Genomic DNA, 72,089 nt, shown 5'->3' with positions numbered 1-72,089 from the left:
AGTTTCCTTCATATCACTGGCCAGGGTCCCGTTTCATCAAAAGATATAATCAATTATAAATTTGCTTACCACATAGGCTGCCATAGACTTATGATAAAAATCAACTATATTAACCCTTCATAAAATAGGGCCAAGGAATCACAGATGAAGTTGATTTCCTGCGGAGTACCGCAGGGTTCCCTCTTTGGCCTATCACTGTTCATCCCTATATAACGATCTCGAAATAATTTTTCCTTTTTTTTTCAATTTCCTGATGATTAAAATTGGGGTCTTTTTCCCCCACATCGTGATCCAGCCAGCCTTGCCGATATAATGATCAGTGAGCTAAAGAATATTCAAGCCTGTAGATCAGTGCCAATAAGTTGTAAAAATAAACCCTCACAATTTTGGAGAATGATTATTAATCCTCTTAAATCATTCCCAAAACATATCATGGTCAATGACAAGAATTTGTTGTTTGGCGATTTGTGGATTCCACCAAGTATAGGGCTCCATGTAGACAGTGACATATCTCGGAAACTGATAGAGGAATACAGGAATTCTATACAATAGAAAAAAAAAAATAAACACACACACACACAAACACTTGAATTGTGTTTTCCACCAAATATTTTATTGAATGTGTACTCAGCTCTCCACTCTCCACTCTTGAATTTTGGAATTCTTGCATGAGGAAATTATGCGGAAAGTTTCTCAGGTAACCTCCTTTTTATATCTAAAACGAGCTATCTTGAATTACTAATCGAGCTTCTTAAACTCTCTCTCTCTCTCTCTCTCTCTCAAATGAATATTTTTTTAGGAAAAAAATCTTAACAGTAAATCAATTGTATATTCAGTATGTTGGAATACTCATGTAGTTTCTATCTACGAATAACTTACCAACTATTCTTCAAAATATGTCCAAAAGAAACTATTTGATTCAGACATATCTCATTCGGCGGAGTTAGCTTCCACGTACCTGAGCAGTTTTTGCTGAAAATATAATAACATTTACAGGAATCTAAATCGTGGTTTGCTTCTTGTGAAAGCTCAGAGTACATCTGTTTATGTTTACAAATGTAAATCAGAATTACATTGGCTTATTTCCCTGAATTACGGTAGTGGTTGATGATAGAATTATATCAAATGATAATATGAATAATTTCCATACAAATTATGTATACTTTTTATTGTGTATTATACAGTTTAGTTAACTCACTACATTGTCCTACTTGTACACCATGGTTGTGCCTCAATACTACAGGGAAATTTTACTTTGTTTTATTTTAATATACAAACACTCGTTTCTTGTTCAGTTGTTCATTTTAAATAATTTCCTACCTCCCTAATACAAGTAGTAAGAACTCGCATTTCCTTGGAAACGTGCAATAGACAAGCTTTAGCTTTACGGACTTTTTTGTAGGTTTCCTTCATGTTTTTTTTTTCTCTCTGCTCTTTTGCATCTGCAATATATTCGCAAATGACCCTTAATGTACACTGTTTAATATTAATTTTGTGAGATGTGTTTTGTTTATGATATGTATTTTGTGTTACTACATGATTTTTTTTAACATACAAATTAACTGAACTGAAATCTGAAACTGATGATCTGCGAGCTGAGACTCTCTATGTCATGAAGTGTCAAACATGGATATAATACAGGTCTACATGGCTTATGCAGTTTTTAACTTAATCGTGGTATTTAGATAATTATGTCAATTTCCTTTATCCATAGTATCTAACGTGCCATGCTGGAAAAGCAAGGTAATTGTCATGTATAAAAGTTACAGTTCGTTATTCGGAAGGTTCGTGAATACGAAAACGAAGAAAGGTTCGTAATTCTTGTATAAGGTTCGTTAGTATGCACCTTCTTTTCATTATCAGATTAACGAACCATATTTCATTTTTTTTTTCATTAGCAAACCTTCAGAATAACGAACATCACCCATGTATATAGAACCTACAGCTGCAGGCATACATGATTATAAAGAAAATGTATTACAAGACTTATATAAATTATGTATGAAACTAAGTTTAACTTACTGCCGAGTTCTATAAAGTATACCTTAAACGTCTCAAGTTCGGAGATAAGTTCTACGGGGCACCAAGTGTCGCGCGGTCGATTTAGTTAAGAAATCGACCGTGCGACACTTCGCGCCCCATAAGAACGTATCCTCGAGGTTGATGACCACCGTGTAAATGTAACTATTATATCCATATTAAGTTAGTGGAATTTCAATTATGTTTTGGTCCTCTTCTAATAGCTGACACTCTACCAGTCGGATATCCCGTAATCTCGACATACGTTCCGTACATAGTGTCGACGAGGAACTTCCCTTCCAACATTTACTGCGCCGCCAACGGCGACCCCCCGCCGGAGATCGTGTGGTTCAAAGACCAAAGACCTGTTGAGTCCTTACCCGGACGTATTTCCATTACGGATTGTAAGTACAGGTCTATGGTATAAGGGGGTGTATTAGAGAGTTGTCTCTCACACCTCCCCGAGTATAACGACTTGAGAAGACGGGAGAGATAGATCGTGCGGGGTGCAAGGGAAGGAGAAGAGATGCGAGTGACTATTGCGGGGGGGGGGGGGGGGGGGGGAGTTCTGTCTTTAATGGAACGATGGTGATATTTTACGCCTCAGGTTAGCATGGAAAAACCTGTAACTTTGTCAGTGTAAAGAGCATGAAAAGTTGAAATATCCCCACAGTTTAGCAAGAGACATTTCACTCGAAACTGATTCCCCATTTAAATCTTTGAATATATAAACGTAAGTGCATATACACACGCGAAACGTTAACTTCTTGATCCCGCACTGAAATAACGAATTAACCTTTAAAGAGTAAGGTACATTACTTTGCATCGTGTCTTTAAAAATAGCACATACACACACACCAAAAAAATGAGAGAATAACTACTCCCTTTATTTTGTTTAATGCATTAAACATGTAGTAAACAGCAAGACAAAAGAATACAATCATGATAACGTTTAACTTGTAGCGATGTCAAAGACAAATCTAATACGAAGAAACAACATTTTATCCCCCTCCCCCTCCCCTGCACACGCACGCGTATCAAAGATCATCTCCAGATCCTAAGGACGTTCAAGATGGATCAGGGCCTGTACCAGTGCGCCGCCAGAAATGCGTTCGGAACGAGCTACTCCTTTGGAACTCTTCTCTATGTCACGGGTGAGTCCGCATAATCTTTTATTAACTTTTATAAGCTAGTGAAGAGATCTGGTGAAGACAATATCTCCCGATGAAGGGGGGGGGGGGGGGGTCGGTGATTTCACTCAGTCGGTAGCGCGTCTGCCTCCCCAATCCAAAGGACCCGCTGGTTCGATTTCCGAGTCTAGCTGTGGTTTGTAATCCCGTCTTGTTAGAGACAAAACACTGTTCCTTGGTTAGGACATTCATGAAGGTTCCGGCCATATTGTGTGAGGGAATCACGACCCAAGCACGTAAAAGACCCCTCTTCATTCATTCATCTCAAAGAGCAAGGTGCTAATCAGGTGAAGTGATCTTCCCACTTCACACAAGAAAAAACGTGCGAATGATGCCGACTTGTCGTGGTTCGATCGCCTGAGGTGACTTGCAAAAGTCGGGAAATTAACGGTATCAACCAGGCACATTGTGTCTCATACCCCCATTCCACAGAGATTTCTTCTCATCGGTTACTAATCGGAAGCAAAGTTTGTTGCTTCCGGACATCAACCGAAGTGTACCAGATGGCAGTCTGATGAATCCGACTTGGTTGATCGACTATCAGGTGAGTGTCAGACGCGTACGTGGAACGTGATCTTAATCGCACGATCTTGCCTCATCGGATCACCGCCCGATATGTCTGACACTGACCCAATAGTCGACCAACACAAGTCTGATTCATCAAACTGTGATCCGATGCTCTTTGATGGATTGCGGGAAGATTGCTCGCTTCCGATGAGTGACCGATGAGAGAATAAATGGGGGCGATACGAGGAAGAAGGTGTACGATGGAGAAATCCATTGAACGCTCATCGGACGCTCCCGTCGCAAGTTGAATCGGTATGATATGGTGGATAAATTGTCGAGTCAGTCCGATGTGTGTCACACCAAATGTTGTGCGGCTGTCTGGCGTGTCCAGCCAGCATTCTGTGGCAGTCATTGATGTGTCAGATAATAAGTGTTTTTAATAACGAAAACAGTATTAAGCAGAATTAAATGATCGTTAGTGTAGATCTAGACCCAAACTGACGAAAGTGCAACAAAGTGCTTGGTGAAAACATTTCACGTACTAAAGTAAGGATAGGAATTGTAATGAGAAAAAAATCGCCTTCTTATACGTACGTCAATCACTTGATCAGAAAAAAGTCAACGTGACAACCCGTCCGTCAACGTGACAGCCACCAGCAAGGAGGTTACGCCAGGAGAAGAGGCGAACTTGACCTGTACTGCAGAGGGTGACCCGACGCCTATCGTGCGATGGATCTTGGAAGACCCTCCAGAATCCGGTGGCTCGGTCTCAGATGTCCCTGGCTTCGGACGCAGCGATATTATTCTCACCAACATCACTGTGTCAGCTACGTACACATGCGAGGCAGCAAGTATATTGGGCACAGAGCGGGCATCTATGAGAATAACTGTGCTAGGTTAGTGATCATTCGTCTGTTTTGGTCCACGTTACATATCCTGTACACACAGAGAAATTACGGTTCTAATTTGCACCCTAGAGGGTGCATATCGTTGTAACACCAGCGGCTACATTTAGGGTTCTATTTTGGGGGGTGCTTATTTAGCACCCTATATTTAACACCATATATGGTGCATATTTGCACCCCTCCATTGGGTTCCCTTTCTGCACCCAATGGGGTTCATATCGTTGTAACACCAGCGGCTCCATTTAGGGTTCTATTTTTGGGGGTGCATATTTGCACCCCTCCATTGGGTTCCCTTTCTGCACCCCATAGGGTGAACAAAAATTCAGGTGCAAATTTGCACCCTTTCTGGTTCATATCGTTGTAACACCAGCGGCTCCATTTAGGGTTCTATTTTTGGGGGTTCTTATTTAGCACCCTATATTCAACACCCAAAAAGGTGCAAATATAGACCTCTATACAGGGTTCCTCTTCTGCACCTCATACCTGCACCCATTATGGTTCATATTGTTATTGTTGTAATTTTGCACCCTATGGGGTGATAAAGTCACCGCAATATAAGATGCAATACAATTTGCACACGTCTCTATATAGGGTTACCTTTCTGCACCCCATATGGTGAAAATTATAACCTTTTCGTTAAAACCAAAATAATTATATACTGGATGCCTTCACTAACTTCACAAACAATTACCTAAGGTCTACTGGATGCCTTCACTGACTTCACAAACAATTACCTAAGGTAACACTCCAGACATGACGCAAAATAGCATGCATAGATTTACACACAGTTTCTCAGTCAATTAAATCCACATTCTTTCGAAAACTGAAGTCAGAGACTTCAATTCAACAACAAATAGAGCATAAACATGATGAATACAGTGCATACTTACATATAAATTATTAACATTTTAATATATGTTTCATGGAAGAGGGACAAGTTAACAGCGATTTTCTTTTTCATGGTTTACTTTAAAGTGAACATCAAATATACATTGTATTTCTACAAATTCTAATACGAGATGCATATTTTGTCATAAAAAGGGCAATGTAAATCAAAAATGTATGAAATTTGGTCAGTACATTGAATAAGAAAAAAAATATTCGTTCTTTCCATCAAATGATTACTTTTTCTTCTTTTAAAGGAAGTTACCACATTGACAAAAAGCACTAATTCTTTTTATTTAAAAAATCCCTGAAGCTTGTGCAGAGTAATAGTGAACTATGTGACAAACATCTTTCACATTGTCCTTCTACTTCTAGAATGGATCATAGATATGTACCTTGAATTTACCGGTACATCTTAAGGTAATCAAAAGCACCTTTATGACGCTCTTAGACATTAACAGCGATATGTCAACTCTGATTTCTCGTACACAAGTTATTGCCAAAACAATGAAGGGTATGGCAAAGTTCTGTCATATATATTTGAAACTCACTACTTGTACTGACATATTCCATCCAATTCCAAGCTTGAGAGCTTGCGAATGTGCCTCATTATACAATTAGTATACTTCACATTTTGTTTTTCATATACAATTACACCAACGATAAGAAAGGTGAAAAAAAAGAATCAAAAATGAAGAATGCACATCTAAATTTGGTTACTTTTTTATGCACACAGCTAAAGATATGTCCCAGTTATAAATCTTGGGCAGAATAGCACATCTGAAAACACTTTTCATTGCATCAAATTAACATTAACAATTCCACAGAAAATGTTACCTCAGAAAGGGAAAATAAGGTTAACCAATCAGTGGTATGACAAACTGGACATAAAGAGGAAGGAATATGTCTTGTGAGACAAGTTTAAAAACAATTTTTTTTTGATATATTGTTTTTTTTTTCAAGCGATGGAAACAAGAAGCACATTGTACTCAGTAGACCATAACTATAATTACACAATGTATGCAGTTTAGCCCCAACATTCAAAATATTGTAAAGAGCAGTTGATTTTTCACATTCATAAAGCAGGTATTGGTATTGGCACCATCACAAGCATAATGATCAGAAGCAAAATATATTATTATTACTATTATCATCATTATTATTACTATTACTATTATTATTATCATCATTATTATCATTATTACTATTACCATCAATATTTTACAGAGATTTATGATCATGCATGAGAAATACCTCAAAAGTTGATGTTACAGTCTCACAACTCTTCCAATCATTTCAACACTTAATTTTCACCAAACCTTACACAAATATATCAGCACTTTATACAAAGCTTAAAATTATAATCAGAGTTAGAGGGCAAGTCCACCTTCATATAGACCTACATGTGGATTGAGTGAATGCGCAGCAATAAGCCAGTCCGGAGATAGCTCATGTGCACATAGGTACAACTGACCTTTCATTTTTCTCAGTTGGTTAGGCACTTCATTCAATTCAAAGTGACATAATGCAGCAGCTTGCCCACCATAGCCATTTATGGAACTCATATTCAAACAAAGAATGAACCTAACCAGTGTAGATGAAGTGACCAGTATGGTTCGTCAATCAACACTTAGGGAATCATCTATCTTATTAAGTGCTGTTTTGAATATGTTAACAAACTTTTTGTGTGTGTTAACATTGCCAAATACCAGGCTTGCTGTCAAGTGGATGTACTGGCAGGCACCATTTATAAGGATTCATGAATAATCCTAGCATTACAGATGCTTATCTCAGTGAAATTAAAAAAACAACCTGTCTCTCGGTACAAATAACCTTTTTCAGCACATGCTCACACTGGTGCCCCGAACTGGCTTATACTATTAGAACACATCAGTAAAAAAAGTGAAAAGTGGACATTCAGTTCAAAAGTTAATAATCTTTAAATCATTTGTGCAGTCGCAGCAGAGTGAGAAGAGTTTATGATGTCACATGCGTAGAACAATTCAAGGAAAACCTAAAGAGAATTTCACATTTTTTTCTTTTAGGAAAAACATGCACATTTCCTCAACAAGTCATTGACGTATGTAAGGGCAATGATAATAGTTTCTGCCTTCAGTGTCACAAAGCTACTCCACTTATGACATTGCATTGCCAGAGATTGCCCAAAATTGACATACATTGTGTGGCTGTCTACTACATAAAACAGCAGGCGACTTATTTTTTTTTTTGTTCACTACTTAAACAATCAATTCAAAGTGTGCATGTGTTGTTGAAGCACTGAGGCTATCGATGGTGAAGAAATATCTAAAATGTGAACAATACAAGCTAACCCCATCTAGTATGAAATGATTATAATGGAAAGCATAATTTCAGTATTTCATATCCATTAGCAGATTCATATTTTCATCCATAATCCCCCCTCCCCCCCCCCAAAAAAAAGGGATAAAAGTGAATAGAAGTCAAGTTCTCTTTAGGTTGTGTTTAAATTTGTAATTTGCAAGTTCGTTTTCTTGTATTTTTCTATTATATATTTCTTTAGAGTATTCTTGTAAATATTCAAGGCCAGTGCATTCTAAGAAAGGGAATAACCTGACAACAGTTTAGAAGACAGAATAAATAGTTATCGTTATCTATGAAATGAGAAATTTTCACATATATTTTGCAAAAAAAAAAAATGCTAACCTTCATTTCATGGAGTGGCTTCATGCTCACCCTCGGCTAAAAACAGGGAGGTGATTACTTTCTGGATTAAAATGGAAAGATGTTTCTAGAGCCGTGGTGTTAAGCAATTCTAATGGGGGGGGGGGGAGGGATTCAATGTGACCCGTCTCAAATTGTATATGGTTTAAACATACATGACATATGATATAGGAGTCTCATTATTATGCCTCCGCCCTGAATGGTGCCGGAGGCATATGTTTTCAGGTTGCCTGTCTGTCTCCCGGTCTGTGCGGATTATCTACGGAAAAATTGATGGGCTTTCATCAAACCTGGTTCAGGGATACTACATGATGCTGATGATCTTATTGGCTTTAGGACTATATCTGCTAAAAGTCAAAGAAAATTTAAAAATAACTTTTTTGCTACTTCTCTTGTCAGGGAAATCGGTGTACTCGTGTGTACTGGTTGGTTGGCGCATTCAGTTGGGTACAGCAAGGTTTCATCCTCTGCTTTCACAGGAAAGCCGACTCCCAACTTCTTGTTCTCGTAGTCAAGGTATATCTGCTCCTCTGCTTCAGCAACCTGCAGCTTGGTCTTCATAGCTAATCTCATCTTACGCTGCATAAGTCGAAACTCCTCGAGCTCTAGTTTTTGATGCGTTTCTATAGCAGCTGCTTCAGCTGCCAAATAGTATGCCCTTCTGGCCATCACTCTCAGAAGAACTGGCATGGCTTCCACACTGACTCAACGAGGAACCAGGATTGACATCCTGAACATCTTCCATCTCCAGCTCTGGCATCCTATATGGCTAACCAGTCTCTCGAGGTTGACCTGGATCACTCATCCTGAAGACCATTATTGAACTTGATGCATAGTGAACTCGATGATAAATAATCAATCAAACACAGGTCCCTTTGGCCCAGTATGAGACCAAGCTAACACCATGCATCAGCATGGATCAGCAAGGTTCAACCTGTAATTGAATAAAACAAAGTTCAACATACAATCAATATTGGAATATCTACCTGCTAAAGTATGGGATCAAGACAAGTAGTTGTACTTTTGAAGTGATTTACCGTTTACATACCTTGTTTGTGTGACTTATTTTTGTATCTATTATTATTATTTTTTATTTATGTCATGTCTAGCACATGCAACTTCTCCAGTAGATATTATCTAAATTCACATATCGTGTATCATTGCTTATGCTCTGTGACTATGGCATTGCTAATTTATAACACACATTCTATTTTCATTGATAGACAACAAGGAGTCAAGGCCAACCTAAATTTTCTGACTTCAATCTTCATACATGTCTTAAATTCTCCTAAATGAACCAGGAACACTATTTTTCTTCATTAGGCACATCATACATGCCTACATCGTTCTTTCTGTCAACTTCACAGAAACCAATATCCAACTGAGCCTCAACTCGGCTCAAACGTAATAATTCCCATTAACGAAAATGATGCGACTATATCCGGTCACCTATTTACATGTACGTACGTACCTTGGTAACTGCGTCCAGCAGCCCCATACGCATAGCGTAATTACGCTATGCGTATGGGGCTGTTGGTCGTAGTTAGTACCTTGGTTGAGGCTTTCCGTATTACCGTGCACTTTCATTGACTTATTCGCTATGCTTTACTGTATGTATGATGGCACTTCTGACATGTAAGTACACATGTACCTCGATACAACTCTTTCGCATCAGTTTTCACCACTCAGCATTCTATGAGCATAATTCACACATATCATCATCGATTACTGTGAAATATTTTCAACGGAATTACAGTACAATTATCTACTCACAACGTTTGGCTCATCAAAAAGATTAATTCATCATCCCAACCTCACGGTCGTCTGTCCATTTCAAACGAGGAACGTCAGTAGTATGCACGTACGTACGTATACCGCGCGACCAACGGCGTGGCGTGCGCATGCGATTTTAGCTTTGCCATTGACCAAGTGCTCAACGGTCCACGCGTGCACGCATAATACGTGTACTCTATGATAACGTCATTGAAATGATATTCTTGATCCCGGTGCCAGAAGAAAAAACAATTGTTTAATTCAAGTAGTAATTTTTTTTTATTACAGTATTACTGATGACACTGTTGCTCTTTAACAACGTGTAGTTATATTTTCAAATAAAAATATACGATAATATCCAAAAATAGTGTGGCATTTCAAGCAAATACCATTCAACACCCACATGTCAGCTTTCGGGAAAGACTATGGAATGGTTCCAAATTCGAACCCTTAAGACTCGGCTCCCTTTAGGGTTCGGATTTGCACCCCTACATCCATCCCGAACCCTTTAAGGTGCCACTTAGTTAGATTTGCTCGTAGGGTGAAAATAAGAACCCTAATAGAACCCTAATTTCTCTGTGTGTACATCGATTTAAAGGAAATGTGCGATGCTAATGCATGTTGACATGTATTGATTCATAATATCCTGACAATAACACATATGTGGCCAAATAATATCTGAATATGTGTGATATAATTATTACTTTATAATAACATTTTTAATATTTTTCCTCAGATTACCTGGATATAGATACGCCATCAAAAACAAACTTATAACCAAGATTTTATCAATGAAATTATTTGTCAGTCATTGGTAAAAGTACTAATATGATTAACAAAAGACACTGGAATGCATCTTCCCCTAGACCGAGTATAACTTGCACGGTTCCCTAAAATGCCTTTAGTTAATCATAATGAGTACTTCAGCATTGATTGACAGATGATGTCACCGACAGAATCGGGTTTTCTAATTATTTGTATGTGTATTCAAGTGATTTTCAGAAAAAAAAATTAAAGGAGAAAAATTATGAAATATTTATGGAACGTATAGAACCTGTCACTCTTGTTATTAGGAAAGACATTTTTTTATCAACCAATATAAATACACCTGTTTTATTAATATAAGTAGATATACACATGATGCACACACACACACACACACACACACATACTGTGTATAAATTGTGTATATATATATATATATATGTATAGTATATCCTATATCATCATATACATCTAAAAGTCCATTCCTCCCATGGGTAAATTGGTACCTTTCAATGTCGTTCAAAGACATAAATGTCAACAATACCTGAAGTCAATTATAGTCCGTTTATCGAGCAGAAATGACTTTTCGGGGCACCAAATTAAGCTTCATACAATACACGAAACCTCATCCGAAAACTTCCCAAAAAACCTACCAAGAACATGATATTTTGGATTAAATTGGCGTTCCTATATTCGATTTTTTTTACACCACTACAATGGATTTTTGGGGCCCTGTCACATAGTTGTATCAGTGATCGTATAAAAAGTGAAAATGGCATGTAAGTAATGTAAGTATTTTAAGTTAGCCCTTGTTAGTTTATAGGTGATTTCTTTTAAAGCCATCTCGATCATCAGGAGAATGATGTGAGTGATTTACGAAATGTGCACTTGTAAATGAAAATTGCAACCAATCAAAACTAGTAAATGCGTTGTCGGGCTTTACGGCCCCCTTTGAGCATCCTCATCCCCCCTCCCCGCTTCCTGTAATAATGATGTACAGGATTGGTATAAAACGTCATTATGTCTAGTACCCGATACTATTATACTGTATATCATAAAGCTTATCAGACTTTTGCTGGATTTTTTATTATTGTTTTGTCATTTAACACCTATCTCTACGAGAAATTAAAAATGGCATGGTTTTCGAAACTGCAGATGGTAAGGCGGCATCCACTATGCCTCCAAAGTTGACCAGCCTCATTGTGGTTATTGCTGTTATTGGATGCACTTCTTTACTAGGAGCTCTCGTGTGGAGGGTCAGGGTGTAAGTACGACTTCCCTAACTTTAATCATAATTACTTGTGTATTCGTCACCAACGGCATGTTGGAAGCACTACTCTGAGCTGTCATTTTCGCGAATTTAACACGCGAATATGTCGCGTTGCGCTGAGGAAATAGTGCATTTATGATACCGTCCGTGTCAATTCACGAAAACAACATCTCGCGAAAAATAATGTCTCTGACCTCCTCATTCGAGAAAATAACTGTATGCGAAAATAACAGCTCCATTGTCGATGGAAATAAGTCCTTCGTGCGTGCTCTTTAGTTTTTTTTTCAGCAAAAAAGACGTAACTACCGGGTACACTACATGTTATCCTGTGGTCAAAGAGGTTCTATAATATGCCTGTGGCACATAATTGATCGCTATGTGTGTGGGCGTGGCACGAACCGAACCCGGATGTATAATCGACTCACGCGGTCGTTTGCACGACCGAAGATAGAGCGGACCCATTGTATTGCAATACAATAAGGTTACATCTACCTATAGGTGAAACATAGATTATAGATCCATTTTATAAAACAAGTAATGTCCAAGTCTATGTTGGTAATGTTCGCTAAGGATATTCAGCATTTTAGGCTGTAAATCTTGCAATCTGGTGGGTACTTACTATGTGATTTTGTTTATTCTTATTTCAGAAAATGTATGACATTTTGCGGGTGGTTGTTGGAAATCCATGTTACTGTGTTTGTGGCTTTTTCTTTGGGGGGGGGGGGGGTAGGTGGGTGGGGAGGGTCTGTAAGGCGTGAGCAAAAGCTTGTCAAGAATATAGCGTGAGGGTGAGAAAGACCTCTGAGGCTTGCGTTTCATGCCTTATGCTTGAGAGGCCTGCTACTAGGATTTGCCTGTGGGTTTCTAATAAATAGTCCAACCGATAGGTCCAATAGAGATTTTCTCATGTTCCATCCGTTTACTTTCCACATTGAAACCGTATGCCTAACGGTTTTTATAGTTATATAATTCATCACTTGCTTCTTTCAACTTGTTTCTCTAGGAGACGAAGGAAGCGACGGCAACGAAATGCTGACGGTGATTCGAATGCCACTTACGAGGATACACTTCTGGGCGGAGAGGTGGACAGGGTAACTTTCCTGCGTGACCAGGATAATATGGAAAGCGACGAAGTCATCTATGACCTAATCCCGGGCACGTAGGCCTGAAACTGAATGACGATTTATAGTACCCGCTTTATTTAAGAAGGCTGAGAAAGAAGAGCTGTGATGAAAAATAGAATGTTGTTAATGAAATAGTGACAGAAATTAGTAGTAGCCATGCAGCTGAGCCGCCGTGGAACTGGGGTTGGAGGGCTGGGGATCGCAGCCCCATGCACGTGAACACACACGCACACACTCACACTTTGGATTCTTCTAAACAGTCAAAAACAATAAACGAGAAAAAAAGATAAAAATCACGACAAAACCAAATACTTTCCGAGGGTTACGTTTTGAGATTCTCTCTGTCTCGCCCAAGCACCATCAATACCCTCGAGCCACCTCCCCCCCCCCCCCCACACACACATACACACTAAAGAGCGTTCCTACAGTAACTGCCTATACGTACATCGTGTGGATGTCGGTCTCGTAGGCCTTTCTTGCCTGGCATCGGACTCGATCGTGGTCCTTGTTTGCCTAGTGTCGGACTCATGGGCCTTATTTGCTCTATTATTGTATCGAGCTCTTGGACTGTATGACTCGTGGGTGGCGGACTCGTGACGCGCACGCTGATAAACAGGGCAAAAGAATAAACAGAGTTATGCTTCAGTGGAAACGCCTTGGAGTGCATGGTTCGGTAGTCCCACCTTTTATTAGGACCACTTTGTTTTACCTTTTTTGATATTTCAGCCATCAGTTCAAATCCGATTTTGATTAAATAAATTTTGAATTCAACTCAGAATTGTATGCTCAGCTTTCGTATCTCATAAGAGGTTTCTCAATATGTCACAAAAAGTTGAAGTCTGCATCCCCCATCTCAACCAAAATAATACCGTCCCTCTTTTCCATCCATGCTCTGCGTATGCTGCTGACCCCCGCTTCCTCTCTATCCTTTCTTTCTTCCCTCCTTCCCTCTCTCTCTCCATGTCCATTCACAACGTCTCTAGATGTTTTTCCTATGTATGTCTTTATTTCCCCGAGTGTCTGTGTCCTGCATATGTGTGCGTGTGTTTAATATGTGTGTCTGTGTGTGTGTGCGTGTTTCTTTGTACTTCCGTTACTTTACTTTTTTTTTCTTCGTAAGTTCAATTCATTGAGTGGGCCACATCTCCACAAGCTTGTAAATTACTTTTCCCAAATACAGTGACTTCGGACTACCGATGTTCATGTTCATGTTCATCGCATACCGTACGCGTGAAATATGCGTAGAAACTAGCATTCATACTCTATTGCACTGTCACCTGCACGCACGACGCACTGTCACTTGCACACACCTGCAATCTATTATTCACATTAATATCAGCAGTCAATGGTGCTGCGTGGTTTTTTCTTTTTTTTTTCTTTAAAGCGCCAAATAAGTCACTGTTTCTCTTTTCCATTGTTGATGTTTTTTTTTAGCAAATTGTGTTTGGTATGTAACATTAAGATTAAGAGTTTTATGAGTAGATCTATTGGTGTTGTGATATATTCGTATAATAGATAGGGCCTCATCCACGTCAAGCTCTGCTTATGATGACGGTCCCCTGTATTGATTTCTCCTTTGTTCATATATAAATGCAGTATGCCCTAATAATGTTGCTTTGATTCATATGTTATTACAGACTAATATTGTTATGAAATTGACATTTCTTATATTGATTTGTATGTTATACTCTTTTTTTTGCGTACTCTGTATCACTTTGTTTTCATTTGTTATTGTATTTGGAGAAAGAAAATGCAGAAATAAACCAAACCAGCCAACCAATGTATATCTAATATGTATTACATTGATTTTGTTTGTAATTGTTCCGTCGAAAATGTGGTATTGGAAATAAAATCAGATATGAATTAAATTGAATGGCATTAATTTAACTTAAGTATAAAAGGGAAAGGCGGCATTATCAGTACGAAGAAAGTAAAGAGAAAAGAGAATATATAACATAAAATACGTTGAAAAAAAAACAAGAAAGGGAATTACATCATTAGCCTCATCAGTTTCGTTCGTTCAACCATATAATATCTCTAATTAATTACTGTATGTTTGTGTGTGCGTATATATATATATATATATATATTTATATGAATATATATATATATACATATATATATATATATATATATATATATATATATTTCATTTCGTTTATTTCATCCCCAACAAAACGTAGTTGCAATAAAACATATGACACAAACTCAGTACAACAATGTAATCAAGGAAAATATTGTGAACTGAATACAATAAATGTGACTTTTATGGCAACTTCCGAATCAAAGTTGGTGGGAATGGAGGGGACTGCTAAAAAGTACACTCTTAAAACATCCGGGTCAGAACTGACCCGAAAAGGGTCCGTTGGGGTCATACCCCGTTACGGGTCAGAAATGACAAGGAATGTGATCAGATATGACCCCATTCAGAGTCATGAATTGGGTCAGGGTGACCCCTTTCAGGGTCTTCATGACCAAATTCCAAGTCATTTTTTACCCAGAACGGGGTGTGACCCCAACGGACCCTGTTCCGGGTCAGTTCTGACCCGGATATTTTTAGAGTGTAGGGCTTGTAGTTTGCAGACTCCTCGTGAAACCTAGGCAAATTGCTTGAGAAAATACAGCAACATCAGACAGACAAAAAAGAGTTACACATGCATACATACACACACACAGACCAACACGATACAGCTCTCTTGTAAAAGAAAAAGAAAGGAAAAAATACATGTCACAGGAATAACGGGAAGAGACTGAAGTGGGCAGGAAAAACTCAAGCACGCGATTTTAGGCAGAAGATGCACGGGCTCATTGAGGTACATGTTAATAACAGAGAGGATATCAGGGGTGGATCCAGGGGGCGGGGGGGGGGGGAGGAGGGACGCACCGGGCGCACGCCCCCTCTTTATTTTTTGATGAAGCAAAAGAAATAACAAGAAAAAATGAGGGAGGGGGCTGGACGCGCCTCCCATTTACGGAATTACCGGATCCGCCCCTGGAGATAGTATTATTAAAAGACAAACTACAACCATTATAACACAAAGCAGGACCTGGAATAAGGGCTTAAAAGATTATAACTCATTCTGGTGTATAAGACTTTCGAAAAAAAAATTGTTTATATAAAATGTGACGGTATCTAACTTAAACCTTCTCTTCCAAAATGTATCATAGGGCCACAAAAAGAGAATAATGGCGAAAAATAGTCTTTATAGTCAAAGGCAAATGAAATTCGTTGAATTGCCGGGTAGGATGAATAGACATTTTGTTTTTGACGAACATACATGGAATCGAATAGGAAGAGATAGTTGGTAAATTTGACACACAAGTGTAATAACTGTCCTAAGTGTTGAAGAGCCATTCCAAACGATTTATACAAGTTTACATTATGAATACTACAAAAATTAATAGTACTATGCATAAGTTTACGGCAATTATTGTAGTCCTTGAGCAACTTGAGCATATAATAAAAAATACTGTATACTCAGCTCTGAAAAACCCAAAACATTATTACACTGAATGAGGATGACATAGGAGGCTCGCAAATTACTCCAGTAATGTAGCAATGCAAAAAGTTCACCTGTGTAGAATTTAGACATAATACTCTCTTTTTTGCTGCTTCACTGAGCACCCAGTCATGCATTCTCATGTGAATCTTGTACATGTAAAATGATAATATTATGTCATCACCTTGTTTATTGTGATTTGTTTTGAATTTTGAAAACATTCTTTTTCGTCAGCCCAATCACTATAAATTGTGAAACTCTGTACCCTATGTATAACCAATTTATTGATGCAAAAATGCAAAAAGATGCAAAAATCTTAAAAAAAAAATAATCTGGAGGTCTGATTTAATCTTTGATCTTAGAAAAATATTGTTATTTCTATGAAATAAAACATCAGTGTGATCTCCATGATTTGTTACAAATAATACGAAGAACTTTTTTCTCTGTAATAACATTCTTTATACAAGTTTCCCCAGGCAAGTCTACGCTGTAGTTTAAGTAAGGTAATAACAAAGTAGAATATAACATCAAATGCCATATCAAATGTAAAGTACTGACAAAATAAAATTATATAAATGGCTAGAAAATAATAAAGAAACAGAATATCGAATTTCCAAAAAGAAAGGTAAACTTGCCACTCATTTTCAAAAATGGAGGTTTAAAATTTAAATTGAAACAGGGTAAATATATGATATATATATATATATATATATATATAGAGAGAGAGAGAGAGAGAGAGAGAGGGGGAGAGGATGAGATGGGAAGAGTATATACGCCAACTTAGGGCCTATACATATTTCGTACCCACACTTGATGATAAAAACCAATAATATACTAAAGTACCTTTGAATCCCATGCATCATCATTGTTGAGAGGCTACGCGGCCTAATCATTATGTTTCACTTTAAAAAAGAAGAAGAAGAAGTAATGGTTTTGTTTTCTCCATCCACAAGTCCATTTATCGTTATAATATGAGCACATGATAATTGATACTTACTCTCATTCAACCTACTGATGTAACGTTTGGACATACAAAATGCGGGCGTATAATGATATACTGTAGGCCCACACGCCTTTCCGCCACTGCTGATTGGCGCCACACGTATCCGCCTTTCATTTTTATCGGCTTGACAGTCCTAATGGAGCAAATCTGCTTTATTTTAAGATTTTGGAACACGATAGTGAATGAGGCCTGAGGTGAGTGAGCGATGACTTGCAGATTCCCCTCCAAACTTAACACGAAGCCAAAATCCCCCTCCTGACAACACGAAGCCAAACCCGGTCCATTCATTCAAGGATGAACAAAGGGAGTGGGCAGTATGTCAACATGTCAACATTTCAATATAATAGCTAGCAGCACCACAAACAAGTTATGCAAGGACCAACCTGGTGGTTGGGGGGGTGGTACAAAGTGCCGCACATACCCAGGTACGGTACCGAAGAGTGATACTGCAATGACTTGTGCTGTACGTGCGCGTCTCAGTTTCTGTTCATGCATGGGGTACGTCGTCCGCTAGCCTGGAATTCACTTGTTCATTGATCACGTTGATAGAAGAATCTGCCACCATGAAAGTTGCGCTGGTAAGTAATTGAAATCCCGTGGAGCCAACGAGTCGTGTATTTTCGATAAGTTTTCAACAGAACTGTGCTCTCTAGATCCTAGTGTGAATTTTTAGTCTAGACCACTGTCCATCGAGATTTCATATCATAGCTGATAACGTTCTAATTATCTGCATACAAAATGTACACATTAAACGGTCAATAGTCAATACGCTCCTGTATCGTACGTTTTACGTGTACAGCTACAGTATAATGCTGGTATCCCTCGATCGCTCATAAAGAGAAATATTGTAACGTATGATGAGCGACCCGATTAGAATTCTATACCATTCTACCAAAGCTATAAAAGCCCGACCCATCAGGTAGCGTGTATCTATTTTTTGTTTCGTCTCCTTCCTATCAATCTGAGCTCTTATTTTTTTTTCTTCATAATACCACTTACCAGTATCAAATAGGCCTATAACAGTTAGGCCTGGAGTCCCATTTATATCCCCCCCCCCCCCCCCCCCGGCCCGGAAATATGGGTGGGAGTTCAAAATTGAATTAAATCTTATATATATAGGTCCTAATAGCATGATGAAGATGGACCAATACCATTTTACTTATTATAACCATAAACAAATACACTGCTAGACCCACATCATCACATTGTATATTTGTGATTTGTGTAGCGTGATACAATTTATCAATTTTGGTGTTAGGCATTTTGGTATGCAATCATTAATATTTTCATAGAGCCCATGGGCCACTGGCAGGGTAGTAGTCATAGACTCCGGTGTCCTATGGTAGATGGTCTTGTGATCCAAAGGTACAGATTCAAAGGTGCTATAGGGTTATGGGTTGCAATATTGGTTTTAGGGTTAGAATAGTTAGAGCAATAAGATATCAACTTGTATATTTCAAGCTCTCCTCGTACATTTATGCCACACTGCAGAATGCACCACGGTGCAACTTCAGTGGTTTTGCCTTAATTGCACTTCATGAGTGCAGTGGGCACCTGGCACCTGTCCTGTTTAACCAAATTCTATTACATATGTATGCACCAACACTGCTTCTGTGTGCATCACACATATCATTTTTCCCATGATTCAGCATTGCTTTTGACTGCAAACAAATCTTCTCGTATTATGCTCTGAATATATCATTCTAATGTTTTGTATCAATTGACATAATTTGTTGAACATGTTTATCCATCCATGGCTGAATAGACCACACTTTTTTAACCCATGGGAGAAAATTATATATTTGGTCTCCTATCAAATGTTTAATTATGCAATAACTACAGGTAATTACAGACTTGTACTGACTGACCCATATAATGTGGGGTAATATTGTCCCACTCTTTTTTTTTTTTTTGTTCAGCTAGGTTTTCAATTCATGTGTGTTGGGAATCAGTGTACTGTAATCCTCTCAAATCTCTTTTCAGGTTACAGGTGGAAATAAAGGCATTGGCTATGCCATTGTGAGGGCACTGTCCAAGGCTCTGAAGGATGAAGGTGTGGTCTATCTGGCCAGCAGAGATGAGGGGCGTGGCCAAGAAGCAGTCACGCAGCTAAAAGGGGAGGGGCTACAGAATGTTGATTTCCTCCAGCTTGATCTGCTAAACAACGACCACATCGACAAGGCCCAGAAGTATTTGAAAGAGAAGCATGGAGGACTAGACATACTAGTCAATAATGCAGCCATTGCATTCAAGGTAAAGATTGCTGTTACTTATGCCATACGATTAAAGCAAACTATGTTTTTAGGTAACGTAATATCAATCTGTTTTAAATGATCATTTCTTAAGATTATGAAAGAAAGAACAAAAATGTATGTGTTGTCTTTATGTGTTGTTTACAATTTCAATTTTAGGCTGCCTGTGCAATGATGTTTATAAATTCATTTTTAAGAGATTCAGAATGCAATTTTCAGGGACATGCAGAACAATGGATAGTGAAAGTCTGAAGTGTGTTAAACCAAATGTTGACTGGTTTGAGAAGACTCAAAGTTGCTTGAGATGTGAACATTTGTATCTCTTTTCTAGTATTTGTTGATGATATGACTCACAATTTTATGAGTTAAACTCTTCGACCTTTTGAATGATGATCAATGCCTCTGTGACACCCTCTGTTTATCATTTAACTTGAAATATTATTTGGAATTTCCATTTCTGCAATTAATTCTGGGCTTGCTTCAAAAAGAGATAAATATGCCGACTGGTACACATTTTTTCCCTCTAAATAGAAGCATGTACACTTTGTTGAGCTAAATCACCTATCTTTCCTCTTCTTTGTGTTCAACTGTGAGCGAGGTATTGGATGATCATATACTAGTATACTGATGGTTACACAAGTAGAATGTGATGAACATTTAAATGTCTTACTTTGAAATAATGTTTGAGTTCTTGTATGCTCAGAAAGCGACGTGTAAATCTAAGGAATTTTTGCAATTCTTCGTTTCTCTCTCCCCTTCAATCCATGTAGGCAGCAGCACCAGAGCCAGATACTGTCCAGGCACCAGTTACCATAGAAACCAACGTGTTTGCTACCCTCCGTGTTTGCCAGGCTCTCTTTCCACTGCTAAGATCACATGGCAGGTAATAACAGAACAATCACCAATGAAAGTTCATGGGAAACTGGTATCTGGTATTAGATTATCAAAAGCCCAAATATTAATGTGGATTGTGTGAAAGCAGCAACATTTAGCAAAACATATCAGTGAAAGTTTGAAGAAACTTAGACATCGATCCAGAAGTTATGCATTGTTTAAGTTTTGGTGCCATCAGTGCTGGATAAGGAGACTAAATGCATTTCATGGTGTCATTTTGGACAACAGTATAAAGAAAATGCAAAGAGAATTCCACAAAATTTCATTTTTCCTGATTAAGTTCACATTCCATCTCAACTTGTTACTGACATGTGATATGTAGGTAATATTATTCCCCGTGCTTTGTGATAAAGGAGAGTCAAGCGCTCACCCATTGTGCTAGAAAAATGAAAATATGTTGAATTTTCTTTTCATTATTTTTACAGTCTTGTCCATAATACTGTAATGAAATGTAGTAGTCGGCTTGTCCATCAATGACTCAAAATTCATAACTTTTGAATTAATTATCCTGAAATTAAGTTACCATGCTGTTTATTTTTCATTGTTAAACCAAAGATGATTTTTGCCTTCAACATTTTTTAATTTGTCCTTCAGTGCATGAATATGTTTTTGATATGCAGAACTCTGCTATTCTGTCTCACCATGATATTCTAAAGAAGTCATATATTTTTTTTTTGTTATAGATGATATAGCTCACAAAAAAGAAAAAAAAAGGCATACAACTATCCAAGCTCTAATAAATGACATTTTTTTTCTTTTTGTTTAAAGGGATGGTACAGTATAGGTGGAGATGAGAATTGGGTTTTTAACTTTTTGTGACATACCAAGAAAACACTTATGGTATAGTATAAAGCATACCATTTTAAGTGGAATTCAAAGTTTAATTGATGAAAATCGGGTATGGAATGACTGAAACATCCAAAAACAAAGTAAAATAAAGCGATCGTAACAAAGTGTGGGTCCCACACTTTATGAAAATTGCTCTTTTTTATATCTCAGCCATTTCAAAACCAATTTACATCAAGTAAACATTGAATTCCACTTAAAATGGTATGCTCTATACTATCTATACCATAAGTGTTTTCTTGGTATGTCACAAAAAGTTAGAAGCCCAATTCTCATCTCCACCAATTACATGCTCTTTCATATTACATATATCTCACCAAAAAATGTTACAAACCTGAAATTAGGTCTCAACCAAAACTGTACATATCTTAGAACCCTTTCAACCAAGATTTCATTTTATATCGTTTCTATTTTGTCATTGAAATGATTACTGCTACATGAATACCCAGACTGTGCTGCGTGTCTCTAGCATTCTGTCTTCATCAAATGTGAACTTTGTCACAAATGACATTTTTGTTGAAGTTATCAATGGTTTTGTTGACACTACTACTCACTGGCATCAGTCGTTGTGCCAAGTCATTTCAAGAGTTTGGCTGGGAGAGATTATGTTAAATGAACATTGCCCTTTCTTGTTCAGCAAAGCACTTTGCAAAAAGAAAAAGAAAAAAAGAGAAGAAACATATTCTTTCAGTCAACAGTCATTGTATGAACATAGGTCGTTTTGTTGATTAGTTGGTCTGCCTGTCTGTCTATGTGCCAGAGTTGTTCAACCAATAATGAAGCCACTTATTTTTCACCTTCTGCCAAGGGGCTTAACCCAGACCTCAGTCACATATTCAGTCAGAGACTTTAGATTGATATGTTCATCACTTAACATCAGCATTTTTTAAATTATAATTTACAGACAAATAAGTAAATCTGGGGTGATTTGGGATCATTGGAATTATGGCATATAAGTCGTGCATGCAGTACAATCCCACAAATATCAATATGCAAAACACAATGGCTACATGTGGACTTATGTGTAAATTTGAATGTAACATTTTATGAAAGGCATGTTTAATAGCTTGAGCGAGGCATCTTAAAGGGTTAAATACAATGGTATTGCAAAGTCTACAAGTCCTTTGGTGGACTGTGTTAATATGAATGTACTTGGGTCCACACCTGGTTCATGAGGTGCAAATGCACCGTGCAGACTTAAATCTGAGTAAATCTCTCAGCGCCCAATCATTGTTAGCAGGGGCGGATGATCCAGGAAATCTCTAAAGGGGGGAAATAACTATTTTTGGTGCCACTTCCGGGCTTCATTTCATTTTTTTTTTTAATTTGTATTTATTTTGTTTTTAACGATAAATATAGGGGGGGGGGGGGCGTGCGCCCCTTGTGCCCTCCTCTGGATCCGCCACTGATTAGGATCACGTAACTTTGCCTGATTTGTTACTGTGTTGCCATGACTTTTTCATGGGAATCTCCTGTTGTGGTCTGGTATCACAGAAAAAAAAAAATGGAGCAAGAATGAAGTTGACACACGTTTTGTTGAAATGAATACTATTACAGTTAATTATCAAATGTGCAAGGCTAAATGTCATTTAGCTTCATACATTGCAGGGTTTCATATTCTTATAACTCTTCAATAAAGCAATCTCTTTCCATAGTGGCATACTTCTTTGTAAGCTCTGCGGTTCATCATTATTCTTCATTCTTTACCCTCCCGCCTTCTAGGGTTGTTAATGTGGCAAGCCGTGGAGGCACCTCCACATACTCCAAACTCAGCCCAGAACTCCAGAAAAGATTCAAGACTGTCGACACAGAGCAAGGAGTCATCGACCTCATGAATGAGTTCATCAGGTATGGAGAATCTTCTTCTTCACAGCACAAGAATCTGATGTGCTAGCATAGAAACCAGATACAAGTTTCTTATACAAGTCTGTGAACACAGAAGATATGGGCTTACTAGATGCAGTAGTATCGGTAAAACTTGTTTTGATACACCAGTTGTCTACATATTGATATCAACACTCTTGAATAAATTTTAGGTACCAGGTATTTGATTTGCATGTCTAATGATGAGATACAGTGCACTCCCGTTATAACGAAATGCTCGAGACCGGCAGTTTTCTTTCGTTCTAACGAAATTTCGTTATAACCGAACAAATACAATATATAACGAAAACAAGGAACCACGTATATATATCATACATGTATTATGTTTGCTTAATACTCATCAAACACTGGATAGCTATGTGAAATGTGATGGGATAACTGTATTACAATAATAAACGCTAGTTCTCCTCAGAAACTGTGCGTGACACAAGGAGCGAACACACAGTGTTGTGAAGCATTCACCCATGCAGAGACGCTATAAATGCATGTTCCGCTACGTATTTTCGAAAGCAATTCGCATTTTGTTATAATGGAGCACATTTCTTTTGTTTTTCTTTGTCTGTGGCGCCCGGAAAAGACTTCGTTATAACGGAAATTTCACTATAACCGTGTTCGTTATAAGCAAATTTTGTACCATACAATGTAGACTTTAATGGTGATAATTTTGGGACCAGAAGATTTACTTCGTTATAACGAAATTTCGTTATAACCGTGTTTGTTGTAACGGGAGTGCACTGTAATGTTATGAGTCATCCGTATTGCCAATCTACTTTTAGAGAAGAATATTATGAAAACGACTAGAAAATTTATCAGACATTTTTTTTTTTTGATCAATGAAATTCTCCTTACATTTTTTACTGGTTATAGAAATGCACAAACCTGGACTGTGAACAATAATAGTTATATCAAGGGCCTAAGCTTTGACTTTGTTTTACAGCACTGTACAGCTTAATATCAAAGTATAATGATTACAGTGACTTTTTAGCTTTTTTTTTTTTTCTGTCCAGTTATTCAATTAAGCTTTAATTGAAAACCTTAACTTTTGAAAATTCCTGGTGCCACAGGTAGCAACCTGTTTACTCACAAAACTCCTTTCTTTCCCAAGAAGATGTTCATGCCATTAACTTTTGAGTTTAACAGGTTTTAAGGGGTCAGACAGGAAAACATGATAATCAGGGTCTTTACTCAGAAAATTTTTTTCTTCCTTTTGTATTTAAGTGCTGTTAATGCTGGAGAGCAGAAGAAGCGAGGCTGGTCCACATCCAACTACGGAACCAGTAAACTGGGACTCATCGCCCTCACCCGGATACATGGCCAAGACATCGCCAAGGATACCATAAGAGATGACATCCTGATCAACAGCGTGAGTCCAGGGGGGTGTTTCATAAAGCTGTTCGTAAAGTTACGAATGACTTATGAGCGACTGGTGATCAGTACTTGTGCTGAATTATGGAAATTCTGATAAGTATAGCACATCAGAACAGATCACCAGTTGCTCGTAAGTTGTTAGTAACTTTACGAACAGCTTTATGAAACAGGGCCCAGGATTGTAATATGAATAACAACTGGCCCTACAGAAGGTGCTTGACATAAAAATGATATTGCAAGAAAGCTCTAGCACCCTGTTGGTCATTGTGTAAATGCAGTGCAGCACTCAAAGTGTCTTTAGATTGGTGCTGCTTCTGTGTTTGAGCAATGCATGCGGTGAGTGCACAGTGTGCAGCATCAAAAGATTCCAAACGTTCATGGCATTTACATTATGCACTGGATAAAGTGCATTATTTGTTTTATAAGATAGCGACACGTGAAACTTTTTTTAAAACAAATAAAATCACAAATCAGATCTAACATTAGAGTATGAAATTCTGTTAGTTTTAGTTGGTATGTTTAGACACTGCACACTGAGCACTTGCCATAGCCACCTCATGCACCGTGATCTAGAGAAAGCTCACATGCAGCACTGCATTTTCTTTCCACACAATTGGGTAACTGGAGCTTGCATACAGTATCACCTTTTGTACTCCAGTAGGCCTACAGACTGTTCAAAAAAGAAAAAAGAAGAAAATGTTGTGTGTCGTGTGATGCATTTTGACAAATCACAAGCTATAGAATATTTCATAAAACTGTTTGTGTCTGAATGGGTTGAGATGCAGTCACAAGAATTGGAAAGTTGATATTTTCTTGAGCAAATACATACATGAACATTAAACTTTGGTTTGAGAGAATAAAGAAAAATCCTTTTAATTAGAGAACAATGAGCTTGAAATCTTCAAGTTAGTGGGATATGGCCTTGTCTGACAATTGTATGTTTGAAGGGTCATTTTGGAATGACTCAGGCCTTATTGATACTATACTAGAATAGTTACCGGTAATCAAATTGTTCTTGCAGTGATTCCATTCGTACAGACACCAATGCATTTCTAGTGTGTGCATTGCCTATATAAATGTCATGTCTGTATAAAATAGATCTAATGTTGTAAACTTTGTAATGTTTGGAGGTTTTACTCTGAAAACAGTTTCCCACCCCTCACCCAAGGGGAAAATAGACGAAAATGAACGAAACAGATTATGATAAGTGAGAGTGCTTGGTTACTCATTAACAGCAGGCCCTATGGGTTTGAATAGTCCAAATACTAAATTATGTACCGTGAATGTGATTGATTTATGTCTCACCTGTACGGGGAAACTTATCACATTATCAACTACCACAAAAATTAAAACAAACAGACAAACAAACACACAAACAAAAAACAAGACAATTACAATTATATACCTTGTTATATCGAGTTTCTAATTATGTCAGGGTGCAGAAACTAAGAGCTAAAAAGATATGGGACCTGCAAAATCAACTTGCTATACAAGGGTTTTGTTTTATCCGGCCTCTTTTGTTATGAGGTTCTATTAGAGAAATTTTGTCATAATACCTTCTCCTGTACATTAATAGCTCTGTAGATGTATGAGGAACTTAACCCGCTGAGGACAGACTGAGTTTGTGACAACATGCATTTTCCATAGACGTCTGCCTGAGTATACTCAGGACTCGTCTTCGATGGGTTAAAGTGTTGCCTTTCTCATTTCTGCAGTGCTGCCCTGGGTATGTAGACACTGACATGTCCAGCCACAAGGGGACCCTGACCATTGACCAGGGGGCCGAGACTCCCACCTACCTCGCTCTCCTGCCGCCGGGATCCAAGTTTCAGGGACAGTTCTTTGCTGAGAAGAAGGTCTACGAATACTAAACCTAGCTGCCTCATGACCATCACTCGCATATCAATTAGGTTGAAGGAACGGTTGTAATTAAATTGTATGCAACATCTCTTACCCTGTCTTTGTAAATATTTTATGTGCTTTATAGTCTGTAGTGCACCAAACTGGCTGTGCTTCCCTTCTTTTGAAGTTAATTCTGTCTGCTCTGGAAGGCAGGAGGGTCTTGCTAAATACTCTTCGGCAGCAGTGCAAGTAGTGATTTGGAGCTGAGAATTCAGATACAAGAAATAATGACATATTTCAAGAAGTGCCCTTTGGTGGGTGTCGAGAGCACAGGATGAGAAAGAAATGAATAAGATATGAATTGAGAGCGGGATAGGACTTCATAAGTGAATGTTCTTTGAATACTTTGACAAAAAAATAGTTTTGTTTTTGTTAGTTTCAGTTTGTAGGCCATGAAAAGAATAGTTTTGTTGTTGTTAGTTTCAGTTTGTGGAGGGGGGGGGGGGGGGGGGGAGGGGAGGTGAGGGGAATTACATGTATAAGAAATGGTTTGCAAAGCTGACATACATGCCAAATCTCCCGGATTCTGCAGGAAGTACCTGTAGTAACTCATTTGTCATAATAATCTGACAAAAGAATATAAAACCTCCCAAATTTTGAAATTGATATTGTCCATCTAAAGGAACATGTTACACACAAGTATCTTCCAAGCTCTTTATAATCTAGTGGCGTTGACAATGGTTGATTTTTGCACCCCAGTATTGAAATTAGATAATATGAGAAATGTCTAAGAACTTGCAGACAGACAAGTAAAATGAAAGTAGGTATGAAAAGATTGTATGACGTCATCCTGTCCGTTTTGATCACTTGGTAGCCGTCTTGTTTGATGATTTTTATCTACTTTAATTTAACCTGGATTAGTTCAAGCCCTTTAATCCATTGGGATAATCATATATCTGCAAAGGGCATAATCAGAATCTATGATGTACATGTAGTAGGTACTGTAACATTAACCCTGTTCACACATACATGTATCACTGTCTTCTAACACACAAAATTTTAATGATCATGACTGTAAGATTATGGAATGACAATGGCTTCTATCAGATCTCTAATTTTTTGGGGAAAAGACAGTGAGTACTGTTTTATCTATGGATATGTAGTATTTTCAAAACCCCTTGAAATGGGTTATTCCGTATTTTCCGTCTCTCACTAGTCATAATCTGTATAGTGTTTTCTGTCTAGTAATTTTGTTGTATTAATCCAGCTTTTGATTTTGGCTTTTACAGATAGGATTAGCAAGCAGTCCTTTGATGTAAACTAGAAAACTATTATGTACCCTGATGAAATCTATCCTTCTAAATCTGTATGTATTATTTTTTTCTCTCTGTGTAGCAATGGTAATGTTATGGTGATAATGAAAATGATGATGATGATAATAATGATAATGATGATGATAATAATAATAATAATAATAACTAATAATGATAATAATAATGATAATAATGATAATAATAATAATGATAATGATGATAACAATAATAGTAATACTACTACTGCTACTTCTAATATTATTATTATTATTATTATCATTATTATTATTATTACTATTATTACTATTGATGATGAAATCTTATGATGAACAATAATGCATCATGTAATTAGTGATATTTGATGTCATGAATGCTAAATCTTGATGTAGTTATCACAACAGTCAATGCAAGAGACAAAAGAGTACTCTATGCATGCCACTTCCATGAAAATTTAATACCTCATTAAAAAAAAAAACAACAACAAACCAACCCAATTTATGTCTATAGCACATCACATGCAGCTCACATTATGAGCAGATACATATATCTGTGATAACAGCGATGATAATCAAGGTTAGGTGAAGAGGAATGAAAAGATGAGTACAACTGTATTTCATAGTATCTGTGAGAATAAAGACCAAATGTTTGTTCTGAAAGCCATTCGTAAATATTATGCAATGTGTATGTCTGTTGTCATAGATTCTCATCGATGTGCTTTCACAAACCGTGTAAAAGGATGGAGTCAAATGTAAAGTCAGGTTTGTAGATTTATATTATTTTCTGAAATCAATCAAAGTGAAATAATTATATTGATTATTACTAAAGATGAAATCACACTTTATTAACGAAGATAGTGAGATGTGTCGTTTTTCTGGACTCGGCGGTTTTATGTTGTGTGTGTGTGTGTGTGTGTGTGTGTGTGTGTGTGTGTGTGTGTGTGTGTGTGTGTGTGTGTGTGTGTAAGTTTTGGTAGGTTGCCTGTATCAGTAAAATTGCTTGTGTGTGGGTGTGTATGTGTATGTTCAGGATACAATGGATTGTTGGACGCCAGGAAGGCATGATGTTGTGATTTCATGTGTACCGGTAACATTATTATACAGTGGCGGATCTAGAGGGGGGCGCACTGGGCATGCCCCCCCCCCTCTCTATTTGTTGTTAAAACAAAAGAAATAAAAAGAAATTAATGAGATGAAACCCGGAAGTAGCAACACAAATATTATTTGCACCCCCCCCCCCCCCCTTTACGAAGTTCCTGGATCCGCCCCTGATACAGGCCTATCCAAGAGTGTTTGAGCCTGTGTCATGTTAAGTATGGATCCCCTCATCGATCAGCTCCTCCAAAACACATGTATTTGGGCTGTAATACATTGTAGTTCATTATTTGATGTGATTATGATTATGAATGTGAGCACATGGTTCATCGGTTGTCTTAATTCCCACATGTCAATCCTATAAACCGATTCAATTTCGATGACCTATTCACCTACTGCCGCTAGCGGCGCTATAACGGTCGCCATAACTGGGGGCCAACGGGGGCTTCCGCGAGCTAGCTACCCAGGTACGAGTTGCACTTGGCAGCTAGCAGCCTAGCGTACCCATCGCGCATAGTTAGCCGGGCCTGGCCGCTGCGCCGCGGCCGGCGACCGTCGGCGCTGCGCTAATATTGTGATTGTTTACTCACTGTGTAAAAGTCATTCAGCGGCTTTTAATGCCCTTCCTTTGGACAAATTGAGTGATTCAGACACATTGATCTACTTTGAAAGCTTCAAAGGAAGGATCAGGAAAACACATCGTGCAGTCGTTGGGTGCACAAATAACAGAAAAAATGGAAATGGAAGCTGCACGGCAGTGTGTGAAATTCAGACACCGCTGACGCATGATAAATTAAGGCAAAATTAAAGACAATTAAGTGAAATACAACGGTATAAAAATGCACAGATTTAGAAACAAACTATGTCTACTAGATTCTCTATTTAATTAGGTTATCACTGCATATTCGTAAAATATGTTGTTCATGTTAGAAGACAAGTTTAGATCAAAGATCAAAGAATTTGATAATTTGTATTCACTGATTTATTTTTTTTTTTTTACAAATCCTTGGTGTCCTACTTGCCAAAGTTAGAATACACTTCCTGGCTAGACTTTATTATTATGACAAACATTTTACAGCCTGCACTACAGCTAAATAAATGTTTCAAGATGCGTTAAATTCTTATATTGTTTGCACTTCTTCAATGTTCAGCACTGAATTAACCATAGGCCTATTCAATTTTGGCCTAGAACTCTGAATTTGACTTTTGATAAAGTGATACTTATAAATATTAAACTATGGATGGTGGCAAACATCCGTTTCATAATCATATAAAAAGAAAGTATGATTTAAATATCACTTTTGTAGATTATGATATTAGGCGTTAGCGTGATGTTATGCAAGGTTACTTAGACCTAAAACAGTAGAAGTTTTAGTTGTACACATCAGGCGACGTAGTCGTTACGTAAGTTTAGGCATCAATGGCCTAGAAACGCCTAGATTTATATTCCGTTTGGTTTGCTTATTTAGGCTTGCCTGAAGTTATCGACAACCGTCGTGTAGGGTTCTAGAAGTCAATTGTAATAGGTCTAACGTTAGATCTAGTCTTGACTCTTGCCTAGATTTCTAGACAAGATCTAACGTTAGACAGGTTGTACCCTGCTGGCCTGACACTCCGGAGTAAAGCCTAGCCTGCCCTAAAAAGGTTAAGTTAACTGATAGCTTGCGATTTATTGCGCCATATCTAGCTCAAGATTCTTATTCATTATTTGTATTCAATTATATCAGTTAACTTGTCAACAGCCTAGGCTTATTAGCAAGACGTATGTCTGCCTGCGCCTAGCAATAATTCTCCCCAGCGGTTTTTATTCTCTTCCACAAATGTGAATCTACGGGGCTTACACGCGAGTACCCAAGTCATCGCCAAAGAAATAGTCTACAAACATGCATTCACGGATCGTACCGATATTTACCTTGATATTCAAGTTTTGGCTACAGCCATATGTCATCTACCCTGATTCGCTCATAGTCGGTATAAGTTGTTTAATCTTATTTATTTTTAATTAGCTAGCGAAAAAAAAAAATGTAGACTCTAGTTGTCACAAAGCCAGATGCGTCGATCGCTGCCAGCGCCAGAGATAGCCATAGCTGGCCGGCTGGCGCCGGGTGGTAAAAGCACTGGCTGCCGCTGGCACCCTTGCTACGCACGCAGGGCGCTTGCCGACCCAGCCTGTTTGGCCCCCAGTTATGGCGTCGCCTTAAGAGGGCGCACTTCCATGAACAGTCGCTCGAATCGGTCTACTGTAAACGTGGAAATTTTCGCGGTACATTAATTTTCGCGGATTTCGCGCTACGTTCGGCTAGCGCGAATTCAAAAACGCCCGAATATATCTTCACAATTTTCTATGGACATTTTGAACGGGATGAATGTGTGCGCTTCATCTATGATACTGCTACGTAGTACAATGTACAGGCATGCTTACGCTACTAGTATACTTGGGTGACCCGCACCTCGTCATAGTTAATGTTTGCGCATATTTGAATCACATTTCGCCACTGAAATTCTTTGAAATCCAACTCACATACAGGAAAAATGCTGAAAATTCCAATGGAATCACAAGCTCACTGATCGATATCGAAAATTTGCAGCTATCGTCGATAAACGCGAACGATGCGAAATAGCTGTGCGCTAAGGAAGGGGCCCGCAACTCGTCACCCGCGCTCCCATAGACAAAGCACGTAAAAGACGTGTGCGGGTGACCGTGATGCTCCCATAGACATACACGTAAAAGATGCGTGCGGGGACAGTTGTGATACTTATAACACGTAGGGTCCTATTCCGATTAAAATTTCCGATTTTCGCGAAAAACTGTTCGGTTTTCACCAAAATTTGCTTGGCCATGCCAAGTTTCAAGCATACTGAACACAGTCCCGGGCATAAATTTTTGTTTAGTGCGCTTAAAACAATTTTAAGCGGGGTGACGGTATTCGGGCCCCTGACGAGGTGCGGGTACCTCGCTATACTGTGCGAAGAGAATATAGATTGCTGTGTGTACTGTAGCATGCATGTGTGCACCGCACGCACCGATGCTACATTCCCCCGTGACTACGGTACTACAGTCACAGCTGTACTACGTATTTGAGTGCTTGTACTCGCAGTCGAGCCGCTCGCTACGTCGCGTGTCGTACGCTGGCATAGCAAGCTATGTAGCAGAGGCTTTGGATGAAAGCAGTTAATGTGTACTACAGTAAAGTAACCTGCTGCGGAGCGCGAATTTAAGAACCCACGAATACGTTTTCGAGCCGCTCAGCGCGAAAAATTAATCGCGCGAAAATATTGACGTTTACAGTATACTATAATACTCGAAGTTGTTGTTGTTGTCGCGGCCTTATGTATTTCCTGTTTTATTTCGGCGTTGCTGGTTTCTCTATCTCCTCCCGAGCCGTCGGCTCCGGGCAGTTGCGACCGGTGCCGTCGGCCGCAGGAGAGTATCCTACATCGAATGGCGTGGGTTTCGTCCCCTCTCCGCCTCCGTGTCGACGTCGAGGACGAAAAAGAAAAATTAATTAGCTACATGCATAATGCATTTTTGTACGTGACGAAAGAGCCGAGCGTTTCAATATTCACGGAACCTGCGCTGGCCTCCTGCTTTCTCGATCTTCCATCTTTTAGCTTGCAGAGACACTGGGGGATACTAAAGATGATGGTGCAGCGAAATCTCTGACATCTTCCGGCGGACGCGCACGCACACACACAATGTACCTCGCAGAACTCTATACACACTCTACACTGTGTGTATATAGTTCTGTGATGTACCTTTGCCTCCGCCTGTTACGTGTACTGAATGTATTGACGATGGTTTCACGAATCTGTGTGTGCGTGACATGGACTATACACAAGGGCATTTACGTACAGTTCGCCATTATTGGCGTCCCCAAATGAAAACAACGAACGTTGGTTATGTAATTGTATTTTGCACAACTGCAGAATACTATATGCAGCTCAGGTACGTCATTAAGGGGGTGTTGCAAGAAAGTCGAGTTGCAATTGATTGCAAATATCTATTGCAACTTTGCAATAGATAGATCGATTGCAATTTGCAATCAATCGCAAATTCCTGTTGCAAGAAGGGAGCTTGCAATTAATTGCAAGATGCAATTGATTGCAAGCTCCCTTGATGTATTTTGTATTTATATAAGCGACTGGCAAGATAAGCCTAGCCAATTTGTCCATTTTTCAATGCATTTTGCATGCATATAGATACTATACTCCATAGCTCAATGTGTTGTGTCTCTCCTGTGGTGGAGGTTTGCTGTGCGATCGTTGGCGATTCGAAACAGAGTAAGTTACAAAAATTGTCGATTTTGATCCCATTATTTACTCATTGTGTCTTGTATTTAAAAGAGCTAGTTCCTTAGACTTACTTCTTATAAGAATTTTCTTGAAAAATTGGAAAATGTGTTTCCTATAAATTAAAGAGTTGTGGCCGTCGTGAACACTCAGTGGGCACACAGTACATCAATTATAGTCCACACATAGCTTTTTGTGTTAGCATTTTTTCTTGCATTGGCAAGCTCCTTTTTTCTTCTTTTTTTTTTCTTTTTTCCTGCTGCCAGGGGCAGGGCTCTATGTCTATAGGCCAGCTCAAGTAAAAAAAAAGTCGATGTCAACTAGACTTTCTGAAAGTACTCTATAAAAGTGTGAAAATGATTTGAAAAGAAAGTTCATTATCCAAATCCGCTACTTTCTCAAGCAGGATTAGGAGCTATCGGTAGACTGGAGTGCTGGTGAATGCTATGGCGATGAATACAGAATAGATGCTATTCAACCGTTAGGCCTACGTTACGCCTTACACAATGTACGTAGCCTACTACAGATGTACAGTCTATACTCTAGTCTAGAACCATATACTAGATTTTTACATAGCCTAGGCCTACCCCCTTGCTTGGCCTCATTCCCCTCCTGTACATGTGGGCTAGTTATTTTGCCGTGATACTGTCCATGGACCATGTGATGCAAAAGCTTGCTGAATTTTTGAATTGATGTGTAATTTTTTTTTAATAGGCCTACTCGATTAGACTCTAGATGTGGTCTAGGCCTGTGCTAGGCCTAGATAACTTTATATTAGTATATAAAATAGTCTGTAGGCCTATTTGTAATTTGGGCTAGTTTCTAGACCTAGCTAGGGTAGGGGTTTAGATCTAGGTAGGGCCTGGAGGTTCTCGTAGAAGTTCTACTTTTGCAGGTCTTAAAGAAAGTTCAGAGTTGGCCCCAGGGTATATGCTCTACGATTTCACTATTTCAGTCCAACGGCTAGAACTAATCAACCGTATCAACCGTATCAGCGACCCCAACAAAGACGTGTCGTTATTGATATTGGTGTAGGCCTACAGCGCCCTGGGGTTAGTCTAAAACCTTCTTTGAGCAGGGAGGTGGAATCAAAGAGGTTGGAGAACCTCTGTGGGTGGAATAGACCTTGCTTTTTTAGGTTGTTCTGTTCTGGAATTAGGACGGATCAATTGAAATCTTGCAATTTAGTATTGACTTCCTGTATCATTAATCAATAAAAAGCTAGAATTTAAAACGAACAAGGGCCAAGTGCATCTGTTTGGGTAACTATACACAGCCCAGGGCCCCAGTCGCTGTACTTCGCACCACATCTAGTTGGGCTGCTGTTTGGGGGGGGGGGGGGGGGGGGGGAGAAGTTGAACCATAACTGTAGCAAGTACCTACAAGTAATCAGAGTTGCAATTATAGTACCAGTACTGTAGTGTAGTGTATCAAACAGTGCCAGTAAATACGTTTTGTAATGCAGTGTGTAAATATAGGTCTATAGTCACCAAGGCTGAAATTTCAGACCAGAAGCGTACGGATAAGATGAGCAAACTGACTGTAGGATATCCAAGCAGAAATATTTACATGTGTCAGTGCTTTTGTTGAAAACAAGTGGTTGAAGGGGTACATATGAAAGCTACCCAGGCCTAGAATTCAAGTGATTTACTTGATGGAGTCATAACTATGAGTACAACAATTCTTTATGCTCTTTTTGTTTGTGGAAAGAACAAATAGACCTTGTTAGAATGCATTCAAACAAATGGTATTTATGGACACTTTTAGATACCAGAATTTACATAGTACAATTGTACCGTACTCTGCTACTTACAAGGTGTGTGCCACCCTATACCGTAGTGTAGTTGTATGTAACCCTGTAGGCCTACCCAAGCCCCATGTCACAGTGACCTCCGGATTTGGGAGATGAGGAAACATAGTTGAGAGTGCTTGCAATAGGCAGGACACATTAGAGCCTTATGGATGTGATTTGCAATGTACATTTATACAGCACTAAAAATATTGTACGTGTCTGCATATGAATATGAGTGGGGGGTGATGGATTGATGGGCAGTCAACAGTCAACTGTGCCTATGTCGATTTGATTTGGACTAAAGAAATACATGCAGATTCTGCTTCAAGAAATTTGGCTTATGAAGATTAAAATTAGTAGTATATAAAGAGAAGAGGATGTGAAAAGACCGTAGACTTTGGTGATTATTTGACTTTAATATGCAAGGTGAATGACTGTATAGAGGGTTAATTTGTTACAGAGGGGAGGATATGAAAGTAGTTCAAAGAGTGTTCCAACATTATTGTAATATCAAGAAAAAAGTGCCTGCTTCTAAACATCAACGTCTATTTTGTTCCTACACTGTTTGGTTGTAATTTTGCAAATTCTCATTGCTCTTTTGTACTTCTGCACGATGAGACAATTTTATCTGTTCTATCAACAGGGAATGGAAGAAAAAGAGGAGAAAAACCATGTTTCTTCAAGACCGAGACTCACTCCAGCATGAGAATTCCAGCCAGTGCACGCAGACAGTAAGTGAACATTGTACATTGTACGATAATTTCTAGTTAAGAGAGAGAATGAAATGTGTAGAACCTCTCAGCTTGAAATGTTAATATATTGATTTGTTGGAATCTGTCATTATTGTTTTAGGATAAATTCTGATGTGATGTCTCATTTGAGGATACTTGTACAATGACTTCATCCTACCAAACAAGAAAATGTAAAGCATGGCATAGTAATGAGTAAAGAAGACTTCGCGGCAGTTCATAAAAGATTATAAGCAAAAATGATGCATTGAAATTTACATAACACAAAGTTACCCATAATGAAAGGAATGTTTTGTACAGCAATGGCTTATATTATGTATTGATAAAGACTTTAGACATTCAAATCTCTTTATCAAGCCCCATGACAACTGAAAATGCTCTACATATCCTGACAGTAGCATTCAGGCCTTCATGATTCAGGTACATTGTATCATTTCGGCACATGAAGTTGCATGTAATACGCAGTTTTCAGTATAATACTGATTGTTTGAAATTGCCCTCATTTTCAAATTAAAATGTTGGCACCATCATACCTTTACACAAAACACCTTTTGGATGTGCACAAAATGACTTTGTGAGTGCAATGTTTCCCTTTTTATTTCCCATTTCTTATTTCTTCAATATTTCTTGTATCATGTATAGGTATAACTTCTGTGAATCACGGGGAATGGCAGCTGAGGGCAGACAGACCAAACTTGATATCAGGAGACGGTATACACTTCAAAGGATGAGCAGCTCGCTGTCAACAATAAGGAAAAGTTCGAACACAACAAGGCAGTGATTTTTTAAACACATTTCATCAGGCTGAGGTCATCACTCTTAGAAAACAAGGGACACACGAAGCAAGCAGTGTTTCAGAGCTGCAACAAGTGCATGGGCAGTAATGATCTCGGCTGCATCACATGCATCCAAGTGTGCTAGCTACAATAATAGCACGTTGTGCTTTTCAAAGATATTGAAGAGTCCTCTGGATATTTCGCCCCTGTCACTTATTCTGTGTGAGTCATTTATCCTGCAGTACATGTATTAGCACTAATAATGGGGTAATCATCCTTTTACTGAACCAGTGTTCAAGAAGTTACATGTAACATCCAAAACCCTCTTGGCGGAAAACATATTGCAGAGCCCTGTTTTGTTCTTTTTCATGGGAAGAAATGTTCAGTCCATGATGTGAGTATGTGTATATGCAGGGAGGTGACTCACCTCCCTGGTATATGTATGTACACTGTAAAGCACCACAGTTTGAGTTTCTAGAGAGCTGGAGGACAATTATAACTTAAATATACAAGAGTAATCTGGCCATGAACATCATGTCTATGGACATGTTTTACTGTATTTTTTTCCTTACCCTGGTCCATTATACACTGTAAATACAGCTACTACTGTATTCATAATCTCCAAGGTAACAGTTCACCTGTCCTTGTTTTGTTATTCAAACCACAAAATATGGTTTGTTACTCTGAAGGCTTGTAAGTCTCAGCTATATTCCATTTCAGGCTATCAAACCTATAGAATAAGGAACATTTACTTTGTAAAATAACAAACAGTTGTAATAAAGGACATCATCGTACTCAAAACTGCCAAAGTATATTGTGAGACATTTCATGTTTCTTGGTGGTAAAAAAGTTCTTTAATAATTACTGGTTAAAATTATGATGATCTTGATCTTGTTTACAGTTGCGTAGCACCACCTGGGGGCAGATGAACCTTTGCTGTGGCAAGATGGCACTGAATTTGATTTCTCAGCAATTGAACCACTTATTTGTATTGCATTCATGGGTCTTGGGATGGTTCCCACTAGAAGGTTTGAGAAGGTAGTTACGAGATACTGTATGTAGTAAACCATATTTTCCAACAAATTGCATGGGCTGTTTCACACTAGCACACAAGATCAGTAGATACTGCTGTGGGCCAATTTGCAGATTACATAACTAATCAGTTGTACAAAGTTACATGTATACAATGAACACAATGGTGAATCTTTTTTGGTTAATATGTTGTTTCCCAATTGATATTGTAGCATAATTGAACACATTTCTAGGGCATTTGCATACATTTTTGGGCGAAAAATTAACAGTTCTGCATGTCGGAACTATTTTTCGCTGTAACATTTGGTTACCATAAACTTGATAAAGACATGTTTGTATGAGTAGATCACAGCACAAGTATACAAATGCAGATAAGTTACATGTAGATAAGCTAACTTTATGCACGGTTGTCTTGATATTCAGTACAAATGTACTGTATTAGTACCTCTATGACCATGCATGCTTAAAAGATATGCATGAGTGCATGACATTGGGGAACACACACATGAGTATTCAGCCATAGATGTGGGTTAATTTTGAGCTCAGTTGATGGTATGATCTGGGATAGATGGGGCTTATGGAATGGGAAGAGAAACTTGGTGTATTTCAGATGTGAGTGCATGATGTTATCATGAAGATGTTCATGTCATACAATATGTATGTGTTCAGTCGTGCTGAACTGCAGAAAAGACAAAGTATAGAATACAGATTTTAATGTGGAGGCTTTGACACATTTAGCAATAGGCCTACATAGGTCCTTGGAAGAGAGCATGTGAAGAAATCCTATTTATGAGGATGGCTAGAGGTAGTTGACTGAAGGGTTTCTAGCAGACTGTCAACCAGTTTGCAATTTATAAGCATGTTACAGAGAATGTTCATTTAATTTATCAGTTTTAAGTATGAATGAATCTGATTATTGATTTAAAAAAAACATAAAAACATATAGAAAAATCACAAGCAGTAATGAATTATTGAACCTAGTAATTATTCCAGTACTTTAATGTTACATATATCATAATAATATGTAACACTTTGATTTACTCACCCCTTCTCATTTTGTAGGTGTAACTATAGTGTTTCATATTATGAGGAGTGTATACTATTTAAGTACACATGTAATTGGCTCTTCTGTACTCAGCAACGTGTGCATTCTCATTAACTGCCTTTTCATGCTTGTACAACTGTATACAGCTGTAGTATGCTTTTATTTTGCACATTTGTCTGTACCATCATTCATTCTATGAACATTTCTTTCAATATGAGAGCAACAAGAAAAGAGGTACAATGTAGGGGTCCTACATATCCGTGAAAGTGCACACTGTCTTGTTCAGAGAGACAGTGTGTCTTGTGTCTCCATCATGTCTTGTCATCAATTGCCCAGCATCATCTGATATGGGGCAAATGGGGGGGGGGGGGGGGTGGTTGAGGAGCAAGCTTAATTTGTGATACTGTACACGCCATACATTTAGCAAGTATTTATCAAGACTGAGACAATTGTGCTAAGTAGTTAAATTCATGTTTGTGGGGAACAAAGTACTGAATGTAGAAATATATGTTTGCAGATGCACCCTAATGTCATTGTCAGAGTTGATATTTTTGTGTGTCTTCAAATTCATGGATACATGTAGCAGCTGTCTTGGGAAATTCATGAAGATATATACCTTGCAGAATATTGAGCATATATAGTAGGTTAATTTTGGTGTGGTATGGCATTTATCATGTAATTCATCATATTCAAACAAAATATATGATTTTAGTAATACTGTTGACACTTTGAGTACAGCTATAGTTGTGAATGATTTTCATTTAGAACGAGTTTCACATTTTAAATTCCTTGGAAATATGGTTGACGACAAACTTTCCTGGAAGTTACATATTGATTATATATCCAACACAATCTCACATAATATAGGTGTTATAAATAGAATGAAATTGTTTATCCCACAAAAGTCATTACTTATGTTATATTCGTCATTGATATTGCCTTATCTTAATTATGGTGTTTTAGTTTGGGGCAACACTCACCAGAACCTACTGGATAGAGTGTTCCTTCTACAAAAGAAAGCTCTCCGTGTCATCAGTTATCCTTTCATACCCTCCCACTCAAATATGGTATTTGCCGCTAATAAGCTGCAAAAAAATAAAGATTTGTATTTATTCAATTTGGGACAATCTATGTATACGTACAGCAACAACCCACTCCCCTCCATTTTCGATTCTATGTTTCAAAGAAATCAATCATTCCATGACTATCCCACTCGACGTTCCAATGAATTTCATTTACCTCTTTTACGAACAATTCTTGCTAAGAACACAGTTATTTATATTGGCCCAACTCATTGGAATTTTCTGAATAATGACATAAAAATGCACCCTCTATATTTTCATTTAAAAGGAGATTAAAGTCTTTTTTATTGCAATTTTATGTTCCTACAGATTTGATCAGCCTGTTCGCTCATTTTAATTTCTTTTTGAAGAATTTTGATTACCAATGATATACTGTCACATATTTTCTCGTCCCTGTTGTCCTGAGACACTTACTGAGTAGATTCCATTCTACTTGTATCACTTCCGCATCTATTTCTCTCTATTTTTCCATATTTCTGTATCCTTTCCACGCATCCCATTATTCTTTCGATATAGCTCTGTCCAGGATCGCTGGATCTGTTTTGCATTTCTGTCCGTTGTATTGTCTTCCTATTATGTCAGTCTTGTCTCGTTCTGTCTTGTATTTTAGTCCCCCTTTATAAGTTTTGTCGTCCATGTCTTGTTTAATGTTCATTCGCCTGTGTATGTGTGTCTGTCTGTTACTCTGTCTTCCTATTGGACTTCCAGACTTTTTTATATGACTTTATTCCCAATCTTTTTTCCTCTTTTTGCATCAGTTCATTTTATATTGACATTCTGTACCTGAGGGGCCCACATTCTACAAGCATTGCCTTTTATGGGTCCCTCCATTTTTCGATATTTTGTGTAATGTTCAGTATCACTTCAGTCAATTTTCTTTGTAACGCATTTGTTACCCCAAGGTTCCACAATTATGTTTTCTCAATTTACTTTGTTTTGATTATATGTAACCTTATTCTTTGTTACCAAAGGAAGTGAAATGTTTATGTTCTTTTCGAAAAATGAAATAAAGTTTGAATTGAATTGAATTCATACTTTACATCATTAGAAAATGTCATTCTAGTGCTTACAGTTGCTGAAATAAATACTTGAAGTGCACCTTTGAAGTACTATCCCAACATGCGTCACAATTTCTTCTGAATTTCCTGAAAACTGCTGGTGAATTTAAATCTGCATTTTTAAACTTGATTTTAGGGTCAAAATGCACTGTTTCCATGACAACAGAATTTCAACTGTACTCGAGTCTATCACAAATTTGCACTGACCTTGCTATGTGTGTTTGTGTGTGTCTGTCTGTGTGTATACATATGTGTAGTACCTCGTGAGTACCTGGTGAATTTGACTGCTTCACAATTGTGGAAGTAGTTTACTCCACAAGATTTGAAGAAAATATGCAGTAACCATGGCAACACGTCACGTACAAACACAAAGAGTGTCTTGCAGAACTACACCTTTGGATCATTACAGGCCCTACATACTGAATTTGAAATAAATAAAGTAAGAGTTCGTTCCACAATGTTTTGGGTAGTTACCATGGCAACGCTTTCCCGGACAGACACACAAAAACATGTCTTGCATTTCTATACCTCAATGTCATTATGTACACCAAATTTGAGTTCATTTGCTTCAAAATAGTGCAAGAAGTTCAAATCTTAAGATTTTAAAGAAAATATGTTGTTACCATGGCAACGCCTTGTCAGATACAAACACAATCAAGTGTGTCTTGCATAATGGCACCTATAGATCATTGTACATACCAAATTTGAAACGAATTGCTTAAATACTATGAAAGTAGTTCACTCCACAAGGTTTTCAGAAAATTTTGGTTACCATGGCAACGCTTTCTCTGACAAACACACACACAAAAAAAGAATGCCTTGCACGTCTACACCTCAATGTCATCATGAACACCCGATTTTAGTTCCACTGCCTTAAAACTCAAAATAGTTTCACCCCACATGATTTACAAAGAAAAAATTGCCGTTACCATGGCAACGCCCTGTCAGGTACAAACACACAAAGTGTGTCCTGCATAACTACACTTATAGATTATTATTTACATACCAAATTCGAAACAAATCACTTAAGTACTGTGAAAGTAGTTCACTCCACATAGTTTTTGGAAATTTGTGGTTACCATGGCAACGCTTTCCACGACAAGCACAAAAAACATGTCTTGCACATCTACACCCCAATGTCATTATGTACATCAAATTTGAGTTCAATTGCCTCAAAATTGTGGAAGAAGTTCACTCCACACGATTTTCAAGAAAATATGCTGTTACCATGGCAACGCCTTGTCGGGTACAAACACAAAATGTTTCTTACATAACTACACCTAAAGATCATTGTACACATGAAATTTGAAATGGATTACTCAAATACTGTGGCAGTAGTCTACTCCACAAGGTTTTTGGAAAATTGTGGTTACCATGGCAACGCTTTGTCTGATAAAGACAAAAAAAAAGTCTTGCACATCTTCACTTCAATGTCATCATGTAACCCAAGTTTCATCAAAATTGCTTCAAAACTGTAGATGGAGTTCGCGACGCAAGATTTTCAACGGACTGCCCGACCGACCACATGCTGATTCATCATACTAGTATACTGAGTAACCCCTTATACATTTTGTGTATGTAAAAAAAAAAGTATCTTACACAATCATACATTACATAAAAATGCCATTTATACGGAATATTTTCTTCTTTTTTCTTACAAGAAATGAACAAATTTGGAGATTTGTCCCCCAGCATCTATATAAGCAGCCGCAATTATGACATTTGCAATCGATTGCAAAATTTGCAACTACCCCTGAATCTATTGCAAAGTTGCAATTGATTAGCAATTGATCGCAGAGATGCAATTGATTTGCAATCAATTGCATCTTTCTTGCAACAGAATTGATTGCAACTTGCAATTGATTGCAAATTTGCAATGGATTTCAGGATTTGCAATAGATTTTGGGGATTTGCAATCAATTGCAACTTTCTTGCAACGCCCCCTTAGTTTGCTCGCCGTTTGCTCTCAAGTCCGGTGTCATTGTACGCAGACTGTTTAGGACGCGGCTAAATATATTTGCCGATCGTACCCTTACATATCAGATTACACGCGCAGCTGTGTCCATTCGTTTACTGCAGAGCTGCTGTAATCATACATATTCATAAGATGAGCGGACGTAGAGGAAAACCTCGCTTTGCCGACCGCCTATTTTTAAAATTGCAAGTGGAAATAGAATGTGTGGTTCTATGGTCTATCAAACCAAGTTTTGGTGACAAAAAAAGAGGGAGCAAATGAAGACGAATGCAGTGATGTATATATTCTTCTTTCTTCCATAACATGGGAAAAATATTAAAGAAAAAAATACGAGGTCGTGAGAACCTACTCCCACGGGTGCCTATTAAACCTGATGACTATATGATCTCCCCCTCCCCAAATAATAACAATGATGATAATAATAATAATAATAATAATAATAATAATAATAATGATAAGGATAATGATAATAATGATATAATAATAACAATAATAGGAGCAATAATTGTAGGCCTAATATCAATTATGATAATGTACAATCTGAAGCAGATGTAGTTCTATATTGATATGATATATCAAGCCAAGTTTTGGTGATTAAAAACAACAAGGAGGGAGCAAAATTATGAAGACGAAAATATCTTATTTTTCTCTCATAACGTGGGGAAAAGAAACATGAAAAAAAAAACACAAAACAAACCGAGGCCTTGAGACCAGCCGTGGATTCCCGCGGGTGCCCGCGTGGATGCAAGAGCAGGGGGTAATCAAAGTCTCTTCCCGTTTCAACGGGAACAACCTGTGGGCAGAACTTTCGGGGAATCTCATTTGCGTTTTTGGTAATTTTTCCCTGAATGTTTTTGTTTTTTGCCCTGCGGAGGTGGAAATGTGTGTGTGCGTGAGGGGGGGGGGGGAGGGGTGAGGGGCAACAAGACAACTGTTGGACTTCAACGGGTGCAAATAACCCCTCGAAACTCAAGTTCTATAATAAAAGCAAGTAGTGGCGGGAATGATCCCTACCAATGGACCGGATCGCCTGGCATATACTACAAAAATGTATTATAAAATTTCTGGGAAGGGTGGTCATTTAGAAGACAGCACAATTAACGAAAGAATGAGAAGACTTTTCTTTTTATTTCTTCAATAAAAATGTGCAAAATCGTATTATGAGAAAAAAAAATAAAACCCCTCAGACCCGTGGATTTCCACGGGTGCTGCTAGTTAATTATAGTACTGTATTTGCAAACCCCTTCAAGTTCATAAACTTTACTTTGCAAGGGCTGCGGAACGTTTTTGAGAATGGGGGGAGGGGGTTTCAAGGACAATAGAATCTAAGGAAGGGACCTTTGGAAATTCATGGGAGTTTTGATATTTTTTTTTAGCCTCGTATGACAAGCCCAAAACTGGGGGGGGGGGGGGGGGGGGGATCAGGGCTGCAGCTCCAACTGCCCCACTCCCCTCCCCCCCCCCCCCCCGTTCCGCTGCCACTGCTTTGATAACTCGCAATGACCTTTGCAGGAATTTTATACCCTTCGACAATGGCAGCTGTATCGGACATTTTGAGGCAAACATAAAAAGATATGACTCATAACAAATCACCAAATTTGATATAATCAAATTCTACAGCTATAGCATTGCAGCAGATAACAAATGATTCCATGTTGGGTGTTTTATATTCAGGGCCCATTTGTGTTCTGAATGAAAGAATCAATGAATGGGGAAATGAATAGATTAAATTGATACGACATTGTAGAAGGTAAAATATGTAGAAACTCCTTCGTGATGGGTCTACTGGAGCACTTTTTTGTTTTATGACAGCGTATTTCTTAATCTTTGTCTTCATCTTTAGCTTCACCCCCTTTCCTTGTCATAATTATTCAAGAACCAAGGAACGGGGGCTGAAGTTCCCAGTTCCCCCCCCCCCTGCACACACACGTCTTACTCATTCTCACACTACAATTCGGCTCTTTAAAACAGAAATGAAAAAAAAAATCAAAACAAAAAAACCCACAAAAAACCCTTTGATATTAAAAGACTGCACCTCAGATTATTCGTACAAGGGACCAGGTTTGGGGGGGGGGGGTTGACCAACCAACCATACCACCCCCCCATACATGTTCAAGAAACATTCTGCGTTCGATACCGTGTTATTGTAGGGCCTGTGTAATACAATGTACGAGTATTAAAGAAGAAAATAATCCACCCAAAAAATAAATAAACTTCAAAAAAAAAAGAAAAATATATTTTCTACAGAATGATACAAAAATGACGAAAATCGGATAAGAAATTAGGCATTTGGAAATTAGGCATGTATAAGCAAATATGGCATTTTGAAATTCAGATTTTTTTTTTTAAACATTTCTTGACCAGTCCTTATGAATATTCAAACGAGTGAGTTGATAATGTCATGAAAGTTACCCTTACAATTTTCATATATACAGTCATATAGGCCTATGTTATTGTGTGAAATTCAGAAAAACACATTTTTAGCTAATACAAGTAAAAGCATGTTTCCATACCAAGATACATCAGAGTTAGCGCTTGTTCTTTTTTATTTTGGGTGGATTTAAGACAAGTTTTATGTTTATACAGCTGAAATATGAGATTTTTTGTCATTTCTGTATATGAAAGGAATAAGAAATTGTGAGAGCATGACATCGTCAACTTGCTGATTTGAATATTCATAAGGACTGGTCAAGAAATATTTTCCGAAAAGAAAATGTGAAAGTTTAAAATGTCATATCTTCCTTATTTCATGTCCAATTTTTGTCATTTTTCTATCGTTCTGTAGGGAATATTTTTCTCTTTCTTTTCAAGTTTATTTATTCTTTTGGTGGATTTTTGTCTTTAAGGCCTATTCTCCCGCTGCCACTCTTCTTCTTCCTTTCCTTCTTTTCATCCTCTATTTCCTCCTCGCCCTCCCTTCTCTTCCTTTTCAACCTTTTCATCATCATCCTTCTGTGTCTTATATCATTTTATTATTTTTTTTTGTTTTTTATTGCATTCACGGATCTGCACCAGAGTACAATATTGATTTGCTGACACTTTATAATCCTCCCAGATGTTTAAGATCATCCGATTGTACTATGTTTTTTGTTCCATAAAACGAAGAAATCATGGTGGATCGGTCATTTAAACACGGTTGTGCTGGACCTCATACCTGTGGAATCAGCTGCCTCAAGCCACCCGCTACATTTTGAATGTTGACTGCTTTAAAGTTGCCCTCAAGACGCATTTGTTTACAACAGCTTTCCCTTAGAATTGTACATTATGTAATTTCTTATTTTTCATTATTATTGTTTCATTTATTTCCATGTACAGGTGTGTATAATGATTTTTGTTTTTCATAATTCACTTTTCCAACTGCTCCTTGAGCACCCATGTAGAATAGGCGCATTGTAAGTACCCTGTTATATTTTTAATTCAGGTCCTACCTGATCGAAAGCCATTTGCTGATCATCATCAAGTCAAATAGAGCCAGTCATATCGTGGGAATTAATAATGCTCATGATTGGGCAGAAAAAGTAGATTTCCCTCCCTATACGTTTTCCCATATTAGGAAATGGGAATCACTGACGTCTCCATGCCCCGTTTGATTAAATTTTAGTGAAAATATACTGGACTTGAAAGGCGAGAAAAGGGAATGGACACAACAACTTTTTCATTTCTTTTTATTCTCACGTGCATTACCGTGGTACGAAGCAGAAGGATCCTCTAAATCGTTTATTCGTGTGTGTGTGTGTGTGTGTGTGTGTGTGCTTTTTTTTTCTCTCTCTCTCTCATAATAATTGCACGGGAAAATGTTAATAGTTATTCTAGCGATGGAATCGGGAAATGTAGAATCTCTTAACATTCTATGTCAGGAGGGAGGTTGTCGACGAGGCTGTTTAAAAGAGGAGAAGGGAGAAATGAAGAAGACTGTAACGGCACAAAATCTAACAGAGAGGAGATAAAGCTCTGCTCCAAACATATACATGGTCCATGCTCCAAACTATTAAGTAACACACAAAACAACTTTATGATCGCCGGAAGAACCGTGGCTTTGTGTTTGGAAAGTTCTCCTTTCACTGTCTTCCTGTGATGCCCTGAGGTTGAAATGATGTCAGTGTTGGTGTCATATTCGCATGCATGTTTAGTCAAAGTATTTTTTTCTTTTCAAAGATTATGGCGAGCAAGTTCAACAACACTCGGCGACTTTCAAGATCGCGAGCTCATTCCCAGGATCGAGCGTGCGGATGTTGCAGTTGTACAAAGTTCATTGACCCCGCTTCCCTGGCGGCGTTGAATTTCTATCCCATCATGCAATTCTAGGCCATTGCGCATGCGAAGTGAGTGGCGCAAGCACAAAATAGGAAAATCCCTGAGCTTGAAGTCGAAAGAAGGCATCAAATTATGAAGTTACAGGGGCCTGAAGGGTAGCCAGGCCTATACTGGTCTGTCCTCCATATTCTGCCCCGTCTAACAGATGAAAATGAAGGAGATGGTTGGTGGTTGCTGCGTTTGTGGCGACGAGCGCGGATGGACTGAAAACCCGCTAGTTTACTGCGACGGACATGGTTGTAATGTTGCTGTACACCAAGGTAGGTGATTCCCATTGGTTTCGCACGCTCACGTACTGGAAGCTTCAATACATGCATGACCGACGCGATACAACTTACAAGTGTGACTGGTGTGTGACTGATACGAATGTTTGTGTATGGGACCCTGGTGGTGTGTAGACACAGAGATTCAAAGACTGCATAAAGGGCCAGTCTCACTCTCATGATGAGAACAACATTGTGAAGTACTGTAGGCAACTGTTTCAATGGAATATTACTGTTTAGTGTTGGCTGAAGACATCACACATCACATGTCCTCAAAGTGTAATCTCTCAAGTTAACTCAGCTCAGTCCGTTTAGACTGCTGTTTCAAAATTGATATGAAGTTTGAACAGTTTGTTGAGTTAGAACAAATTCTTGCCTGGGCCTGGGTGTCTGTCTGAAACTGTTTTGCCTGAGTCAGGCTGCCTCCTGGTGGTGGTGGTGCAGGTGACGTGGGTTGAAGGGGGGTCTGTGCTCTATCTAGCAGAGAGTTAGCTTAGCACATTGTCTTACGTAGACCCTACAGGCTACATTTGTAGTACAATGTAGTTACAAATTGTACACACTGCTGTACACTGTGACCTGTAACGTTAGACTGTTGTCTAGTATGTACTGAAGTAACTGCGACCAGCCCCAACACGCAGTGTTGGGGCTGCGCATTGTAGCAGACATGATCATGACAGGCGAAGTATAGCGCCTAAAAATCAATATGAAATCGCAAAAATTCCGCAATATGAAGACTTACAGGTGAAGATGTAATGTTGAAGACTGACTGCGTTCAACTTTTGGTTCTGGTAATAGTCCCTTTCTGCTCGGTTTGATGAGTTAAATGCGACTCGGTCGAGAGGAACTCGGGAGAACTACATCTTATACAGTAAATGGATTTGAGATTTGTGCGCATGCGCTGGCCATCAAGTCGTGTAGCTTTGTGGCAAGGCCTTATCATACTGTTGGCAAACCCTCTCGCTGTATATTGCGTTGCTTTCTGGGTGGGTGCGCGCGCGCACGCCTTGTCAGAAGGCTAAACGCATTGCGACTTTGCCAGCACATGAATATTTACGTGCGCAGTGTACTGCATACTGATTTCGAAAATGGTGAATGGGATGGGGAGCTAGGACTACGGACCCGTATATGGCCGTGAAAAAAACGTTTTTTCAAGATCATTGGACCAATGTGAACAAGAACAAGGTGAACGAAGGGTATTAATTAGATAAGAATCTTATGTATACTATAAAAGTACGTTTTTCCTCGTGATATTCGAAACCTACGGAGGTGCGAAAATCTGTGACAGACTGTGTATGTTTTTCAAGCTTACCGATATAGCACTCTATTGACTCAGGACGCTCCCACAGTGTGTAACTGTGTATACGGAGCGTCCCGGGGTTAGTACTGAAGTACAGTATGTGCTGTGCTATAACTTATTTTTAAGTTTTACATTTTGGCTGTATCAACATCAGATTATGTTCAATCATGTAACGTTACACATACCACAACAGAAACAACACTAACAGTTACACACAGAATCACAGTGTAACAGGAGGGCCATTCTCACTGCGAAATTTTGTGAGTGAAACTTTGCAAAATTAACACCATGGCATGGGATCTATAACTTACATGTAGTGCTCATTCCCACTGACTCTGCAACAAAACTTTGCACAATTTTGCACCCGGGGAATAACAACTGAAATTTTGCAACATTAACTGCGTGAAGGGTTTAAGGGTACGGTAATCCAAAAGCTGACATGCAGTTCGGTTTGCACAGGTTTGACACAACAGAAAAAACTTTCAGTTGTACTTGTAGTTGTACATGTGCAGCTGTAGGTACATTGTACAGTGTATTCTACACATGCACCGCGACTAGTCCGTTCCTGATCACATGCATTTGTTTTTGTGTTTATTCCAACAGATCGTAGGTGTACCTCTACTCTGCACACACTCTAAGAAAGTCTCTTCCTCTGTTGTTCTGTTACTATGTTACATGTAGTTGTAACTATGGGAAGGTTATGCAAATCTTTGTTAATTTACATGGGATTGTCAGATTCCTTGTATTCTCCACTTGTAGATTTTCTCCCTCCACTTAGCTACAATTTAGTACACTTGTTCTCTCTCTTGCTTTCATTGTCAAAGTTGTCAACATTTTGAGAGGTGAACAGGAAATGTGCAGAAGTCACATGACAAACTTCCCAAATTTTTCTGTGGTACATGTAGGCATTTTCAAAATTTTTAGACTAACTTTTATTATAAAAACCAATTGCTGTAGGAAATTTTTGCGGTGTTGAAATTTTTGTGCATTTCGTGCAACGAGAAACTACTGCAAAAGTAAAAGTGGGCGAATATATTTGCCATATGTTCCAGTAGTTGATGTCTTGATTCCACAGAATGAAAAACATGCAAGGAAATGTCCACTTTGACAGTATAGGTAAATTTAGCTGCATGCCTCTAAAGACTGATGGTTGGAAAAGAAATTTAAAGTAAACGCCATGATGCTCAATGCTCAAGCAAGTCTTTGTTTAGGATGTTTCACCGAACTCTAAACTCTAGGCATGTTTTCTACCTGTTCTCTGTCTTGGGAAGGTGTATGATTACAAATATAGGTGCAAACTGGAAATGTAGGATGCAACTGGAGTTAAAGGGACTGTACAGTACTGGTTGAGGTGAGGGATTTATGTTTTGAACATTCCTAAGTGAGATAATGAGAAACCTCTTATGAAATTTGAAAGAGCATGTAATTTTAAGAAGGATTCAAAGTTTATTTGATGAAAATTGGTTTTTAAATGGCTGGAGCTCTGTAGATATATATCCAAAAAAGTGATAATAATAAAAGGAGACAGGCCACAACTTTATTAGGATCTCTTTGTTTCACCTTGTTTTTGGATATCTCAGCCATTTCAAAACCGATTTTCATCATATAAACTTTTGATACCCCTTAGAATTGCATGCTCTTTGACATCTAATAGAGTGGTTTCTGAATATCTTGGAAAACGTTAAAAGCTAAATCCTAGTCTTGACCAGAACTGTACACACCCTTTAACCTACTGTAAACTTCCACATCATAGCATGAACTCTGGTCCTGTAGTAATAATACTGTCCATGTACAGAAAAAAAAAAACCTGAAAAAAAACCCCAAAACAAACCCCCAGTATCAGCTGACTAGAGTTCTACGCAAGTCAAATTTTTGTAGAATTATCATTGTTCTTGTACAACTGTAGGCAACAGTTCAAGTACATGTAATGTGCAATTTAAAGTTTCCAGGTTAGCATGCCTATGGGTACAGTGACTGGGCGATCGTTAACGGCCAGTTAACGATCGCCCCGTCACTGTACAGTACAAGCATGCTATTACCTGAAAACATTAAACTGCACATTACTTGAATGTGAGACCATTCTGAAGCAAATAATTTTCACACAACAATAGATATATAATGTACGGTACTCTTAAATGAATCCCACAAGGATTGGAACAATCATTCCCCAGCATTCCCACTGATTCCCACTGATCAGTTACTAGCCATCCCCTTTAATAACGCTGGCACTGGTCTGGCGTTCCCAGACCAGTGAAAATCACTGCCAGTAACTTTTCAGGAATTGCCAAAAAATCTGGTCTGACATCAGTGTCATGACCAGTTTAAAAAAGGGGTAATATCATTGTCAGGGCAAGTCAAAAGAAGGATCGGGACCGGTAAATCTTTCATCGCAACTGATTGGCAAATTGCCCTGCAGTATATCAATGTAAATGAGCACTCTATTACATTTGTAATTGAGCACTGTATTACATTTGTAATTGGCATTAATCAACTCCATGAAGAACTTCTTGAATTTGAAGAACCAGCAAATTGTAGGTTTGGACCAGTACAAAATGGAAAACTACATACCACATCTACACTGTAGGTTTCTTCTGGTCCGACAGGGACAAGTCGCACCAGTACAAATGTAGGAAAAAATGGTTAGTGTGCAGCCCTGCTGCATCTGTATTGTAGGTGTCAAAAAGTTTCAAAGGCAGAGTAGTGTACACGTAGTATTCCTTGTAGAATCATTCTGCAGCTGTAGTCTGATAGCCACAGTGTAGGAGAATCTTTCATTCCAAATCCACAGGTTCCCTTGAATGATTTGATAGCTTCTTCAGAACTAACAGTACCCAACTGAATGTCGTGGAACAGAGGGTACACTGTAGTCTAGAGATGTCACAGTATCATGAGTGCTTTGTTACATAGCATTGTACAGGTACACATTTAGTGTATGCCAAAGTGGCCCCACATTTCCGTTAAAAAGTGCACCACTGCATTGAAACAATTCAGGTTAAACATTGTGCATATATTGACCTACATGTACTTGTAGTTTTACCCCAAAAAAAAAAATTAAATAAAAAGGAAAGACAGAATGTCAATGACGACTGATGCTGTGTGAAATTCCTCTTCCCCAACCCCACCCCTCCCTATGATTAATAGCAGAGTTTCACACGGGTAATTGGTGTTGGTTGAAAATACACACAATAACATAACAATACGCCTTCACAAAGTTCCATTAATCAGCAGTGTCTTATATGGAACAATGTGATGGTGTATTTGTGTGTTACAGTTGCTCAAGAAATTTAGTCTAGGAAGATGATACAGCTGTCTGTATTTCAGGTTCAATGTTTGTATGCTTTTCTGAAGAAATACTGGTAATGTATTTGGGATGATGTCTCACATTATGGACATATGTATGAGATATAAGATGTGTACAATATGAGGCCAACTTTCTATGACAAAGTGAACCTTTCATTTGATGAATTTGAGTAAGTTCTCAATCCCTTTAGTGAAACAGGTCCCTGCAATTGCTCAGAACTCTTGATAAATATAATGTACAGTAACCTGTTACAGGAATATTTTATAGATGTAATAAAGTTGAAAAAGTTATGTTTGTATTTCATAATTAAATTTGTTTTTTTGTTTTGGATTCACAGCATGCTATGGCATTGTATCAGTGCCGACAGGGCCTTGGTTTTGCCGTAAATGTGAATCTCAGGAAAGAGCAGCCCGTGTGGTAAGTTGTTTTGCCTCGAATTGTTCTCTGTAAGTTTCCATTAAAAAAGGGGAAAAGTAGAAATTTTCTAAAGAAAAGTGTATAATGTCTGTCTATCTATCATAATGTCTGTCTATCTATCTTCTTCCTCTTCTTCTTATTCTTCTTCTTCTTATTTTTTGTATTTCTAACTAGGAAGTTTTGATTTCTTTCACTATCCCCCTTTCACTGTATTATGTCATTCATGCATGGATGATTTCTTGCAAGATAAAACATCAAATTTTGGCACTCGTTGATCGATAGTAGAAAAAACAGAAATCAAATTGGCCACGAGTGCAGTTGAATATAATGTGTGTTGTACTATACACTGTATGTACATTGTACTACAGTGGTTGCTTGGTTGCTTGTTTAGCAAAGTACACTGTACACATATCAGTCTGCTCCCCAATTGTCCCCCAAACAGTATTCCTTGTTTCTGAGATGATTACACTGTACCTTGCTGTCAGTAACTGTAGGTAAGGGACAATTGAACATTACCCACAACTCTTCTCTTTTCATGCCCTTGCCTCCCCCCCCCCCACCTTCATCTCCAGAGATGCGAACTATGTCCACAGAGGGAAGGTGCATTAAAGAGGACAGACAATGGAGGTAAGCGGAGATGACAATTTTTTTCTACTTGATAATTTGATAGATGAATAGAACAATACTCTGCACTAAATGTCGTAGTGTTGGTTATAGCATATTACTACCCAATCAAACAGACGGCCCAATTTAAGAGACTGAAGGATTGGATTTGCATTCATAAGAAAATGTTAAACTTTTTTGTTATTAGTAGATGAGCCACATTATTGTGGAGACTTTTGTTCTGTGAGGTGATGAGAAAGCCATGAAAGTTACTCCAAATACATTGATGTCTTTCTGATAAAGAAAAATATTGAAGAAGACAGTGGTGCGACTCTGTTGGCATATCATTCCATGCAGCTGAATTTTGTTTATAAATACACTGCTTTTGGAAGTGCTACAACTTGTAAGTGTAGGCAGCTAGCATTGTGTCTTGCATACAGTGTGCATACATGTACAGCGTACACTGGCTGTACGTACATATTTGTACATGCGACTGGTGCTCATCCTTGCTTCAAGGTAGAGCATGGATATCGGCTTTTGAGCCAGATCCAACTGTCTTGCTTATTTTTGTTATCAAGTGACCTGACATTGTTTATGTAAGACAGATAGTCCAGCGATCTGTCTTTCAATGCCAAACATGACTAGATGGTAATCTGGGCATTTGTTATGGGAACACCAGAGAATTACTTTTGGTTCCTTGTTTGTATTTTTTTGTTTTGTTTTTAATGGGGTTGCCGAGGATGATATTCTTCTTTCAAAAGTAATGAAGATTTGCCAAGAGAATTCTCATTTTCTGTGTTTATTTGGGTTTTGTTTCATGTTTTCGGAAGTTCATAATGTTTTGATGACATGATCTAAAGCAGAAAGGGAGGTTGGGTTGCATATACGCTGTAGATCATGATATATTTCGAATGTTGTTTTTCTTTTGTACAGTATCAGCTTTGAGACTTTAATGCCTGTCCTAGGTCATGATGTGTAAGATGCTGAGATGAAGCATAAAGCATTCAATAATGATGGTTAGATTACAGCGGGTTGGAATTATATCAAGTCTTGTCTACTCTGTGTTTGTTTGGTTGTCTAGTTTTGTTTGCAATCCTAGTAGTACTGTACATTGTTGCAGAGCCAGGATATAAAGTGTAAATATCAAAAAGTATAATAATCAATCCTAGTTTTATCACCTAGTAAATTCTCTGTTGCTGTAGGCTGTGGGTGTGCTTTAATGATTAATGCATTGTGTTATATTCATTAATCTTTGTATGATTCCTTTCAGGTTGGGCTCATGTGGTTTGTGCACTGTATATACCTGAGGTGTGCTTTGGAAACGTCTCCACGATGGAACCCATTTTGCTGAATATGGTACCCCACGAGAGATACAATAAGGTACCAATGTTGATAGAAACTGATTTTTTTTTTCTGATCAATTCTTACACTATTTTTTCATTCTATTAGTGTCATAGTGAGATCATCATGAGATGAACCCCCTTTTCATTGTAACTGAATGTCCTGATTCTGGACGAATGACCCTGAAGTAGTGTGCTTGATATTTTGTTTGTTTGCAGTGGAATCTGTACTTGGACTGAGATTGTGTGTAGTCTTGAATGTAGATAATTGTGAACTTCACTAAAATGAATGACCAAATAAAAAGTTCTGAATTTAGATGGTTATACTTGTACTTGTAAGTAAAGGGATTTCGTCTTCGTACAATATGTGATTGCAGAAATGATACAGTTGATTATTATACAAATCAGTTGCATTACTTATTAAGGAAACGTTAATGTCATGGATATTCAGGAAACATAACATTTCTTTCTTTCTGGTTTTAGTCTGCTTGTTTACCATTTTCTATCAATATTTTGAAAAGTCTTGTAAATCTGATCTCTCTTCATCTCCCATCCCTTACACAAAAACAAACAAACGACCCCTTTTCATGTCCAGTCATGCTTCCTCTGTGAAACGAAGGGAAGAGAATCGAAGGCAACGTCTGGCTGCTGCATGACTTGCAATCGCAATGGCTGTCGACAGTCTTTCCACGTCACATGGTGAGACCCCACCCCGTCCTGCAGTTGACCATTTTATTTAAAGAAAACCTTTGGGTGACGATGAGATATAAATTACAAAAGGGGAGATGCTACAGACTACTTGATGGTGCATACATCAAGAAAATTATTTTGAGAAGTACCAATTTGTATCTGCTCAGTCCAAATCTGTCACTTGTTCCAAATTACTGTATCTATCATGAGGTTTTTACTACGGCATTGCATACAAAAATGTGTTCTAATGATAATGCAAAAGGTAGGTATTTGATGAGGTATTCTTTGCCATTAGTTTACATGAACTATTTTGTGAGAATGCATGGGTATAACAAAATTCTTTGCCCGTAACAAAACATTAAAAAAACTTCCACAATCATACAATCATGTTTTATCCTATTGTTGACTGACATTTGACCAGCCCGTGTGATATTAAAGCATGTGACACAACTTGTACAGTGTAATTTTCTGAGGACTTAACACATACAGTACTAGGACTTGTTGTGGTTGATCAAACTGGATGTTGCGAAATGTGGCCAGTGAGATTGTTATACTCGTCAAATTACTCTCATTCTAACCGTTCTTGCAGTGCTCAGCAAGAGGGGCTTCTGTGCGAAGAAGCCGGCCAGCACAATGACAATGTCAAGTACACCGGCTACTGCAACTACCACTACCAGAAGCTGGTGAGAAAAGCCTTCTCTTTCAAGTTGTGTTTGATGGTGGCATTGCCTGAATAGTTGATGTTTCTTGATGCCTATATGTGTGTGCGCGTGTATGTGCATGTTTGGGAGGGTCTGTGTGTGTACATGTAAGTGTGCCTGTATGCATGTTTGGGATTGGGAGGGTGATGTGTTTTATTACTAACCTAATTGACATTACAACGGTGTTTAAGTAATAGTTTGTGAGTTCGCCAGACATCCAAGAGCCCATACAAGAAGTACCACAATTTGACATGGAGCAGTTCAGGGATGAGTACTTGCAGGTGTGATGGGGAATAGAGATACGGGATGGGGGTGGGGGTGGGAGCTGAGAGGTGTGAGGATCACTCTGTGATACCTCTCAGCAGAAACACCAGCTTAACCAAAAAGAAAGAAAGGAAAAAAACAAACACAAGAACAGTGTGTCACAGAGAAGTATGTGCAAAAGTGTTATTTGAAAACCAATGAAAAAAGTTCCGAGAAAAAACAAACAGTATTTCACGATATGCAAAGAATTGTTAATATAATCGCAAATAATTCTGAAAAAAAAATTGTTTTTTCTGATGTTTTGCAGTTTTATCAACAGTATTTAATCATTTTCATGTCTTTTCTTTTATGTGTTGATTTTCCCATTTTTCTCTAGAAGAAGGATAAAGACATCAAGACAATCCCTCCTTTCAGGCCATTTGGAAGCAACTACAGCACTCCAGAGAAGGAGAAAGGGCAAGCCGACAGGCCCTCGGACAAAACCAAAGCAGACCTGAAGGAGAGGCACCGTACCAAGTCTGAGAAGAAGGTTCGAACATTTGAGGTGTGCCCTGTTTATAATGCCAAAGACAGTAATGACAGTGGAGCACAAACCACGGTCGGCAACTTGTCCTCCGGACACAGTGCAAAATTCACCAATGCAAACTTCACGGAAACCATGATTGTCCCCTCGACGGCAATATCAGAGGAGACAACGAGTAATGCTGGTGGTGGGGACAGCTCACTCATCCTGAAATTCAGGAGAAATACAGTGACTTCTGGAAATGGACAGAAGAGTAAAAAAGGCGGCTCAGGAAAAAGTGGTAGTGTTGAAACGGTGGCAGGGGCGGGGAGCAACGCTGCTGCACCGGAGGAGGAGTGTAGTAGCGAGGGTGGGGAACACAACTCTGTGACCGAGGAGGGAACGCAATCCCCGGCCCCCTCGGTGGAGAATGTTCCAAGCAATGCCAAAAGCGGGAAGGGGAGGAAGGCGGCTTCGCGGGAGCCCTCCCGCACCCCAACTCCGTCGTCGGTGTCCACGACGCCGATGGTCATCACGGAAACCGTCATGGTCAAGGATCTGCCGCCAGTGGCAGAGCCAGAAGCCATGGTCGTCGATCCCGACCGCGTGACGCCGGTCAGCAACAGTTCAGCATCAGGCGCGACGGGCAGTGGCAATACACCGGTGGATGTGGAGAAGGTGGGTTCGCCGTCCACCTCGCCACCCCCAGACATCAAGGGTGAGGATACGAAAAAAGCCGTGGAGGAGGACCGCAAGGACAAGCAGATGATCCTCGGCAGCGGGAGCGAGAAGCACGAAAAGAAGAAGCACAGGAGACAGAACAAAGAGAGCAAGATGAACTCGCGGAGCCGCAGGGACCACAACGGCGACGAGGACTACGGGAGCAAGAAGCGCCGGCGGTCCAGCAGCGGTGCCGCACTGGCCAGCCCGCTGACGCGCGAGGTTAGTCTCTATTCCTTCGGTCAGCGTGGAGTGATGTCTCAGGGATTGGCGCCCTCTCTTGGTGCTGATGGGTCGGGCAACTCAAATAACTCGTCCACAAATCCAGGTAAGCCACTTGCCGTCTCACTAGTGGTTATTATAGCGCAATCTTCATTTTTATGATGCAGAATGACTTCAATGTACCCAGATTTCTTTTTGATGTCATGATATCTTGCCTCTGCTTCCAATGGTTTTTAATTTAAAATGGTTATTACAGAGAATAAGGACCTTATTGTGTAAAATATTTCTTTAAAAGTAGTAGTAATAACAGGAATTACTTGGCATCAAGTACAAAACGTAAGATGTCATTGTTGGTGGCTGTCATAGTCAGTTTTTACCTGAAGGTACTCAAAGCTCCATTTTCATGCTGCATGTGCAGTTCAAGTGTTTTGAAATTAGTTTGGTGCCACTCTTCCTTTTAACAGCTACTGTATTGTGTGTTGCAGCCCTATTAAGTTTATATTGATGTAAGAGTTGGAAGCAGTCTGTACTGTATGATATTATGAAAAGAGAAACAAATCAACAAAACATGAATGGTGGTAATTGTTCTATATGATATGCTGGTCGGAAATAGTGTAGGATGCCATAGTATTTCACAAACTACTAGTGATGTTTTAGGAGAGAGTGTTGCCTTACTTGCTGTCCATTTCAAAGTTTATAACCTTCAGTTCGCTGCAGATCTTTAAAGGGATGGTACAGTATTGATGGAGATGAGAATTGGGCTTTTAACTTTTTGCGAGATACCAAGAAAACACTTATGAAATTGTACAGAGCATACCATTTTAAGAGGAATTCAAGGTTTATTTGATGAAAATCGGGTTTGGAATGACTGAAACATCCAAAAACAAAGTAAAACAAAGCGAGAGTTATAAAAGGTGGGTCCCACACTTTGTTTGAATCGCTCTGTTTTGGATATCTCAGCCATTTCAAAACCAATTTTCACCAAATAAACGTTGAATTCTTCATGGAATTACATGATCTTTCATATTTCATAAGAGGTTTCTCATTATCTTACCTAAAAGTGTTAGAAACCTGGAATTAGGTCTCAACCAAAACTATGCCATCCCTTTAAGTAAACCTCCCCATTTGTGCTTCTTCTAGATGAGCTGGCGATTCACGATGTCTTCAGCACAGCTGGCCAGAGTGGTCTACTCATCGGTCCCCCAAGACCTGGGTCTGTCAGGCAGAGCCAGCAGTCTTCGTCAGGGTGAGCACCACACTCCATTTTTACACCATTCTTAGAGATATACATGTACAAACCATTCGCACAGACTTGCAAGTCTTTGTAATACCTCCACCCTTTTTGTGGTCTCTGTTAGACTTCATATTTCAGTTTCATAGACTTCTGTATTAATGTCTCTTGATGTTATGATTTTTTCACCTCAACTCTGAAGGCACCGAATGCCAGGAATGGGATAGGAGAGGATGTGAAGGAAGAATGTCTTTGAAGTTGACTCTTCTTTGGAATATTTGGTGCTTTGCTTATGTAAAAAATCTTGATTGATTTGCTTTGCAATGAAACTATAAAAGGAAAATTGTGGATATTGTGAAGTGTCTCTCCGCAAGCATTATGACCTGACGAGGAATGATTTATATGGGTTTATGTGGCTGATATTTCATGAGTGAGAATTTGTCAATATTCTCTTTGTATACATATTAATGTACAAATTTCAGTGAAGGCATACAAAATCTCATTAATGAAGTGAGAGACTACTGTAAAAGAATCATCTAAATATGTGAACCCTTTGTAATTGTCTCACAATTTGTAGCAATAACCAGACTCTTTAAAAAACAATGACTGAGTCTTCTCTCGTGAACATTAACAGCATGTTGTTGAATTCAACTGCAAGATTATGAAAACAATGTAGGCCCTGATAAGCATGAAGAATACCTAGGTTAAGAATGTTTAAGTGACCTTACTACAAATGTACATAATTCCTATCTTCCTGTCTTCAAACTGTGCAGGCCCTCAATGCCAGCGACCATGGAGCAATTGTTGGAGCGGCAGTGGGACCAGAGTTCAGAGTTTTTAATGCAGCAATCTTCCCACCTGGACAGTGAGTATATGCCCAATCAGCAGCCCACCTTACCCCTCCCCCTCCTTCCACCGCCCCCCCCCCCCCCCCCCCCCCACACACACACACACAAACATCCACCCCATATTTCACCCACACAAACCTTTTATTTCTCTTCATGTTATGCTGTCCTTTAGGTTGATTCAGGTAGAGGTTGAATTATATCACACCAATTATTTCCAAGAATATCATTTTATAGCTGTTTGTCTGTCTCATGTTCATGTTCTCATTTTCTTCCTGCCTGAAGAACAAATTCTGCTTAAACTAAGAAAATTTATACCTTACTGCAAAATTAAGAAAAGTCACAGATTTGTTTTTTGAACAAAGGAACAGAGTATTTTGTAAGAGATGTTAGAATTATGTTCTTACAGAAAGTACATAATATGACATGACATTGTGGGGGAAAAAATGGTGGAATAGTCATTAGTTATGCACACACAAAAAATATCTGTGCTGTGTTTTCCTGATGTGATCTCTGCAACTCAAAAAAACATTTCTTCTGTGAGGGAAGTTCTCTGTGTTGTGGCATGTTTGTTTTACTGTTAAACGAGGAATGTTTGGGTATATTTTAATTTTGCGAGAGCCAAGATTCGCAAAATTAAAATGCACACGAAAGTTCTTGTCTACACTATACATATTGAATGTTGGAGGCAACTCATTGAAATTTCGTGCTGCAAAAAAGGCCGTCAGTTCAAATTCGCAAAAATTTTGTGGAGCGAAAACATGTTTTACAGTATTTGTAGTATTCAGACATTCTTCACAGCAAGCTTCTGATGAGTAAACTTTTAGTTGTGTCCTATCCTGTCCCAGTTGCCTCCCTGCTGTCCTGCCTCCACCAACTCCGTCAGGAGAACCTACGGCTGGAGCAGCACATCAGCACCCTGCTCCAGCGCCGGGACCACCTGCTGGCCGTCAACGCCCGTCTCTCCCTGCCCCTCACCCAGGGGGGCGCCACGCCCAACGCCATGGGGCTGGGCCTCGGTCCCGGCCCCGGCGGGGATACCAACAGCCCCGGTTCGGTGGGCAGCGCATCAAACTCGCGCAGTCCGCGCTTCAACAATGTGCTGCACAATGCTCAGGGGCAGGTTGGTGTAGTATGCTTGGTTTTTGACGTGGTATACCATGTAGTGTTTGCGGATTAGATATCATAACTTGATTTATCACCTCTGTCAGTGTGATGTTAGGACCTATGCACACATTGTAGAGCTCCTATGTGTGTCCTGTATACCAGGATATAACGAGAAATGTAATCGTAATCATCCTTTTCTTTTCTGTGAGGGCTCTGAGGAAGATGATGTGATAAACCATGATGTATTATGTTGAAGCAAAACATGTAAAGAAAGTGTTTTGTTTTGTTGATATCTGGCCAGAAGCCATCCAATAGTGTTGAAAAATTTGAATAAATTCCTTTGATTGAAGGAGCACATTACAAGAAACCCACCATACTAATATTTTGTCTTTGCTAAAATTTTCAGGGCATGTCAGAAGGTGGTGAAATGAGATGCACATATGAAACTGTGATATAAAATCAAATGTATTATGTGATGTTTTGTAAACAGATAGTCAAGAACAAACACAAGAAAATCTCCTGTCCATACACAGTCACTGTAGGCCTGTAGCAAAATATTTGCTCTTCCTGGAGATGCATTTGTATCCATTTTCAAGAGCTGTTTTCTGTGAATGTTTCTGTAGGATTTAATGAGCAGCTACAGCAGCACACACAGCCTCAACCAGTCACTGAACCAGTCATTGAACCATTCCCTAAACCAGTCATCCCTGAGCCTGTCGGGAAGCCCCGCCCACATCCAGGCCCTCAACCAATCGCCAAGTTCGTCTCTCAACCAGCCCCACCACCCCACCTTGACCAATCACGTGGCCCAGCTCGGCAGCGGTTCGACCCCAGTCACTCTGAACCACTCAACACCCATGGGGCTATCAATATCCTCTCTCTCTACCGGCACGACCACGACCACCACCATCACCACCACTACCACCACAGGAAGCAGCCCCTCCCTTGGCAGTGGGGTGCACACCAATGCTGCGTTCTCCGCTGGAGCCAGTCACCGGTTAGCAGCGGGTCTTGTCGGGCACCCCATGGGCCCAGAGGCGTCGGCCCTGCCTACCAGCGCCCAGCACCTGCATTCCACGCCAAGTCATGGAATGAGGTCTTCACCCAGCAGCCACCTCATGAGTGTGAACCACGGAAGATCAACCCCATCCTCGGGTGAGTAACCCTTTCAAGCCAAGTTATAGTTTTCTTATGCCTACAGAACTGTTGTATTTTTCACTCCAAGATGTACACGTATGCATAAGAAATTTGTGGATAATGCTGCAATAATACAATTTCAGTTGGTTAGTGAGAAAATGCAAAGTATTTGCAAGAAAACTTTGCTGGAAGTCCACAATATCAGAACTTACCTCGATCGTGGTTGCTACATATATTTTCATGATCGATCATCGATAATTGGCAAATCAGGCCACAGAGATCTTCTGTGTTAGAGTGAATCACATTCAGCTTGTTGGAAAATATGATTGCAAGGGCATGATCGATCATCATGTAACGTTCCGCAGTCCCATAATGCTGAATGGGGAGGGCTATTCTGGAATAGAAGTTACTACAATTGAAATTATGTTTACACTTTGGTTCTCGAAATAGTCCAAGACAACTCATCATGCTGGCAAATGGCATCAGCCAGGCAAGTTTCTTGGTAGATTCGGATGTATTGCAAGCAATGGTGGAAGATGAAATTTTGAGCTTTTCTGAGAACCATGTTTTAGCTTTGACGCCTTCATCCACAGCTGTCTCTATATCTATGTGTATGTGTGTGAGTGTCGGTGTGTACCTTGGTATGTGCATGTGTCCACATTTATTGATGGTTTGTAATGTCTTTGTATACCTCGTTCTTAGTACACCTACAGTACATCAACCTACTCTGAACTAAAATCTCTGATAATAGCGTGAATTTTTACAACTCCTTCATAACTTGGTTAGTCAAGATTAATCAAGGTTAGTACTGTGCTTTGCCAAATATTACAACTTATTTCAAACATAGGTACTGCTCATCAAAGAAGCAAATTTGTTGATCTGCTATTTTGTTTTATCACAAGTCTGTCACTATTTTTTAATCTTGTTTTATGAATTTCCTGTTTTGCTCCCAAGCAGGAAGAACCACACCAAGCAGAGGACAAGGAAGAGAGAGTGGAGGAGGAGGAGGGGGTGGAGGAGGAGGTGGTGGGGGCGGGGGGAGTCGCCCATCATCCGGTCAGGGGGGTGCCAAGTCACAGGTGAGCGGTCCCAGCAGGTCGGGAACGCTAGGGGCGCGGTCATCCCCCAGCATGGGCGGCGGAGGGCTGGTGTCGACGACGGGTAGCATCACGGCCGGTACACCTGCCTCAAGACTGACAGATGGGTAAGGGTCTCTGCTTCCGAAGGGATTAAATATTCTGTATCGATTTGACACCCCAATGTTGTGCTAAAGGAAGAAAGTCAGTAATACACAATTATACAATCTAATATCTGTTATTCACTGTAAACATTTATCTTAGTTGCTATACACTGCACTATCTAGGGTAATTATCCATCCGGATCATTACTGAGATGTGATTTTCGTTCCCGCCACAGCTCTGGGGATGCGTTGCCGGGCATCGGTCGGGAGAAGGTTCCCGGAGAGAGGGGACCCGCCAAGGACCTGGCCTCCTCGGGAGGAGCCGTGGGCGGTGCAACGGCGGCACCGGGGCACGGCATTGGAATGTACCACTCGCACCCAGTCCCACATCACATGGCAGCCGGGCACAGCAGACACCTTACACCAGTGAGTACACCCATGGCTGTGTTTTACGCCAGATGTAGGCAGGGGAGGTCTCACTCTTGAGGTGCTTTCATAAGATGCCAAATGTTTTGAATGCAGCCAAGACAAATGTGACAACTGCTCATTAATTTCCTATGCCAAGAGGGAAATGAAAGTTCCAGTGCAGTTGTAGGATTTGTGTTTTGACATTCACGATACAGCAGTATGTTGAAAATGCAAATTTTGTCGCTGTGCTTATAAATGTTGACTAATATCCGTTGAGTGAGGGAGTTGAAGAAAGAGTGTATCTGTTCACAGATAGATCAAGGCTGAAATATGTTATCCAAAATTTTATGAAGCGAAGTTGTTGTGTATTGCACCAAACTTCTGCAATGGAAGTCACACTTTCTTGTTATGTTTGAGTATGTGTCATACTAACAAAACAAGTTGATTCAGCAGTTTACTGTATTCTTTGATATGTGAACATGAATTTGCTTCGTACTCACTGATATTTTATCTTTTAATGAAACAAACTAGAGAAGTCATACTTCTGTTCTATTTGTGGTGGGAGCATTTGTAGACAAATTAAAAGAAGTCTACCATCATTGACTTTGGCATAGTTCCCGTATCTTTATATCAAGCCTTGAATATAGCTGGTGTGGGGAGGAAGGTATGAACTTACAGGGCTCAAGATATCTATGCCATGCCTTCTAACGATGTAGCCATGTGAGGTTTCTTGTTGAAGCAATGTTTCGTAGGTTGATACAGTACACAAATGCATGTTTATGCTGCTTGGTTCTGAAGTCATAGGCAGTAAATGTTCTAGATGGTTTTTTTTTTGTTGTTGATTCCCTTCAGACAGAGAATCTTAGTTTCAGGTGTAGGAAATATAGGTACTCCTTAGCAGCATCATCTCTGTCCGTGTAAATAGATCCTCTGTTTTGATAGCATTCTGAGCAATGCATTATCTGTATAGTAACAACTAAACTGTGCTGGGGAGCTTGACTCTCATAAGAAGTCATGTGACCAGGCACTGCATGTTTTGCAACATGATCACTCGGGCCAGTCATTCCCGAGCGAAGGCAAACTGCGATGTAGTCTGTGAGCCTTAGTGAGGATTGTGCACGTGGCCATTGCCCTTAAAAGGAGGACACTCCCCATTGTCAGATATCTCAAAATGCTGGGCTTGACCGGATTAAGAATAACAGTGGTCTTTTCTTGGAAATTCCTTAGAAATTCCAAAGAGGTGTACCTTGCAGAGTGCACCATCACCTTAGTAGCGTGTGCCCGACTTGCGATGTCAATTTTAGGATGGCCATGAGAACCTGCTGAAATAAAAATGAATCTACTTTCGTTGAGAAGAACAGCAAAACTGAAGACCGATGTGAAGTTTTTATGTCCATGAATATCATAAATGAGCTGCTACTTTAAGTATCACCAAACCTGTTTCTGTGTAAGACCCAATCTTATTTAAGTTTCAAAACAATCTGATAATCCATTTCCTGCCGTAATATGGATTGTGAGTATTGTATCGATCCTGTTAAATGTCAAATTCCCTTTAGTTGAGAGTGTTTTGCTTTAGACATATTGTAGGGTGATCAAGTAATAAGAGTTTTGTATTAGAGTTGGAAGGAATATTAGTAGCATTACTGTTTTGCTAGATGTGTGTTAAAATATACGATGTGTAACCTGTTGAGGACCAGTCGCAAGTATACTCAGGCAAGTGTCTGTGGGAAATGCGTGTTGTAAAATCAGCCTCAACGGGTTATAGGCATGTGGAGATAGTCTTGTTGTGTAGGGAGCTTGGTGAAGGGGCAAGGACTTTATAAGAGGGGGGCGGAATTTGACATTGGTCCATTGTGTGTGTTGACAGGAGCAGCAGCATCTCATTTATCAGATGATGCAGTCCTCTTCCCAAGCGCAGCATCACCACCACCACCATCACCACCACCATAGCGGGGGAGGAGGAGGAGGAGGAGGTGGGGGAGGAGGGGGAGGAAGTAGCCAGCGCCATGCAGCAAACAACCCCTCGTCCGGTCCTCCCCCTCCTCCAATGAACTCTGGGGCCCCCTCCAGCGCCGGCCCTCCAAACGGTGACATGGTGCGTGGCCAGGCCCCTCTCTCATCAAAGGTTAGCTGTTAGCTGGCTGGGAAATGTGGTGGTATTGTTGTTGTTGTTTTTTTAAATTCTCATATTTTTTTAGTAGTACACACCCGTGCCACTGTGGCTGCTCTGTATGCATGGTGATGTTACATTCCATCGTGTCATGTGACCAGCTTGAATGTCTGCAAAGCTGTGTTCACATTTCAAGGGTGTTGTCATCTCTGAATGTCATTCACTTGCATCCAAGAACCTACCAGTGCTGTTCCACACTAGGTGTGCCTTGAAAAAGAAAGCATGATTGATTATTTGTGATGCTATATATTTATTCATTCATCCATCTATTTATTTTTGCATGTGAAAGGTGCATATCAACCCCATGTCGTATGTCCCATGTGAAAGCATGTCTATGGAGTTATATTCATTGGTTGTCATGTTCGTAGTCAGTTGGTCTGGAGTATTAACCTCTTCAGTGCACTCTTGGAGCATGTTTATGGAGTATGTGTTACCTGGTAATTAATGTTATGTAAGCGAGGCATGCAATTAATTCCCCTGGTACTCTGTCTGCTACCTCCTTCTCTCAAGGACTAAGGACTGAGAATTGAAAAAAATGATCCGAGCAATATAAGGGTGTGCATGTCTCCCGGCTTTGGATTTCAATCCACAGTGAATTGCAGGATGCAAATGTGCTGGCAGTGTAAACATTTAAATGGTTTTCATGTTCACTATCCATTATACAGATAATGTGAGTTTGAATGACGTGGATGTAGCCCTTCTCTGTGGAACAAATGTTGACATGTTAGGAAATATATTGCAGTATCACATTGTCCCTTTACGGTTTTCGAGATCTGTGGGGAGCATTTCTTTCTTTCTGTTTCCAAAGTGGTAGACTTTATTCAGGGTTGAATACTAACCCATTTTTTCTACTGGTCCGACCTGTCTGTGTCAGACCAGTAGATACCCAGCTTTTCCATTTTTTACTGGTCTGAACCCTAAAATTTACTGGCCATGTTCTCTTTTTCGACTTGCCCCGACAATGCTATTTTTGTTTTCATTTTTGACTGGTCATGTTGGATCACTTAATTTGGCTATTCCTGAAAAATTACTGGCTCGACAGTGATTTTTACTGACCAGGGATTGTCAGACCAGTGCTAGTGTTAAGCATAGCTTTATTGATACACAGGTAGTCACATCGAATGTGTCACCTGAACAAGGTCACTTCCATTTTTCTTTGGGTTTTGCATCAAAGAGGAAAGGCTACAATGCAACTCCCAGTCCAAATTTACTGAGAAATGAACACTGCTGTCCAGAAGAATTTAGCAGATGAGAGATTGATACTTCAAGAAGTTCAATGATTTAATGACTATATAAATAGGATAGTATTTGAGGAAGATATTTGGATAAAATTGGTAGACCATTTAATTGTGACTAAGGATTCATTCTGGAGCACCAAATATCTGCTTTCCATGGAGTTATATATTTATGCAATGTGCGTAATTCCATGTCCTGAATTATGTGAAATTGTGCCTATCGCCTATATAGAAAGTGTGTGGTCATATCTAAACCCTCATGGACAAACTAAAAATTCCAAGAGATTTTCAATTTATCCGTAAGATTTTTATGGCAAACAGGCCAGTGTGCATTGTACATCAGGATTATATTCCATCATTGACATGCCACCTTAGTTTATGTTATGGGGACAAAAAAATATAATCACGGTGATGTTTTAATTCAGACATTGATCAGTTGGCTCTCAGAATCAGCATCCAACAGCCGACTCGGATCATGTGTGAACATATGTGACCCTGCATCACAAAACCAACAGAAAGTCGCGGGACATGGATTTTTAGTTAAGGGCAGATTCTGAAAGAGCAGACTCTTAAGCTTAAAATGATTTATGAAACTCAATTCAAATGGACTCTCCTAACCTATCTGAATATTGGACAGAAAGCACGCACTGTGGAAAAGTGTGAACTGAGAAAAGAGGCTCTGAAGTACAGGGTCTATTCAAGCGCTTAATCTTTACCAAACCATACTAGCTGTGCGATGAATGGGACAAAAAGCAAGATGTAAACCACAGGAGCAGCAACAATGGAGGGATAATCAGATTAAGCTGAAATTTAGCATGCTCTATTAACATATTCTGTCCGTGATTGATGCCAACTTTCAAAGCAGTAGCATTATCTTTTCAAAAGTTATTAGAGCTGAAAGTGAAGAGTGTGTGCACAAAGGATTTCCAAGAAATGAAAAGGGGTCTCTAAGACATACCTGATCTCACTACTTTACAAAAAAAAAATGGGGTGTAGAAAAAACTGGTAAACACACACTTTCTCATTCACTTTATGATCCCAAACTTTGGAGTAATGTAGAAGAATAGCTCTTTCAGAAAATATGAAAAACCCAAGATTGTCTTGGTTGAGCCATTTCATCTTTTTTAAGTCCTCACATAAAATCAAGGGATGCAATTTTTTGTTGGTTTTGTGATGCACTGTCCCATATGAAAAGTCATATTTTCTTCTAGTCTTTTTAAGGAGCCTCAGTAATGTCTGTCACTTTCTGTGTCATATGAAGACTTTTTTTTTTCTAACAGCAGTTTAAGGTGTCCATTAAGTGGCATTTCAAACTTAAGCTCATAGAGGCGTCCATCATGGTTATGCACTTGTGCATTTCTGCCATATCAGGGTTTTGTCGTAAATGCTTCAAATCGATATGCACACAATACATAGTAGTATTTGACTTCATTTTTGTATGTGATTTGTCATACTGTCTGTTGTTTTCTTGCTTGCAGGTTTGCAAGGCATGTACATTTTTGAATAGGCTGTCATATGCCATGTGTGTTTGTAAGAAATTGGCATGTCTCTCCTTCAGTTATGCCTGCTGTGTTTTGCATGCTAGCCGACATTCTGTTCATTTAGTTTGAGGTTGGCATTGTAAGCCTGTTGTACACAGGGATTACAAGTGTAGCTGACTGGGCAGCAAGGCCCCTTTGTTAAAACACCCATGCTGTCTTTGTGTATGAAATGTGGATTGACCCAGATTATCAAAATTAACTATTTTTTAGTTGCTGTGGCAAAGGGATACACCCTGTACCATTGTCCGTATCTGGAGTATAGTTACCTAATCCTGTATCAAAAGCTCTAATCAGTTCTATCAGCTTGTTTTGATAGGTTTGAGGATCTATTTTCAGCGCATGAATGTTGGTTTTTTATATGTGTTTGTTTTGGTTGTTTTTTGTGACAGAAGTATTGGCATAAAAAGGTTCTGTCATTTTGTAGGAATCTAAAATGATCTTAAAAGGATTTGAAGGAGATTACAGAAAGTACAAGAACACAAGTATGAGGAGAAGCCAGCAGATTGACTTGATCAGCTGGTATATTCATACAGGATATGTAGCATCAAGTGAGATTTATAGATATAATCATATATAAATCATTTGAGGGATAGCAAAATATTATTTGAATAGCGAGTCTGAACTGTGAGGAGTGAAGGTGATTGCTGCTCACAACTGGAATTAATCTTTGATATTCTTTATGGACCAATTGCTTTTAGTTTTTCATGGCCCCATTGCATTAAACTATAATGGTAACTTTACAATTCTTGACAACTCTGCAATCAAGGGTAACTACCATTGCATGGTAGGCAGTATTAACAACATGTAGAGCAGAGAGATGATGCAGAAAAAAATTGTATTTCACTGTATCTCACTGTGTGCCCTGTGTAGGAGAGGCCTTTTGCTGAAACGAGTTTGTTGCTTCTGTCTTTGTCTAACCTGCACAGAACACCAGCCGGTCGGAGCGGAGACCGCCTACCAGTGCCAAGGATAAGACCTAGGATGGCGTCCTATTTCTTCCAATGCTCCCCTGCATCTCATCAGGGGGGAATACTTCACCTCTCTCAATCAAGGTAGAGCCCAGACTGGATTCGTTGCCAAAGTATATCCAAGGAGAATCGGTTCTGGCTACGACCAGCGTGGAGCATCCTAGAGATCGCCTCTGCCCCGCCTCCTAAACACCTCTTCATCTCCTTCCCAGCGGCTCCGGAGAGGCGGGGGTCTAAACTGGAGGAGGTGAGACATGGAAGCAGTCTTAATCCCACGACAGCATTTCCTCGTTAGTTTGTTCATTTCCTAGTCGCGTCGGCCCTCAAGGAAGTGGCTTTGTTGGCAGCGATGCGCCGAAAATAAGAGAGCGCACACTGCACAATCTTTCTAGAAGACAATGACGTGCTTAGCTCATCATGCTGGCTCAGCGATGATGACCTGTACCAAAATGACAGAACGGTGGAGAACGGTGGAGCAAGTGGAGCATGCGAGCCTCACAATCATATCATTGCTATTGCCCTCTGCTCTGGGAGATGAAGTTGGGCGGGGCACTTGAGCTCCCCTGCATTCTCCGGAACCCCGTTTGAGTCACCGCATCCATCTCCTCCATGGCTGTGGGGTGTGCGTGTCAGTTTTTATCTGTCCTGTCTCAATTATGACCTGTCATATCTTGCAGTTTTATTATGCTTTTTTTGTGTGTGTATGTCCAAATTGATGAGAGTGGGATGGATAGAGGTACAGAGCATTGGGTAATGCTGAAAGCATAGTTGTCACATTGCAGTGAATTAAATGATGGTTAAATCTGTGCTGCAAATATAGGAATACACCTCAGAATAGTCTTACTATTTATAAGATTTGTTTTTAAATCTTCAGAACCTTAATCAGTGGTGTTTGTTTGTTTGTGTGTGTTTGTGTATGTATGTGTGTGTGTGTGTGTATGTGAGTGTACATTCTTTTAATCATGAATTGATAAGAGAGGATGAGGTAAACTTCAGTATTTCTTAAAAATTCCTTAGATGTAAGGCAGCTGCTACAATGTAGTCAACACCATGAAGGGATTAATTTCAAAACTAGTTTTACCTGAAACCCCCCAAAAAAGAACCTTTGAAAATCTCAATTATCTAATGTATAATCATGTGAAAAGCAAGGGCAAGATTAAAGGGCAATTGGTCCCTGTATCACAAAGATTTGCCATCACTTTTAAAGTTAGTGTCAGATGTAAGTCATAGGCCAGTTGCATATATCATGTTATATGATGCTGTCTTATTCTCTTTAAGCTACTTTACAATGGCAGAAACTGTGATACTATAGGGAGGAATGTTATTTGACCTCATGAAACTACAATGTACGTGGAAAACTTGAAATATTTCAAGGGAAGTAGGAAGACATTAACACCTTTTTTTAAAGAAGAAATCTGTAGTAATATGAAAAGGAAATGTGTTTTTTTTTCATGCATATATTTCTTCTTCTTTCTTTCTTTTTCCAACCAGAACAGACAAATCAGAACAGTTCTTATGTACTTGCCCAAACAAAATATTACTTGCCGTTAAAATTGAATGCAAATTAAAATTTACAGTTGGTGGTTTTCCATGTACAGTTTTCATATTTTGAATCTCTGCATATTTTGAAAAGTTTGACAGTATTTGCAATTTGATATATGACCAAATATTTTTTTAAAACTGTTGTTTGGATTAATTGTATGTTTTTACATCTGACAAAAGCTCAAATGAGTGATATTACATCCCCATTGGCCATTGTTAAGTTACTCTAATATTTCCACAGGTTCCAGTATAGAGTGAACTGCATGTCAGTAATCCTTTTTTATGTGACATTGTTTGGTCATAGATCATACTTAGAATTGTTGCTGTTATCAGTGGGTTTTTTTTTTCTCACTTTAATGAACCCTTTGCTATGAACTATCTTGTGGGGTACGTGTATTGGCTATCATATTTTTGTTTTTGTTCAAATGTGTGCATAATTTTTTTAATTTAAGGATTTGGGAGAGAGTTTGAGACGTCACCCCTACACTTGTCAAAGCTAAAAGGAGCTGTTGAGATGAGTATTATAGATTTTATTATGAAAGTGCAGAGTTTTTATTTTGCCACACAAATTGCTGATGCAACAAAATGAGCTCAGACCATGCTGCTCAAATGTGCCGGCTCCTAAAAGGTAAACCCTTTCTGTGCCCGGGACTTTGGACAGTGTTTACAACGCTGTGGGGTTTTCTGTGCCAAATGAAATGCAAAGCACACAAAGGGTTAAGTGTAGAACCTGCTGAGCTATAAAAAGATAGCCGCATGCACAATCTCCTGTAGGTTATAAGTTATCCCCCTCAGGGTGCTACATAAGCACTTGCCCGATTGCCCGGGGCAAGTGAACATCAAATTTGGGCAGGTGTCTTTGAGCAATGAGAACAAATGCTTGCCCAATTAGGCAAGCAAAAAGTTTTGAAGCCGTCTTTTTTTTTTCACTAATTCCCCCCCAACAAACCCACAAAGTCAACCATACATAAACCCAAAGATAATGGCTGTTTAGTGATGCAACACACATTTTATTTCATTTTATAGCAACTTTTCAACACTTATGAGAAGAAGCTCCAATGCAATGCAATGGCAACACTTGATCAGACCAAGTTTGTTACTCCATCGTGTTTACGCATGCAAATCAATGTGTGCTGTTTAATCGGATGATTGTGTTTT

At 39.1% G+C, this 72,089-nt stretch overlaps 2 protein-coding genes across 2 annotated transcripts; both read left to right on the top strand.

The window, feature by feature from the left end:
• The first annotated feature begins 18,189 nt into the window (after positions 1-18,189).
• On the top strand, positions 18,190-26,785 carry LOC139710456 (carbonyl reductase [NADPH] 1-like). The gene is made up of 6 exons (XM_071622371.1): positions 18,190-18,219; positions 19,625-19,894; positions 20,664-20,776; positions 23,356-23,481; positions 24,736-24,880; positions 26,601-26,785. Exons 1-6 carry the CDS (start codon positions 18,205-18,207, stop codon positions 26,754-26,756), a joined length of 825 nt encoding a protein of 274 aa, XP_071478472.1. The 5' UTR covers positions 18,190-18,204; the 3' UTR covers positions 26,757-26,785.
• A 20,471-nt stretch (positions 26,786-47,256) lies between these two features.
• Positions 47,257-69,401, top strand: LOC139710460 (uncharacterized). Its single transcript, XM_071622375.1, has 15 exons — positions 47,257-47,504; positions 52,446-52,525; positions 53,098-53,152; positions 54,399-54,508; positions 55,064-55,167; positions 55,748-55,841; positions 56,500-57,673; positions 58,708-58,813; positions 59,572-59,663; positions 60,492-60,766; positions 61,374-61,905; positions 62,845-63,091; positions 63,304-63,493; positions 65,343-65,600; positions 69,348-69,401. The coding sequence occupies exons 1-15, from the start codon at positions 47,390-47,392 to the stop codon at positions 69,399-69,401; spliced, it is 3,486 nt and encodes a 1,161-aa protein (XP_071478476.1). The 5' UTR covers positions 47,257-47,389.
• The last annotated feature ends 2,688 nt before the right edge of the window (positions 69,402-72,089 follow it).

The sequence above is a fragment of the Diadema antillarum genome, unplaced genomic scaffold, assembly GCF_040938485.1.
Source record: "Diadema antillarum isolate AM-2024a unplaced genomic scaffold, OU_Dant_1.0 seq00001534_RagTag, whole genome shotgun sequence".
Lineage (NCBI taxonomy): Eukaryota > Metazoa > Echinodermata > Echinoidea > Diadematoida > Diadematidae > Diadema > Diadema antillarum.
Note: the sequence above shows the minus strand (reverse complement) of the source record. Positions and strands in the feature narration are given on the sequence as shown.

Coding starts and splice junctions, on each gene's coding strand:
- LOC139710456 (XM_071622371.1), top strand. Junction 20,777..23,355: donor CTGCTAAGATCACATGGCAG/GTAATAACAGAA, acceptor CCCGCCTTCTAG/GGTTGTTAATGTGGCAAGCC. Junction 23,482..24,735: donor CTCATGAATGAGTTCATCAG/GTATGGAGAATC, acceptor TTTGTATTTAAG/TGCTGTTAATGCTGGAGAGC.
- LOC139710460 (XM_071622375.1), top strand. CDS start 47,390: ATGAAAATGAAGGAGATGGTTGGTGGTTGCTGCGTTTGTGGCGACGAG. Junction 57,674..58,707: donor TAACTCGTCCACAAATCCAG/GTAAGCCACTTG, acceptor TGCTTCTTCTAG/ATGAGCTGGCGATTCACGAT. Junction 63,494..65,342: donor ACAGCAGACACCTTACACCA/GTGAGTACACCC, acceptor GTGTGTTGACAG/GAGCAGCAGCATCTCATTTA.